This window comes from Salmo salar, chromosome ssa11, assembly GCF_905237065.1.
Source record: "Salmo salar chromosome ssa11, Ssal_v3.1, whole genome shotgun sequence".
Classification (NCBI taxonomy): domain Eukaryota; kingdom Metazoa; phylum Chordata; class Actinopteri; order Salmoniformes; family Salmonidae; genus Salmo; species Salmo salar.
The window spans coordinates 22,055,866-22,127,954 of record NC_059452.1 but is presented as its reverse complement, the minus strand read 5'-3'; the positions used below and the strand labels follow the sequence as shown (position 1 = coordinate 22,127,954).

At 45.0% G+C, this 72,089-nt stretch overlaps 1 long non-coding RNA gene across 1 annotated transcript; it reads right to left on the bottom strand.

The window, feature by feature from the left end:
* Positions 1-54,125: 54,125 nt before the first annotated feature.
* LOC106562283 (uncharacterized) lies at positions 54,126-64,945 on the bottom strand. The gene is made up of 2 exons (XR_001319003.2): positions 64,483-64,945; positions 54,126-54,990 (listed from the first exon to the last, which is right to left on the bottom strand). It is a non-coding gene; the product is annotated as an uncharacterized lncRNA (long non-coding RNA).
* Positions 64,946-72,089: the final 7,144 nt, after the last annotated feature.

Below are 72,089 nucleotides of genomic sequence, written 5' to 3'. Positions count from 1 at the left end.
GCCTGGATTAGGACCTGCGCCGCTTCCTGTGTGAGGCAGGGTCGTACTCTGCGAATGTTGTAGAGCATGAACCTACAGGATCGGGTCACCGCCTTGATGTTGGTGGAGAACGACAGGGTGTTGTCCAGGGTCACGCCAAGGCTCTTAGCACTCTGGGAGGAGGACACAAGGGAGTTGTCAACCGTGATGGCGAGATCATGGAACGGGCAGTCCTTCCCCGGGAGGAAGAGCAGCTCCGTCTTGCCGAGGTTCAGCTTGAGGTGGTGATCCGTCATCCACACTGATATGTCTGCCAGACATGCAGAGATGCGATTCGCCACCTGGATGTCAGAAGGGGGAAAGGAGAAGATTAATTGTGTGTCATCTGCATAGCAATGATATGAGAGACCATGTGAGGATATGACAGAGCCAAGTGACTTGGTGTATAGCGAGAATAGGAGTGGGCCAAGAACAGAGCCCTGGGGGACACCAGTGGTGAGAGCACGTGGTGCGGAGACAGATTCTCGCCACGCCACCTGGTAGGAGCGACCTGTCAGGTAGGACGCAATCCAAGCGTGGGCGGCGCCGGAGATGCCCAGCTCGGAGAGGGTGGAGAGGAGGATCTGATGGTTCACGGTATCAAAGGCAGCAGATAGGTCTAGAAGGATGAGAGCAGAGGAGAGAGAGTTAGCTTTAGCAGTGCGGAGAGCCTCCGTGACACAGAGAAGAGCAGTCTCAGTTGAATGCCCAGTCTTGAAACCTGACTGATTAGGATCAAGAAGGTCATTCTGAGAGAGATAGCAAGAGAGCTGGCCAAGGACGGCACGTTCAAGAGTTTTGGAGAGAAAGGAAAGAAGGGATACTGGTCTGTAGTTGTTGACATCGGAGGGATCGAGTGTAGGTTTTTTTCAGAAGGGGTGCAACTCTCGCTCTCTTGAAGACGGAAGGGACGTAGCCAGCGGTCAAGGATGAGTTGATGAGCGAGGTGAGGTAGGGGAGAAGGTCTCCGGAAATGGTCTGGAGAAGAGAGGAGGGGATAGGGTCAAGTGGGCAGGTTGTTGGGCGGCCGGCCGTCACAAGACGCGAGATTTCATCTGGAGAGAGAGGGGAGAAAGAGGTCAAAGCACAGGGTAGGGCAGTGTGAGCAGGACCAGCAGTGTCGTTTGACTTAGCAAACGAGGATCGGATGTCGTCAACCTTCTTTTCAAAATGGTTGACGAAGTCATCCGCAGAGAGGGAGGAGGGGGGGGAGGGGGAGGAGGATTCAGGAGGGAGGAGAAGGTAGCAAAGAGCTTCCTAGGGTTAGAGGCAGATGCTTGGAGTTTAGAGTGGTATAAAGTGGCTTTAGCAGCAGAGACAGAAGAGGAAAATGTAGAGAGGAGGGAGTGAAAGGATGCCAGGTCGTTGCAGACTCTGGGGCCTTTCAGAAAAGGCGTATTTTTACTGAGATCATGTGACAGATCATGTGTCACTTAGATTGCACACAGGTGGACGTTATTTAACTAACTATGTGACTTCTGAAGGTAATTGGTTGCACCAGATCTTATTTAGTGGCTTCATAGCAAAGGGGGTGAATACATATGCACGCACCACTTTGTGAATTTTAAGTTTTAGGATTTTTTTAAACAAGTAATCTTTTTCATTTCACTTCACCAATTTGGACTATTTTGTGTATGTTCATTACATGAAATCCAAATAAAAATCCATTTAAATTCCAGGTTGTAATGCAACAAAATAGGAAAAACGCCAATGGGGGTGAATACTTTTGCAAGGTGCTGTATTTCGTACGAAGGACAATTTTCTGTAATCAACGATCATTATGAGAAAATACAAAAGGGACCTGGCAACTTTTATGATAAGAATTACAGAAGAACCACACATGATAACAATCTGGAAGGTTTTCAAGCTAACAAAATCTTGACAGCCACCATTCAGCCTGCCACCCATGAAGAATATCAACGTCATGGTTCACAAACATAACAAACACTGAGCTAAAATAATCTCCCAGTAAACAGAGCCTCATCGACAGCCTGGCAGGGTAACATGCAGTCATTTGCATGGTTATAAACAGCAGCCAGGTGAGGGGGGGAAAGTGTATTTCTGTCTGCTCATTTGCATGTAAGTCTAACATGCACCACATTGGGGCTTGAGGGGAAGGTAACTCAGAGCTGTAGAGCTCACTGAAGCACATCCCCTTTGGCTGGCTAACCATGCTAGTGAAGGCTACACTAGCTGTAGAGGATAGACCTTGTTATGTAACCAAGAAGAACTATGGGTAATGCTATGCGGAATCTTTCAAAGATATGAAACAAGCTAAGGATAGCTTGTGAAAGAGGAAAACAAGTGAATGGGGTACGAATGCTATTTTCATACATCTTGGTAAAGCCTAAGTGACCTTGATAATTCTCTGCCCTATTCAACTCAGTAATAAACCTGCGAGCCAGTCCAGTGAGTCCACCATCAGAGTTTATGTTACCACATCTCCCTCTAGTGGTGCTACTCAGGACTACTCCTTATTGAGTCCAACATGAAACACAAAGGGCCGGTTTCCCCAGACACATATTAAGATTAGTCTTTGACTAAAAAGAAAACTCAGTGGAGAATCTGCATTGGATTAGGCTTAATCTGTGTGCAGGAAACCTCTCCGAAATGTACACTGGTTCTCGGTAATGTACTTTGTTGCAATGACAAATTACATATTGTGTGAGACAAATCATGTGACTAAAATGAAAATAAAGATTGCACAGCATTAGCCATGGTTATTTACCTATGATGAAATACGGAGGGATTTTCTGCATTCACTTCTGCTTTTTACTTCCATGTTTTCAAGTTGCATATTTACAGAGTAAATGTATTTTCATTTTAATATCAGGAAATTATTGTTATTTCATTACCAACAAAATGGATGAATAATGGGTCAAGTATGAAAACTTTAATGATGTAAACCATGGATGTCTATTATCTATCATTTACTGAATTAAATTAGTACATTTACTGAATTAAATAATACTATTACTTAATGAAAATCCAATTCTGAATATTCTATAAGTTATTTAATAATAACAGTATTTGAGAGAGAAAATCTTCCTATTGCTAGTGGGAATTCAGACCTGGATGCAGCTACAGCATGTTGTCCAAGATAACTTTGCTTCTGACACAAACCACACAATACATTCTCTCATTTCCAAAAATTATTCCTTCAGAACAAACAGATTCTATCTTTTCACTTATTTGTTATCTGTTCAAAAAAAGTTGATTATATTCTTTTACTCTGCTACATTAAAAACAGTCTTAGAGTGAGCGGTACCCGATACGCTTGTGACCAATGCAACAGTTTCTTGAAGAAAAACATGTTGTATTCTCTTTTTAGCACTATGCTAAAGTTATAATGAAATAGTTTACTCAATAGCATTATTTATATCCCAAAACATACAGGATTAGTGGCATAGAGTCAAACTAAAATGTGAATTAAAATGTGTTCTTTTGCAAAACGCTATATATCCATTTTATCCTGTAAATGTGACGCTGGTATGTGCTTGTCTCGTGCACTGTAGCTATCTTAATAAGAGGAATTCATTAACTGTAAGTTGCTCGGGATAACAGCATCTGCTAAATGACTAAAATGACAAATGTTAAATGTTTTACATACAGATCTCATATTACTTTATCAAATATATATTTGTAAACATTTTATTAATATTGATGTCACAAATGTATCATTTGTACAGTTCTTTATAAAAAAATGTACTTATTTCTTACATTTGACTGTGTAAAACCTAGCAATACTATTTGTTTCTTTGAGAGTGAGGTGGATATATAGCATTTTGCAAAACAAACATCATTATTTGTCGCTCTAAAATGATCGATTTTAAACAAATACATGACTGTCATTGAACAATCCCATACCATGATTAGAAAGTAAAAAATAAATACCAATCTCTTTCATAAGTTCTTCAAACAATAAAAGCTCATTTGCCAACATTTCTGAAATAGATATATAGTGTTTTGGCAATAAACTCTTCATTTCATAACTCAATAATAAACCCTAAGCTCATGTATCAATCCTCTCACTAATATAATGATGCCACATTTTAGTAGTATGACGGCAGTCTCCCTTAAACCTTCAAATCAGAACTGTCAAATCAGAACTACACAAGTTTGCATATTTCCACCAATGCAGCTGTGGCATGTATCTGGGCATTCCCTACTGTACAGTCCCATGTCTGTCAGTCTCTCTCTCTCTGTTATTCCAACAACTACCGTAATCACACAGGAAAAACTAACAGGAAAAATGTGTCTGATAAGGTTGGGGTGCGTGGGGGTAAAAGGGGGTGTAGTGGGGTGTAGCAGGAGCAGGTGGTCAGGGTGAACAGGGCACAGGAGGCGTCTCCTGCCAAACTTCTCATAGGGTCTCCACAATGTGACGTCTCCTACTCACATTGGGTATTGTACGCTTGTAAGTAAAAATTTCACAGTAAGGTCTACACCTGTTGTATTCGGTGCATGTGACAAATACAATTGTATTTTATTTGCAGCATTTTCATGTTACATGCAGAGGAAGAGACTAGAGACAAATTGGCAGGGGTTCCAATATGAACGTGACTCTGTACAATGAGGTCAGTGTCCTGATTACTGTGTTAACGATGAGATTATAACAATAAAGAAATCTGAATTTTTCATCGGAATTGCTTCAATTTACATTTCTTCCCACCTAGTCTCTAAGGGTTTAAGGGTCTTTGGCCCTACCTATGATTACCTCAGCTCTCTGGCATCTTCCATTATCTATGACTACCTCAGCTCTCTGGCATCTTCCATTATCTATGACTACCTCAGCTCTCTGGCATCTTCCATTATCTATGACTACCTCAGCTCTCTGGCATCTTCCATTATCTATGACTACCTCAGCTCTCTGGCATCTTCCATTATCTATGATTACCTCAGCTCTCTGGCATCTTCCATTATCTATGACTACCTCAGCTCTCTGGCATCTTCCATTATCTTTGGTTCCATTAAAGCACCATGCAACCAGAGGGAATGAAAACCCAGGGAGGTCCGCTCCAGGCAGACATATACTGTACAGGCTGAGTGGGCTGGTTGCATGCCTCTTCAGAGTGTGTTTACAATGGCATGTGTTTAGAAACCCTCTCTCAGACTGTCACCCTGGACACAACAGGGGAAACACACCAAGGCTTTCCAAATCCAGCCTAATGACTGACTCTCGCTTACTCATCAACAACACACAATTACTCACTGGGCCACCTAATGGAAGACTTGGCAGAGTGAGGGAGGAAGAAGTAGAGTAAGAGAATGTGCGCATGTGTGTGTGTGCGTGTGTGTGTGAGAGAGCGATAGAGAGGATTGCATGCCTGGGTCCATAGCATCTGTCTTGGTCTTCGGGCCCCATTAGGCAACCGTAGTGACCTATGATGCCATTGTCTTTTTTTTACCTTTATTTTACCAGGAAAGTTGACTGAGAACACATTCTCATTTACAACAACGACCTGGGGAATAGTTACAGGGCAGAGGAGGGTGGATGAATGAGCCAATTGTAAGCTGGGAATGATTAGGTGACCGTGATGGTATGAGGGCCAGATTGGAAACTTAGCCAGGACACTGGGGTTAACACCCCTACTTTTACGATAAGTGCCATGGGATCTTTAGTGAGCACAGAGAGTCAGGACACCCATTTAACGTCCCATCCGAAAGACAGCACCCTACACAAGGCAATGTCCCCAATCACTGCCCTGGGGCATTGGGATATTTTTTTTAGACTGCCTCCTACTGGCCCTCCAACACCACTTCCAGCAGCATCTGGACTCCCGTCCAGGGACTGACCAGAACCAACCCTGCTTAGCTTCAGAGGCAAGCCAACAGTGGGATGCAGGGTGGTATACTGCTGGCAAATGGGGTCTAATGGGGTACAAGAGGTTCCCAGGATATACAGTTGAAGTCAGAAGTTTACATACACTTAGGTTGGAGTCATTAAAACTCGTTTTTCAACCACTCCACAAATTTCTTATTAACAAACTATAGTTTTGGCAAGTCAGTTAGGACATCTACTTTGTGCATGCCAGATGTCATTTTTCCAACAATTGTTTACAGACAGATTATTTCACTTATAATTCAAGTATCACCAATGCAGTGGGTCAGAAGTTTAAATACACTAAGTTGACTGTGTCTTTAAACAGCTTGGAAAATTCCAGAAAATGATGTCATGGCTTTAGCAGCTTCTGATAGGGTAATTGACATCATTTGAGTCAATTGGATGTGTACCTGTGGATGTATTTCAAGGCCTACCTTCAAACTCAGTGCCTCTTTGCTTGACATCATGCGAAAATCAAAAGAAATCAGCCAAGACCTCAGAAAAAGAATGTAGACCTCCACAAGTCTGGTTCATCCTTGGGAGCAATTTCCAAATGCCTGAAGGTACCACGTTCATCTGTACAAACAATAGTATGCAAGTATAAACACCATGTGACCACGCAGCCGTCATACCATTCAGGAAGGAGACGCATTCTGTCTCCTAGAGATAAATGTACTTTGGTGCGAAAAGTGCAAATCAATCCCAGAACAACAGCAAAAGACCTTGTGATGATGCTGGAGGAAACAGGTACAAAAGTATCTATATCCACAGTAAAGAGTCCTATATCGACATAACCTGAAAGGCCGCTCAGCAAGTAGAGGCTACTGCTCCAAAACCGCAATAAAAAGCCAAACTACAGTTTGAAACTGCACATGGAGACAAAGATCGTACTTTTTGGAGAAATGTCCTCTGGTCTGATGAAACAAAAATGTAACTGTTTGGCCATAATGACCATCGTTATGTTTGGAGGAAAAAGGGGGAGGCTTGCAAGCCGAAGAACACCATCCCAACCGTGAAGCAAGGGGGTGGCAGCATCATGCTGTGGGGGTGCTTTGCTGCAGGAGGGACTGGTGCACTTCACAAAATAGATGGCATCATGAGGCAGGAAAATTATGTGGATATATTGAAGCAACATCTCAAGACATCAGTCAGGAAGTTAAAGCTTGGTCGCAAATGGGTCTTCCAAATGGACAATGACCCCAAGCATACTTCCAAAGTTGTGGCAAAATGGCTTAAGGACAACAAAGTCAAGGTATTGGAGTGGCCTTCACAAAGCCCTGACCTCAATCCTATAGAACATTTGTGGGCAGAACTGAAAAAGCGTGTGTGAGCAAGGATGCCTACAAACCTGAGTAGTTAACCAAAAACCAAACCAATGGATTTTCCTGTTTCCTCTCCCACACCCCCTCCACCCTCAACCTCCCCCCTCACCCTCCCTGGGCTGGAGGGACACTATTGTTACATTACACCAGCTCTGTCAGGAGGAATGGGCCAAAATTCACCCAACTTATTGAGGGAAGCTTGTGGAAGCCTACCGGAAATGTTTGACCCAAGTTAAACAATTTAAAGGCAATGCTACCAAATACTAATTGAGTGTATATAAACTTCTGACCCACTGGGAATGTGATGAAAGAAATAAAAGCTGAATTAAATAATTCTCTCTACTATTATTCTGACATTTCACATTCTTAAAATAAAGTGGTGATACTAACGGACCTAAGACAGGGAATCTTTACTAGGATTAAATGTCAGGAATTGTGAAAAACTGAGTTTAAATGTATTTGGCTAAGGTGTATGTAAACTTCCGACTTCAACTGTACATCCACAATACAAGTCTAATAAAAACCTATTGATGTTACATTTTGTGTCAAAGATGGGCATTGCTGCCCACAGAGATAATATTGTTTGGAAAATCGCCTGGAATAGAGTTCCTGGATGGCAGGAAGCTTGGCCCCAGTGATGCACTGGGCTGGTCGCACTACCCTCTGTAGTACCTTGCGGTCTGAGGCCGAGCAGTTGCCATACCAGGCAGTGATGCAACCAGTCAGGATGCTCTCGATGGTGCAGCTGTAGAACCTTTTGAGGATCTGAGGACCCATGCCAAATCTTTTCAGTCACCTGAAAAGGTTTTGTCGTGCCCTCTTCACGACTGTGTTGGTGTTCTTGGACCATGTTAGTTTGTTGGTGATGTGGACACCAAGGAACTTGAAGCTCTCAATCTGCTCCACTGCAGCCCCGTCGATGAGAATGGGGGCGTGCTCAGTCCTCTTTTTCCTGTAGTCCACAATCAGCTCCTTAGTCTTCCTCACATTGAGAGAGAGGTTGTCGTCCTGGCACCACACGGCCAGTTCTCTGACCTCCTCCCTATAGGCTGTCTCGTTGTTGTCGGTGATCAGGCTGTTGTGTCATCAGCAAACTTAATGATGGTGTTGGATATGTGTTTGGCCATGCAGTCTGGGACTCCTCCCTGAAGATCAGGTGGTAGTAAACAGAAGGGGACTATGTACACACCCCTGAGGGGCCCCAGTGTTAAGGATCAGTGTGGCAGACATGTTGTTGCCTACTCTTACCACCTGGGGGCGGCCGGTCAGGAAGTCCAGGATCCAGTTGCAGAGGGAGGTGTTTAGTCCCAGAGTCCTTAGCTTAGTGATGAGCTTCGTGGGCACTATGGTGTTGAGCTGTAGTCAATGAACAGCATTCTCACATAGGTGTTCCTTTTGTCCAGGTGAGATAGGGCAGTGTGGAGTGCGATTGAGATTGCGTCATCTGTGGATGTGTTTGGGCGGTATGCGAATTGGAGAGGTTCTAGGGTGTTCGGGAGGATGCTGTTAATGTGAGCCATGACCAGCCTTTCAAAGCACTTCATGGCTACCGACGTGAGTGCCACGGGGCGGTAATAATTTAGGCAGGTTACCTTCGCTTCCTTGGGCACTGGGACTATGGTGGTCTGCTTGAAACATGTAGGTATTACAGACTCGGTCAGGGAGAGGTTGAAAATGTCAGTGAAGACACAGTTGGTCCACTCATGCTTTGAGTACACGTCCTGGTAATCCGGCTGGCCCAGTGGCTTTGTGAATGTTGACCTGTTTAAAGGTTTTGTTCACATCGGCTACCGATAGCGTTATCACAAAGTCATCCAGAACAGCTGGTAATCTCGTGCATGCTTCAGTGTTGCTTGCCTCGAAGCGAGCATAAAAGGCATTTAGCTCGTCTGGTAAGCTTGCGTCACTGGGCAGCTCGCGTCTGGGTTTCCCTTTGTAGTCCGTAGTAGTTTTCAATCCCTTCCACATCCGTTGAGCGCCAGAGCCGGTGTAGTAGGATTAAATCTTAATCCTGTATTGATGCTTTGCTTGTTTGATGGTTCATCTGAGGGCATAGCAGGATTTCTTACAAGCGTCCGGATTAGTCTCCCGCTCGTTGAAAGCGGCAGCCCTAGCTTTTTGCTCGATGCGCATGTTGCCTAATCCATGGCTTCTGGTTGGGATATGTACGTACAGTCACTGTGGGGACGACGTCGTCAATGAACTTATTGATGAAGCCGATGACTGAAGTGGTATACTCCTCAATGCCATTGGATGAATCCTGGTACATATTCCAGTCTTTGCTATCAAAATAGTCCTGTAGTGTAGCATCCGCGTCATCTGACCACTTCCATATTGTTCAAGTCACTTGTACTTCCTGCTTTAGATTTTGCTCGTAAGCAGGAATCAGGAGGATATAATTATGGTCAGATTTGCCAAATGGAGGGCGGGGGAGAGCTTGTATGCATCTCTGTGTGTGGAGTAAATGTGGTCTAAATGTGGTCTAGGATTTTTTTTTTAAATTTGGTAAAACTGGTTTAAGTTTGCCTGCATTAAAGTCCCTGGCCACTAGGAGCGCCGCTTCTGGGTGAGCATTTTCTTGTTTGCTTATGGCCTTATAGAGTTGGTTGAGAGTGGTCTTAGTGCCAGCTTTGTTCTGTGGTGGTAAATAGACAGCTACGAATAATACAGATGAGAACTCTTGATAGATAGTGTGGTCTACAGCTTATCATAAGGTACTCTACCTCAGGCGAGCAATACCTTGAGACTTCTTTAATATTAGACCTCGCACACCAGCTGTTATTGACAAAAAGACACACACCCCCACCCCTTGTCTTACCAGAGGTAGCGTCTCTGTTCTGCCGGTGCATGGAAAATCCCGCTAGCTCTATATTGTCTGTATTGTCATTTGGCCACGTCTCGGTGAAACATAAGATATTACAGTTGGTAGGATAATCTTAATCGTAGGTCATCAATTTTATTATCCAATGATTGCAATGATTAGCAAGAAGAACAGATGGCAGTGGGAGTTTACTCGCTTGCCTGCAGATTCTCAGAAGGCTGCCTGATCTGCGACCCCTTTTCCTGCGTCTTTTCTTCACGCAAAAGGTGGAGATCTGGGCCTGTTCCAGTGAAACAGTATATCTTTCTCATCCAGTTTATTCCAGTCCGCGGTGAGTAATCGCTGTTCTGATGTCCAGAAGATATTTTCGGGCATAAGAGATGGTATCAGCAACATTATGTACACAATAAGCAAAACAATTTGATACAAACAACGCAAAAAAACGAACAAAATAGTACAATTGGTTGGGAGAATGTGAAACGTCAGCCTTCTACTCCAGCGCCGTTGTTAGGTAGGTGTGTGTGTGTGTGTGTGTGTATGTGTGTCTGTGTGTGACTAGTAACATGTAAGTCTATGGTCTGGAATTATTTTATCAGTTATGTTTTGAGGTTAAAATAAAAGATTGGGTAATTCAGACATCCTTCTGGTCATTCAAGGTCAATTATTAGGAAACATGCTCACACACACACACACACACACACACACACACACACACACACACACACACACACACACACACACACACACACACACACACACACACACACACACTCACACACACACGCATGTGCAATCACAGAAAACACCTGTGAATGGGGAAGAAATATGTATGTTTTCACCTACTAACAGAGAGAGGGAAAGAAAAAAGCAGAGAGAAGAAGAGCGAGTGAGAGAGGTTCAGTACACCTACAGCCAGGGGTGCAACTGTCACTGGGGACGGGGGGACATGGCCCCTCCACTTCTAAAACCAAAGTTGCACCCTTGCCTACAGCAGTGCCTCGTTTCCAACAGGAACAAACATGGATGGCTCCTGTAAGTCAGGCCTCAGAAGGCTGTGGTCACTAACGTAAACACGTGATACTCTGACATTTAACTCAAAGAAGAGCATGCACACTCAGACAGGATATTGCTCATCTGCACAACTTTGCAACTTTCTGTGAGATCGAGAGAGAGCGAGAGAGAGAGACAGAGAGAGAGAGAGAGAGAGAGAGAGAGAGAGAGGGAGGTTAAAGAGAGGGATGAAGAGAGAAGGAGAGACCTTCCTGAAGTGGTTGGGATTAAAGAAAACCAAACACCAGAGTAAATTATTCGGCCATTTCCCTCCTCAGCTCTTTCTGCAGTAAAGAGAGATACACAGAGGGGGACAGGGGGACAGTGAGGTGTATAGTGAGGTGTATACACAGAGACCACGGCTTCAATATTGATAGAAGACTGACTCTACTATAGTTAGCTAACGCACTTTTGTATATCGCGCTGTAACGTACAATTTACCTTATTTTAGCGCCTAAAAAACATAACACTTCCAGGTCAACTGTAATACCAATACCATTGTAAAGCACAATTTCTCCCCTTTCCAGCAAAATGAATGAGGAGACCTTCATGCTGCCCGTCTCTACATAACTGAAGAAGGCAATGAGCTCTGTCGGGTCTTTTTAAAAATGACGGGTGGGGAAGCGAAACCTACTGCGTGATAGGGAAAGAGGGAGATATCCCATGTGGGGAAACAGCTTTTTTCACCCGATCTGTCCATCTTATCACCTCTAAAATGTAAATAAAACACTATAAAGAGTATATATATATATATATATATATATATATATAATCATTACATACCTATTTCAAGGTTTGTGTCGAATTTGAATGGTGTTTTTAGGGCGGCACTAAATGTAAACAGCGGCTGTCACGGCTTTTGAGAGTCATGATGGCTTAAAGCGATGACGCAAAAAATGAACGCATTCAGTTGTACAATTGACTAGGTGTCCCCCGTCACCCTGTCCCTGTCCCTTTCTTGTTTTTAAACGGTGAGGGAAGTGCTACACCTGGTGGAGAGAGGCTGTAAGACAGAATGAGTTGCTTTATGCCTGCTGTACATTAGGTCATGACACGTCACAATTTAACACAGCGTCAGAGGGGTCAGTTTTTTCAACTTTTCTCTAATACTATCGGGCCATTACCATGTCAATCAATGCTTGAATAGAAACACAGTTCACATCCCAGATTTTGATGCCAACACAGTTGCTACAGTCCCATTCGTTTTCATTGCAGCCTTATTCGAATGCTTCAGTTGCGCAAATTTGTACGGAATGGGGTTAGTCAACAGTACAGTGTCTATGTGTGTTGGGGTCATTGAGAGTGCACACATGTGGCGCACCAATATTTTTGTTTGCTGACCATTCTAAGTGTGTGATAGTGTGTTTGTGATGGAAACATACCGTTGAAGGTGGACAGGTACAGTAAATGAGGCTTGACTGTACAGTATATCAGTCATGTGTAGGTGTTCCATGACATGAATGAGTATGAGATAATATGTATATAGCATCACCTGCAGTGTCCTGGTATCCTACTACAGGAGATATAGGACAGCTGTGTGTGAAGATTTACTCTCTGTCCCATCCTTCTATCCTAGCCCACTAAGCTCTCTCCCTCCCTTCCTCTCCCAGAACCTCTTCATCTCTTCCTGAATTCAGGAATAAATGAGTGCAGAGCAGCAGAGAGGGGGCTGGTCCGTGTTCATGTTCCTCCACTGTGTGAATTACGGTTTCCCGTCTGCAGCTGAACCAGGGAACAAGTCTGAACGGCCATCCATCAGCCACTGTGTCTGCAGCTTTGCGTCCTCCTGAACAATGTGTGACCCTCTCCTAACCCTAACGCTGGGCACACAGAGGGGTCAGGAGAGGGGTGACTTCCACACCGTGTTTCCAGCCTACACCGGAAACCCAGAAACACAGCACAGTAAATCATAAAGTCAAACTGAAACAGTTCCACAGAGGTAGTTTCATTTGGTGAGCTGGGAGAGTTGATGGCAACAGTGGTGGGATAAAACTCAACAGCTATAGAGCATTATGTTAACCTCAAAGACATTCAGAAAGACTTCCTTGGAGGTCAAATCAATCTCAACCAGTACCTGACATCATGTTGCCAGTTGGATAGATGATTAACTGGTCTGAGTAGTTTCTGGTCTGTTGTCTGAAGAGGCTGGCTGGGTGTCAGTAGTACTGATGCTCTCTATCTCTGTAATGTCTGGGTTTAGTCGACAACCTGTCCCCCAAACATACCCCCATCCCCTCACTCTACTCCCTGCCTCTCCATATATCTATAAATCATCTCTAACAGACCACACATACACAATCACAAACGCATGCACGCAGACACACGCATGTTCATATACACACAAAAATACACACAGACATATTTGAGCGATTTCTTATGTTACCTTGCTTGAATCTTGCTTAAGGTCCGTCCTCTTTCTTTGTTTTTTCCTTTTATGGGCTCAAAGAAAATGTATTCAAAACCTCTCTTTGCAAAGTAGCAAAGGCTTTTGGGTAACAGTACTGTAGTGTGTGTGTCATGTACATGTATAACATTGAGGGTGTGCAGGAGGGAGGGAGGGAGGGAGGGAGGGAGGGAGGGAGGGAGGGAGGGAGGGAGGGAGGGAGGGAGAAGGAGAGGAAGTGGGGGAGAGAGAGAGAGAGAGAGGAGAGCGAGAGAGAGCGAAGGAGAGGGAGTGGGGGAGAGAGAGAGAAGGAGAGGGAGTGGGGGAGGGAGAGAGAGAGAGAGAGAGAGAGAGAGAGAAGGAGAGGGAGTGGGAGAGAGAGAGAGAGAGGAGAGAGAGCGAGAGAGAGAAGGAGAGGGAGTGGGGGAGAGACAGAGAGAGAGAGAGAGAGAGAGGAGAGGCAGTGGGGGAGAGCGAGAGACAGAAGGAGAGGGAGTGGGGAGAGACAGAGAGAGAGAGAGAGAGAGAGAGAGAGAGAGGGGGGGAGGTAGAGACAGTGATGTGGAGGAGGTAAAGGAGGTAGTGAAGGTAGAGGCTAGCAGGATGTTATCAACATCCTGTCTGAGTGAACTGATGGTAATTGTATGTAGAGACAGCGACCCCCTGGCCTTGACAACCCCTTAGAGACAACCCCTGACCTTAACCGGGTACAACCCAGCCGTGAGAGAGCTGGGCGAAGAGAGTGACTGTTTGTGCGTGTGTCAACTTTAGATATCACGTCACATGATCTGCCTGCTATGTACCCATACCAAGCTATTATCCAAATCAACAAACTCAATCTCTACATTTCTCTCTGAGTAACATAGACACACCATATTTTATTGCTGAAAGAACCCCATATCTAGAGCAGCTGTGTTTGGGGCTGGGGGCGTAAATATGTGCCTTGTGTCTGTTCAGCTCATGAAAATTGCAATCACTTCTCTGTCCTCATCTCCTTATCTGAGCTCTGCTTGACACACCCACACACACACACACACACACACACACACACACACACACACACGGTGTGACAGTAAATGATGTCAGACATAGCTGCCAGACTGCTATGCATTTTAATCCAGTAGTTTTTAAAAACAGTACACTAACACATGGTGTTGACACAGAGTTCCCTGGAGTCTGATATAATTTTACCCTCTCAACACCAGTTATGATGGAGAATACTCAGTTGTACCACAGCCGTCAGTGATGAATTCTCTCCCAATTCTGAATTTGTGGCTTTGATTTACTACACAATGGTGAGCACATTGAGACTGTGTGTGAGTGTGTTTGTCTTAGCATTGCCTATAAAACATGCACCCACATTCACGCACATACACAGTGGTGTAAAGTGATTCCATCTCTCTTTAGACCCATGTCAACAGATGGGGTCTCTCTCAGTGTGGTGGGACTAGCTGAATCTGACAGGGTGATATAAGGGAGGAGGGAAAACAGCCAAGCCAGGCTCAGAGAGTGTGTGTGTGTGAGAGAGATTTGACTGAATTAGCCGAGTCTTGCTAAATGCTCTTAACCCCTCACAGGGTGCTGGTTCACATGGGAAAGGTGAGGGGCCGAGGCAGACCGGGTGTCTGGGGGATGGAGGGGGGAGGCAGTATGACCCATGATGGATGGACAGGACAGAGGAGAAAAGGGAGGGCAGAGGGGGATGATGGCGAGGCAGGGGGGTCTTCCTGCTCTTATACCAGGCTGCAACAATCCCCCTTATTCTCCCAAGACTACGCAACAGTGAATATCTCACAGACACCGCCTATGTTGACCACACACACTTACGAGAGCACACACAAACACGCTTGCTCGCACGCATTCACACAAGCGCACACACACACAGACATCTGATAACAAAAGTGGTAACATGATATTGTTGAGTATTGCAACAGAAGATTCCTCTTATAGCAGTGTAAATCCTTAGTGACAGACAAGGAGTGTACCAACATACATTACCATACACATTATCCCAAGAGATGAATCATGCTCATCTTTACAAGATCACATAATGAAATAGACGACTCCTCTTTCTGATGGGATAGTGTTCTGAGAGGTTGAGAAAGGGCAGAATCCCCCAGTGTCCAGGTATCACAGCCTGGCATCAGCTTGTTGAGAGCCTCATCCCCACAAACTGCTCTTTTATTACAGGAAATGACCACTGAAACGAGCGTCAATCTGTCTCTTACACACAGATTGGACAGAATGACGCAGGGGAGGCCAACACAATGTGGGCTGGGAATGTGTGTGTGTGTGTGTGTGTGTGTGTGTGTGTGTGTGTGTGTGTGTGTGTGTGTGTGTGTGTGTGTGTGTGTGTGTGTGTGTGTGTGTGTGTGTGTGTGTGTGTGTGTGAGGCAGGTTCTTTAGCATTTAGTGAACTGACGCTATTAAGTCTCATAGTCCTGGTCATCTCTCTGTCTGTTCTCCTCAGTCTATGAACTGATTAAAGGCCCAATGCAGCTGTTTTTTAAAATCTCAATTTAAAATCATTTCTGGGTAACAATTACGCACCTTACAGTGATTCTTTTCAACTAAAATGGTCAAAAAGAAACAAAAATAACTTCTTAGCATATAGCAATTCCTCAAGTAAGAATTTAGCTAGGACTGTCTGGGAGAGGGGGAGGGAAAACTGAAGACGATCTGTTATTGGCAGAGAGGTTTGGAACTCTCTTTCTTATTCATTTACCTGGTGATGTCACCAGGCAGGCCAACACTCCATCCCACCAAAACAGGTGGAAATTTCAGGCAGTCTTTTCAAACAACTCTTACACTAAAAGGGCATTATCCTAATTTTCACAATTTCTCCGTATTATTCCATCCTCAGTGTAGGAATAGATTTAAAACACAGGAAATCATGTTTTTTTTCTACACTGGGCCTTTAATACCTTAGAATAGATTCACTGTCTGCATCACACCCCATAACGGTTATTTAGGAAACTCCAGTGCTGTGTCACCATGAGTTACATATTGAGGAGTTTAGTGATGACTCATTTGTAAATGAAAACTTAACATTAGAGGTGGATGTGATGAGATATACCCCCATACAGAATGTAAACCTTTTTGAGATTTACTAGGAATTGCTAAATGTAGTCCATTTACGAGACCAGCATTATGTAATGCAACATTAACACAGAAAGACATGACTCATTGTGTATTTCAATGAGATACTCAACAGCACTCTGTTTCAGTGTATACTCTGCTGTCCATGACTATTCAATGATCTGGCATTAAAGAGTGGATGAGGTTAAAGAATTGTTTACTCACAAGCCTCCCAATTGCTGGCAGCTGTCCAGTGGACTGGGCCCGGCCTAGCCTGGATCCTCTAGCCCTGATTACAATGCTGTCAGAGGAAGACAGATGAACAGAGCCACTGGGACTTACTATGTTTAGCTACAGAGTGCTGGGCTGTATTCTCCTCTTATATATATATATATATATATATATATATATATATATATATATATATATATATATATATATATAAATAGTGGATGAGGTTTATATATATATATATACTGCTCAAAAAAATAAAGGGAACACTTAAACAACACAATGTAACTCCAAGTCAATCACACTTCTGTGAAATCAAACTGTCCACTTAGGAAGCAACACTGATTGACAATAAATTTCACATGCTGTTGTGCAAATGGAATAGACAACAGGTGGAAATTATAGGCAATTAGCAAGACACCCCCAATAAAGGAGTGGTTCTGCAGGTGGTAACCACAGACCACTTCTCAGTTCCTATGCTTCCTGGCTGATGTTTTGGTCACTTCTGAATGCTGGCGGTGCTCTCACTCTTGTGGTAGCATGAGACGGAGTCTACAACCCACACAAGTGGCTCAGGTAGTGCAGCTCATCCAGGATGGCACATCAATGCGAGCTGTGGCAGAAAGGTTTGCTGTGTCTGTCAGCGTAGTGTCCAGAGCATGGAGGCGCTACCAGGAGACAGGCCAGTACATCAGGGGACGTGGAGGAGGCCGTAGGAGGGCAACAACCCAGCAGCAGGACCGCTACCTCCGCCTTTGTGCAAGGAGGAGCAGGAGGAGCACTGCCAGAGCCCTGCAAAATGACCTCCAGCAGGCCACAAATGTGCATGTGTCTGCTCAAACGGTCAGAAACAGACTCCATGAGGGTGGTATGAGGGCCCGACGTCCACAGGTGGGGGTTGTGCTTACAGCCCAACACCGTGCAGGACGTTTGGCATTTGCCAGAGAACACCAAGATTGTCAAATTCGCCACTGGCGCCCTGTGCTCTTCACAGATGAAAGCAGGTTCACACTGAGCATGTGACAGACGTGACAGAGTCTGGAGATGCCGTGGAGAACGTTCTGCTGCCTGCAACATCCTCCAGAATGACCAGTTTGGCGGTGGGTCAGTCATGGTGTGGGGTGGCATTTCTTTGGGGGGCCGCACAGCCCTCCATGTGCTCCCCAGAGGTAGCCTGACTGCCATTAGGTACCGAGATGAGATCCTCAGACCCCTTGTGAGACCATATGCTGGTGCGGTTGGCCCTGGGTTCCTCCTAATGCATGACAATGCTAGACCTCATGTGGCTGGAGTGTCAGCAGTTCCTGCAAGAGGAAGGCATTGATGATATGGACTGGCCCGCCCGTTCCCCAGACCTGAATCCAATTGAGCACATCTGGGACATCATGTCTCGCTCCATCCACCAACACCACGTTGCACCACACACTGTCCAGGAGTTGGCGGATGCTTTAGTCCAGGTCTGGGAGGAGATCCCTCAGGAGACCATCTGCCACCTCGTCAGGAGCTTGCCCAGGCGTTGTAGGGAGGTCATACAGGCACGTGGAGGCCACACACACTACTGAGCCTCATTTTGACTTGTTTTAAGTACATTACATCAAAGTTGGATCAGCCTGTAGTGTGGTTTTCCACTTTCATTTTGAGTGTGACTCCAAATCCAGGCCTCTATGGGTTGATAAATTGGATTTCCATTGATTATTTTTGTGTGATTTTGTTGTCAGCACCTTCAACTATGTAAAGAAAAAAGTATTTAATAAGATTATTTAATTCATTCAGATCTAGGATGTGTTATTTTAGTGTTCCCTTTATTTTTTGAGCAGTGTATATAAGAAAGAAAGAAAGAAAGAAAGAAAGAAAGAAAGAGAGAAAGAAAGAAAGAAAGAGAGAGAGAGAGAGAGAGAGAGAGAGAGAGAAAGGAGAGAGGGAGAAAGGAGAGCGAGAGAGAAAGGAGAGTGAGAGCGAGAGAGAGATAATGAGTACACTGCATAAAGATGTGGAGAAAGTCACGTAAGTCGTCACATATACAAAATTATTCTTGGAACATCAAGTCAACTACAGAATTGTGTTACTCTACTACTCTTTATTTTGTAACCACTTGAGCACACACAACACATGCCACCAAAACACACCCATACACACACATACACACACACACACACACACACACACACACACACACACACACACACACACACACACACACACACACACACACACACACACACACACACACCCACACATACACATATACACACGACACACACACACCCACACACATATACACACACACACCCACACACACATATACACAACACACACACACACACACACACACACATACACACCCACACACACCCACACACATATACACACCCACACCCACACACACACACACCCACACACACATATACACACACACACACACACACACACACACACACACACACACACACACACACACACACACACACACACACACACACACACACACACACATATACCCCCCCACACACACACACACACACAACACACACACCCACACAACACACACATACACACAACACACACACACCCACACACACATTCACACACCCACACACACCCACACACATATACACACCCACACCACACACACACACACACATATACACACAACACACACACACACACACCCACACACACACATATACACACAACACACACACACACCCACACACACACATATACACACACACACCCACACACACATACACCACACAACACACACACACACCCACACAACACACAACACACACACACATATACACACAACACACACACACCCACATACACACACACACACCCACACACATATACACACCCACACCCACACACACACACACACACACACATATACACACACACACACACACACACACACACACACACACACCCACACACACACACACACACACACACACACACACACACACACACACACACACACACACACACACACACACACACACACACACACACACACACACACACACACACACACACACACACACACACACACAGGACCCCTACAGACACAGACACACAGCATTAACAGTAACACCAGTGAATAATGACCACTTGTCTGCTTGTCCACAGTGATAGTCTCTCTCGTGTCTTCACTCCCTGTCACAGACACTGTCATCTGTCACTAGAGAAGAAGACAAAGCAACATTTACCCTGGCCTCCCTCCATCATTCACCTCATCCTCCTCTCCTCCTCCCGTCCTCCCCCTCCCAGGGCAGTGTTGGTTTAACCCTGATGGGCAGCAGGCAGGGTGGGTGGATGCCACACAGACACTATAATGTGATTTATGGTCAGCTCTCAGTGTGGGGAAGAGATGACCACTCTGATCTGACCTACCGTGTTATCAACACTATGGCTGTATGGGACTGGACTGGACAGGCTGCCACATCAACAAGCACACTACACTTAGAGTCTACAGTCTGCACACACAGCATACTGAGAGAGCACGTTTACTCACCTCTCAGACACTAAGGGCGACAAGGTCTCAATACTTCCAGCATGATTCATCTTAGGACAAAACTTCCGCTTTTACGAAATTCCGGTTCTTCCAGATTTACAATAAAATGCATTAAAACTCTGCAAAATCTCTATCTGCAGCATTCCCAAATGGAGACCTGCGCATACGCTGTCTATAGAGCAATGCAGACTATCTCCAGCAGGGGGGGACCTTACCAATGGAATCAGACAGAAGGGAGACAGTAAGAGGACCTGGTAGACCACACCACACCACTCATCACATTCTCTGACTAGAGCACTGGGTCTCAACTAGTTTTGCCTCAGGACCCAAATTGAACCAGGTTGTCTCAGTCGCGACACAATATTCAAATTGCAGGAAAACAATTTTTGATGCTATATTGATAGTAAATATTACAATTATATGACAAGGAAACAACATTCCCACCTCTTTCATTGTCAATAATAAAACGTTGCCGATATTCTTGGTGAAGAATGTTAAACTCATTGGTTTGCATCGTTGCTAATAGCTCTGTAATGAAAATAATGACTTTTTTTAATGAGATTAAATGATTGAACAATTTAAATTCATTATAATTTCTACAAACGTTCTACCTAGTTTAAGTCATTTAAGTTCAGACGGGAGTTCTTTTCTCGAAGAAAAAATATATATAAATATGTATTTTTTTTATCTTTAAATGTTTTTACTCAGACACCAGCAACCCATTCCAAACTTCCTGCGACCCAAATGTGGGTCTTGACCCACCGGTTGAAAAATCGCTGGACTAGAAGACTGAGGTACAAAACCGTTATATTCTATGGATAATATTTTGACTCTTAGAAAATTGAGAATAAAATAATGTGTAACACAGCTTTAGGTGGCTCACAGGACAAGAAAGCTTACAGACCACTGGAACAAAGAACAATGGCATTTAAAATTCTTCTTCTTTTATACGAATAGCTGCAAAGACCACCGTTAATACAACCTCAGTGGAGACATACTGTATACCTGGTGCTTTAAGTTCAAACCAGAATAAAGATTTTTTTTAATTCACAGAGTTCACCGCTGAACATCTTTGAAAACAAAAATGCAGTTGGGATCTGGGCAATATAAACAGGGATCTATTTCTGTATCTGTGACACACAGTGGTTTCTCTGGAAAAGGAGCACCAAGAGTAACATCCCAACAAAGGAGGCCACACAGGCACTGGTGGTTAGGACGACTGGGAATGTCATCCCTTCCCTCTAGACCCATACACACTGGGAGGGAGAGAGGGATGGAGGGATAGAGGAGAGGGAGAAAATAAGCGAGAGAGGAAGAAGGAGAAAAAGAGGGAGAGGGATGGTTGAGGGGAGGGAGGGAGAGTGATGGAGGGGAGAGAGGCAGAGAGAGTTTGAGTAGAAAGAGAGAGAAGCGGGGGAAAGAAAGGAGTTAGCAAGAGAGAGAGAGAGAGAGGGAAAGAAAGAGTTGCAGAGGTGAAGGAGACAGCAAGGGAAAGATAGAGGGGGAGAGATAGAGGAGCAGAGGAGGGAGAGATAGAGGGGGAGAGATAGAGGAGCAGAGGAGCGAGAGATAGAGGGATGTTAGGACAGGGAGTGCGTCAGATCATCCCAGTAAAGTCACCCTGACATGCAGAGGATGAACAGATAGAACTCTCCCCCTCATAAACCCAGCAACCAGAGCTCAGTTTAAACTGACAAAGTGTCCCAGCACAAAAAAACAAGTACAAGTGAATGTGAACTACAGTACTTACCCAAAAGTGTCTGCAAGCAGAGAGACATTGCAAAGAGATAAAAGCAGGGTGTACTAAAAAAAGAAGCTTTTTTAGCTTTCATTCATCCATTTATGTACATATCAAATAACATGCACACTGACATGTTTGGGCATAGAGCTTCATCAGTTAGTGGGGGTAGGGACATAGCCACCAAGCAGCCTGGATCAGACAGGAGACAGAGGGAGGCCAGACAAGACCAACTCTCCCCTCTCCTCCCAGACTAACCCTAGCCCACCCAATTTACCCCATCAATCAAAGGATTAGGCACCAAACACTCCCATCCCCCTCCCTTAATCCAAACAACAACATACACACGAAGACACACACATGCACGCACGCATATCACTGATTCTACCTCAATCTACTTCCTCCCATTTCCAGTCTACCCCTCCACCTAACCAGCCCTGTTTAGGATGGGTCACTATCAGCATAGCAATCTCTGATATGTTTGGAGATGCTCTGCCTCATGTGCAGGTCACAGTAGTCATGCTCAACAGATGTGACTGATGCTAAACATAGTGTTCTTTATGAGAAATGACCGTCTCAGAGACAGAGTCACTGGCGTCTTAGTAACACGTGTGTGTGTGGATTTCGATCCAACCAATCGCTGTTGTTCCTCTGATGATATCTGTTGACAGTCAAGTAGAAATGGTGTACAGATAAATATTCAGTTTACTAGTTTGTTTTTGGACAGTGTTCTCGGTGCAGCGTTCACACAATGAAGCAGTACCAACACACATGGGAAGGTGCGTGAGAGGACATCGTCATCCTCCTCACCACCTACGTAGTTGTGTGGGAGCAGGAAGATAAATGAAAGATGACTCGTGTAAAGTGTGTGTGGGAACATGCTGGGGAGGGTCAGTCGGTCCTCAGGGCATGTATCGTCTAGTCTAGTGTGTGTGTGTGTGTGTGTGTGTGTGCGTGTGTCTCGTAGTCCAATGGTTCCCAACCAGGGGGGGGGGGTACTTGGCCTATCCACAGGGGGTACGTGAGTAGATTCATGAGACCATAGGCCTACTGGTCAAATGCACATGAGGGGGTACTTCAGGGGTATTCCGGGCAAAGCAAAATTCAGTTGGTGGTACAGGAACTGAAAAAGGTTGGGAATTACTGGCCAAGTCTATGCCAGTCAGTAGATTTCACTGTTCTGCTTTGCTTGTCTCTAGACTCCTGCCTTCTGTTTTTTTACTTGGGTTCTTTACAAAAGACCAGTCCCTTACATTACAACTGTATCATTACAACTGTATCATTACAACTGTATCATTACAACTGTATCATTACAACTGTATCATTACAACTGTATCAAAGTACATTACAACTGTATCATTACAACTGTATCATTACAACTGTATCATTACAACTGTATCATTACAACTGTATCAAAGTACATTACAACTGTATCATTACAACTGTATCAAAGTACATTACAACTGTATCATTACAACTGTATCATTACAACTGTATCATTACAACTGTATCAAAGTACATTACAACTGTATCATTACAACTGTATCAAAGTACATTACAACTGTATCATTACAACTGTATCATTACAACTGTATCATTACAACTGTATCAAAGTACATTACAACTGTATCATTACAACTGTATCATTACAACTGTATCATTACAACTGTATCAAAGTACATTACAACTGTATCATTACAACTGTATCATTACAACTGTATCAAAGTACATTACAACTGTATCATTACAACTGTATCATTACAACTGTATCATTCCAACTGTATCATTACAACTGTATCAACATTACAACTGTATCATTACAACTGTATCAAAGTACATTACAACTGTATCATTACAACTGTATCAAAGTATATTACAACTGTATCATTACAACTGTATCATTACAACTGTATCAAAGTACATTACAACTGTATCATTACAACTGTATCAAAGTACATTACAACTGTATCATTACAACTGTATCAAAGTACATTACAACTGTATCATTACAACTGTATCATTACAACTGTATCAAAGTACATTACAACTGTATCATTACAACTGTATCATTACAACTGTATCAAAGTACATTACAACTGTATCAAAGTACATTACAACTGTATCAAAGTACATTACAAATGTATTTCATTTTTTTAATCCTTTATTTAACTAGGTAAGTCAGTTAAGAACAAATTCTTATTTACAATGACGGCCTTCCCCGGACGTCACTGGGCCAATTGTGCACCGCCCTATGGGACTCCCACTCACAGCCGGATGTGATGCAGCCTGGATTTGAAACAGGTAATGCAGTGTCTTAGACCGCTGCACCACGCGGGAGCCCAGTAAGGTATCCTGACCGTCTCGCTGGTGTCACTGCGTAATGACACTGACGATGACTAACAACCTACGATGGCGTCACCAGATCTAAAATAGGGCACGGCGGCCATTTTTCAGGAAGGTTAACAATGACAGGATCCTAAACCCTGATGTCATCTCTCAGCGCCACAGCGTGCCATAATTCCACCGTGACGACATTTAGCAACAACACCATCATCTATCAACAGCCTATCTGGAGAGAGGACTGCTGTTGTACAGTGTTACAGACCTAATGGCCACACTCATACAGACAGTGATAAGGTCCTGATCTCTGATATCCTGGACAAGATCTCAGACAGAGTGTTCTCTTTTAAAGAGACAGTGCTGGAGGTATTAGCAGGGGTAAAATGAGGTAACACATCCCTTCTCCTCTCCTCTCCTCCTCCTCCTCATGCTTCTGGTTTATTTCCATCCCGCTCCGCTCGGGTCGAGTGTGACGCACATTTGAAATGGGAAAATAATCAGCCCTTTTATTACGGTGGTGTCATCAGAAGCAGAAAAGCCACAGTAAGTGACCGTTTAGTTTCCCCTGCCTGGCTCGGCGAAGTCTGACTGACACCAAACTCAACATCTTCCTGACTTCAGAGTCTGGCAAGGCTGCTTGATGTTGTAGGCACGATGCATCCATAATGAAGGGGACTATGCTTTTTGCTGATTGGTTCTCTTCTTTGTCTTTCTCACTCAAACACCCACATGGACAACCACACACAGCCCCCAAGCCCCGCCCACTTCCAATACAACTGTTGGATTTTCTAATCAAGACAACGTGAGGTCTCAACTCTCCAGAAAAAGAAGAAACCGTTTCAGAAAACCAATCCAAGCTCAGCACATTTCTGTGTGAATACTGCATTTCCAACGGACTCCTGTCCAGACCAGTGTGTCACCGCTCTCCCTCGAGTCAGCTAGGCTAGGCCTTGTCTAGTCTTGTCTGATAGGGGCCTCCAGGGCCATGACTCAAACACCCGAACATGAGAGCCAAGGGGCCACCAGGACAGTAGAACCACTACAGACCTACAGCCCAGGGGCCAGCAGAGAGCATACTGGATATCAGGGTGGAGTCCATTCTGATTCACTTCAGTCTATTCATGAAGTGAATTTAAAATGTAATACACCATAAAAAAATACATAATAAAATAATGGGCAATCATTGGAGAGAAAACTTTAATTGAGTCCTATTCTGCTGAGAGCAATATGTGAGGGAGAAAAACTAAGCAGACTACTGCTTAAAAAGCCACTTCATTAACTAGCCAAGCTGTTATATCCCTGACTTAACAGGTTCAATGCCTAATGTCATGTATAAGCAAATGTAAACAATTTAATGCAGAGTCATCTTTACAGTTGTCCTGTGTGTGTGCGTGTGTCTGTCACACACTGGGCTAATGTAAGCTGGAGAAATACAGGACCTGTACACACAGAAGCAGAGCGCACAAACAAAACACACACACACAGATACACCATCATGTACACACACACACATAAAGACATCGACTACACAGTCCCACAAGCAGTAGAACTGTAGATCCAGGAGCCGAGATGGGATGTTTGTTTGGATTGTCTGTGTTCATCCTTTGCAGTAAGTAGAAGACACAGTTGGAGACTAACTAAACTGATGCTGAGGACATCTGGGCCATAGAGCCATAGTCAGATGCTTCAGAGAAAGACAGAATACGGCATACAGTTTCTCTCTCAACCTATGTGTAGGTAGCTGGAGGAAGGTAACATGTCTTGACCCAATCTTCTCCTTTTCCCCCATTATTCTCAAGAACTACAGTTGAAGTCAGAAGTTTACATACACCTTAGCCAAATACATTTAAACTCAGTTTTTCACAATTCCTGACATTTAATCCTAGTAAAAATTCCCTGTCTAAGGTCAGTTAGGATCACCACCTTATTTTATGAATGTGAAATGTCAAAATAATAGTAGAGAATGATTTATTTCAGCTTTTATTTCTTTCATCACATTCCCAGTGGGTCAGAAGTTTACATACACTCAAATAGTATTTGGTAGCATTGCCTTTAAATTGTTAAACTTGGGTTTAACTTGGGTCAAACATTTCGGGTAGCCTTCCACAAACTTCCCACAATAAGTTGGGTGAATTTTGACCCATTCCTCCTGACAGAGCTGGTGTAACTGAGTCAGGTTTGTAGGCCTCCTTGCTCGCACACACTTTTTCAGTTCTGCCCACAAATTTTCAATAGGATTGAGGTCAGGGCTTTGTGATGGCCACTCCAATACCTTGACTTTGTTGACCTTAAGCCATTTTGCCACAACTTTGGAAGTATGCATGGGGTCATTGTCCATTTGGAAGACCCATTTGTGACCAAGCTTTAACTTCCTGACTGATGTCTTGAAATATTGCTTCAATATATCCACATAATTTTCCTCCCTCTTGATGCCATCTATTTTGTGAAGTGCACCAGTCCCTCCTGCAGCAAAGCACCCTGTCACGTCCTGACCAGTGTAAGAGGTCATTTTCCATAGTAGAGTGGTCAGGGCGTGACAGGTGGTTGTTCTGCGTGGTTTTGGGGTTTTCTGTTTCTAGGTGGGATTGTTCTAGATGTCTATTTCTATGTGTTGGTTTCCATGTTTTGGCTGGGTTTGGTTTTCAATCAGATGCAGGTGTCTTTCGTTGTCTCTGATTGGAAGCCCCCACAACATGATGCTGCCACCCCCGTGCTTCACGGTTGGGATGGTGTTCTTCGGCTTGCAAGCCCCCCCTTTTTCCTCCAAACATAACGATGGTCATTATGGCCAAACAGTTATATTTTTGTTTCATCAGACCAGAGGACATTTCTCCAAAAGGTACGATCTTTGTCCCCAAACCGTAGTCTGGCTTTTTTATGGCGGTTTTGGAGCAGTGGCTTCTTCCTTGCTGAGCGGCCTTTCAGGTTATGTCGATACAGGACACGTTTTACTGTGGATATAGATACTTTTCTACCGGTTTCCTCCAGCATCTTCACAAGGTCCTTTGCTGTTGTTCTGGGATTGATTTGCACTTTTCACACCAAAGTACGTTCCCCTCTAGGAGACAGAACGCGTCTCCTTCCTGAGCGGTATGATGGCTGCGTGGTCCTATGGTGTTTATATTTGCATAATATTGTTTATACAGATGAACGTGGTACCTTCAGGCATTTGGAAATTGCTCCCAAGGATGAAACAGACTTGTGGAGGTCTACATTTTTTTCTGAGGTCTTGGATGATTTCTTTTGATTTTCCCATGATGTCAAGCAAAGAGGCACTGAGTTTGAAGGTAGGCCTTGAAAACATCCACAGGTACACATCCAATTGACTCAGATGATGTCAATTAGCCTATCAGAAGCTGCTAAAGCCATGACATCATTTTCTGGAATTTTCCAAGCTGTTTAAAGGCACAGTCAACTTAGTGTATGTAAACTTCTGACCCACTGGAATACAGTGAATTATAAGTGAAATAATCTGTCTGTAATCAATTGTTGGAAAAATTACTTGTGTCATGCACAAAGTAGATGTCCTAACTGACTTGCCCAAACTATAGTTTGTTAACAAGAAATTTGAGGAGTGGTAGAAAAATTAGTTTTAATGACTCCAACCTAAATGTATGTAAACTTCCAACTTCAACTGTATGTAGGCCCATAGCCATATTTTCAGAATATAAAATCCATGGCTCTGTGTAGGCTAATCCCTCTTTGACTGTCACTTTATCACCATCCTCTCCATCTCTCCTTACCTTCTGACCTCCACTGTTCACTCTCTCTCCTCTCATTCCCCCTTTCCCTCAACATGGCCAAGTTTACTTCCTATAGGCTAATTTCTCACCTGCAATAACAAACAATGGCTGTGTGCGATGTGACAGGCCACCACCGATTGGATTTTAAACCCATCTATCATGACACAGTCATTGGCTGGTCGGAGACCACTGAGTGATCAATAACGCCGCCCCATAAGACCCCACTACATACTGTCTGTTTGACAGACCACAAGTGGTGGAAATCAACAGTGCAAAGGAAGAAACACGTGGAGATTGTTAACGATGCTTCATCAAATATTCTTGGTTTAGTGATCGTTCCATCATCAGATGATAATCATTCCTGCTTGGTGATTGGATAGACACTGGTGTGTGGTGTTAGGGGATGGAGAGGGAGAAAATTGTCCCATATGTAGCACTCTGAGCACGGTGTGTGTGTGTGTGTGTGTGTGTGTGTGTGTGTGTGTGTGTGTGTGTGTGTGTGTGTGTGAGTGTGTGTTAGTGTAGGGGGAAGTTCATGCTGGCAGGGTCATAACTACTGTTTTCTATGAAGGGAGAAACAGTGGACATGTGCTGTGGTTTCCACCATGTGTTTCCCACAGAAGCCGACACACACACAAACACACACACACACGTTGGTCTGAGTGTGCTGTTGTCTGTGACCCATACCTGTGCACTGGGTTTTACAGGCTGGTTCACACCGTTGCCTCATGCGTTGCCATGCCGACGGGCCCTGAACACTAGCCCTTTGTACGGCCACACTGGTGCGTGGGAAGGCCCTCTCCTAAGGTCTACTGGTTGCGTGTGTTTGCATCTGGCGTTCTCTCCAACGGTAAGGATGAGTGTGTGTGTGTGTGTGTGTGTGTGTGTGTGTGTGTGTGTGTGTGTGTGTGTGTGTGTGTGTGTGTGTGTGTGTGTGTGTTTGGCACAGGTCATATGGTTCTGTGTGTGTATGCAGTGGGACTGCCCTGAAGGAAGATGGGACCTGGGTCCATGTATCAGAGCAGCAGAGCAGGCTGGGTAATTCAGCCCATCTGGAAGCCATTGGCCTGGGCAGCCTCTTAGCCCTGCAGCTACAAGCTTCTGCCCTCCTCATCCCAGGCCAGGCCCTATACTCTGACAAACACACACAAGGGCACATAAATGCGCACAGACACAGACGTGCACACACAGACACACACACACACACACACACACACACACACACACACACACACACACACACACACACACACACACACACACACACACACACACACACACACACACACACACACACACACACACACACACACACACACACCATAGCCAGAATGATTGACATATGAAACACACACATACATACTTACACAAACAAATCCTACTATTTGGCAGCATCTCATCCCATCTGATCCCACTGGGAAATGCAGGGTCTGGCTGGAGATGCCTATCGCTGTGGTCTCAGACACTGAACTGTGTGTGTGGAAGACGAGCTCTGTGCGTGGAGACTAGTGGATGGAGAGGAGCCCCGGGGCCACAGGAAACCCATAGAGACACAGAAGTCTGTGAGAGAGAGAGAGAGAGAGAGAGAGAGAGAGAGAGAGAGAGAGAGAGCCTCGACTTCCTCCTCCCTTGCTCTACAGGTCGGCTATCAGGCTCTTTCCCCTCGCCACTGGCTCATCCATCAGTCTCTCTCTGGGGCAGCTAGCCCTGTGTTTTGCCCTCTGCCCCTTATCTGGGTAAACCTCACCCTGACCCCTGACACACAAACCACATCCATGGTCCCTGCTGGCCCCTGGCAGTGATGGATCAGCTCCATAACCAAAGGTGAGGGACAAGCCACTGGCAACACAGACAGACCACCAAGAGACCAAATAGAGAACATGGTATTCTATCTAGAGGACACCACAAACTTCTATGAATTTGTATTCCATATGATCTATACAGTAAAGTTACAAATTAATAATATAGAAATCTGATTATGATGTTGAATTGCGTTCCACAACTCTATCCCTACACCCATTTTCATGTTGTTTTTGATTGACACTGACTGCTTTCAACCAAGCGTTTCCCTCAATCTTTTAAAAGCAGCTTGAGTTATTTCTCTTTTCCTGCATGTCTCCTCTCTCTCTTTCAGAAATGTGACTCGGACAAGACAACCCTACAGAGCGAGAGGCCACACACACACACACAAACACACACACAGGGCCAGCTCTGATTAATTCAAAACCTAGCTCTCCACTCTGCTCCTACAGAGCCTTAGCCGTCCAATCATTTAAATCTATTAAAACTTTATTAGGCAGAACACGCCCCGTGTGGGTCTGTCCTAGTGAAAGAGGGGCTTTGTAGAGCGGTGTGCCACAGCCCATCCCCTGCCCCTGATGGGCCTCGCCGGCCAGTTTTTCCACTCGTCTTTTGGGGATTTCATATCGGGGCTCGCCATGTTGTGATTTCACTCAAGCTTCTCCGCGGTCTTCAACAGTTCACTTCTGCTCAGGGTCTATAACAATGGGGGCCCCGCGCCCTCGTGTGGCGCGACCACCCACACACACACACACACACACACACACTCACACATAGATGGAGAGAGAACAAAAACACATGCATGCACACAGACATACACACATGAACACACACCACCGAGCTGTCCAAACAGAGCCAGCCTGCATTTTAATCACAGTGCTGGTAAAAAAAAAAAACTGGAAAAAGTAGAGGGCTCAGAGTAAAAATGAGAGAGGAGAGGAAAGGAGAGACAGAGTCTAATGGGTAGGGTATGATATGCAGCTCGCTGTCTCCTCTCCTCCTCCGTCTCCCCTTTTTTCTCTATTCCCCTTGTCTCCACTCTTCCCTCAACCCCAACCCTCTCTATCTACCCCTCTCCCCATCTCTCTATCCCCTCTCTCCCTGTCCCATAAGTGCATCTGTTTGTCCTGTCTCTGTCTTTGATTAGTGTGACCCTGCTCAGTCTGAGGATGCTGGATTGCAGAGAGGCACCATTACACCCCCTGGACTCCATTTAACTCCTAATCCCTGCATGCATTATCTGCTGAAATTACTCTCTCTCTCTCTCTCTCTCTCTCTCTCTCTCTCTCTCTCTCTCTCTCTCTCTCTCTCTCTCTCTCTCTCTCTCTCTCTCTCTCTCTCTCTCTCTCTCTCTCTCTCTCTCTCTCTCTCTCTCTCTCTCTCAGCGCTGAGCCCTAAGTTAGTTGGAGACTAGAGGGGGATATTATCTTTGGTATGCAGACCCCAAAGGCCCCCAGAGCCCCACAGGCCCCCAAAGCACCAAGACACCACTCTGCCACCGGGGAACAGTCTGCTCTGTCTCCATCCCCGTTACCCCCTCACTATACACCAATGTGCTTCCTCCTCCCCTCACCTCTTTCCTCCCCCTACCAGGCAGGCAGGGCTTAAGAACTAGACCAGAGATCAGATAGACGGCTGCAGATCCACACTAAAGCCCTAAAACTGAGCTAACAAATTACCCTCACCTCTCCGTCTTCAACACACACACACACACACACACACACACACACACACACACACACACACACACACACACACACACACACACACACACACACACACACACACACACACACACACACACACACACACTAGCGCACGCCGCACACACACACAGATGGACACACGTGCAGACACATACACTCTACAGAGGGCTTTAGCTAAGGGGTGTGACTATAGAGTTAAATACTGCTTCCAATAATTACTTTATAATGACTCAATGAAAAACTCACACAGGTTTACAGGTATACAGGGCTGGATGTACTTGAAAAGGTGCGTGAGATTTTAAACAGCCAAATGTACAATTTCTCCAAACCCAAACTCTTAAACACCAAATGTAAACAAGATTTCCTTCTGAGAACTCCTGACATTGCATTTTATAAGCATTGAAAAGGTCAACCTAGACACTGATAGATGCACCTTGACTCATTCCCACTCTATATCTTAGAGAGCTCGCTTCTTCCTGTGTCATACACACAGACTCAACTGACCTACTGTGGCCCCATGTTTGTTTGTGTGTGTATTTGTGTGTGTGTGTGCCTGAGTGAGGGGACCTGTTAGGTAAACTGTTTGACATGAACGTGGAGGAAGTGATAAACAGGAAGTAAGGACCTCCCGCAGTGCTGACGCCCACACGCCTGGGTCACACCAAACATCCCAGTCATAAACACATGTGATATGTGGTAAATATAGAAGGATATATCCTGCCAGAATTTCATGTCAAGAGAGACAGAAACCTCACATACTGTGCCTTCAGGAAGTTCAGACCCCTTGACTTATTCTACGTTTGTTGTGTTAAAGCATGAATTCAAAATGGATTAAATTGATTATTTTTCTCACATATCGACACACAATACCCCATAGTGACAATTTGAAAACATTTATAGGCATTTTTGCTAATTTATTGAAAATATCTCATTTACATTAGTATTCACACTCCTGAGTGTGATAACGATTACAGCTGTGAGTAAATCTGCGTAAATCTAAGTGCTTTGCACACCTGGATTATACAATATTTGCAAATTATTCTTTTTAAAAATTCTTCAAGCTTTGTGAAGTTGGTTGTTGATCATTGCTAGACAGACATTTTCATGTCTTGCCATAGATTTTCAAGCCAATTTAAGTAAAAACTGTAACTAGGCCACTCAGGAACATTCAATGTCGTCTCAGTAAGCAACTCCAGTGAATATTTGGCCTTGTGTTTTAGGTTATCGTCCTGCTGAAAGGTGAATTTGTCTCCCAGTGTCTGTTGGAAAGCAGACTGAACCAGGTTTTCCTCTAGGATTTTGCCTATGCTTAGCTCTATTCCATAAATTTTATCCAAAATCCCTAGTCCTTGCCGATGACAAGCATACCCATAACATGATGCAGCCACCACCATGCTTGAAAATATGAAGATTGGTTCTCAGTGTATTATGTTGGATTTGCCCCAAACTTAACACTTTGTGTGTTTAGGACATGAAATAACATTTCTTTGCCACCTTTTTTGCAGTTTTACTTTTGTGCCTTATTGCAAAAAGGATGCATGTTTTGGAATATTTTTTATTCTGTTATTCTGTTCTTTTCACCCTGTCATTTAGGCTATTATTGTAAGTGCAATGTTGTTGATCAATCCTCAGCTTTCTCCTATCACAGCCATTAAACTCTGTTTTAATGTCCTTATGGTGAAATCCCTGAGCCATTTTCTTCCTCTCCGACAACTGAGTTAGAAAGTATGTATCGTTGTAGTGAACGGGTATATTGATACACCAGCGAAAGTGTAATTATTAACTTCACCATGCTCAAAGGGATGTTCAATGTCTTATTTTTTACCCATCTACCAATAGATGCACTTCTTTGCAAACCATTGGAAAACCTCCCTGGTCTTTGTGGTTGAATCTGTGTTTGAAATTCACTGCTCAACATTCTTACCCCTGAACTTATTTCAACTTGCCATAAATGGGGTTGAATACTTATTGACGCAAGACATTTCAGCTTTTACAATTTTTATTAATTAGTAAAATGATCTAAAAACATTCCACTTTTACATTATGGGGTATTGTGTGTCACTGGCTTACAATTTCAATTTCTTAACTGACTTGCCTAGTTAAATAAAGGTAAAATAAAATAAAAAAAATACTCTGAGAAAAAGGTGTAGATTCACACACAGAGGGCGGCTGTAAGGGCTGTCTGAAGAGAGAGTGGACCAAAACGCAGCGGAGTTAGTGTTCATCATTTAATATTTAATTGAACAATGTGAACACTATACAAAAACAAGAAAAGAGAAAACCGACAGCCAACAGTCCTGTCAGGTGCAAACACTAACAGAAACAATTACCCACAAAACCCAAAGGAAAAACATGCTCCTTATGTGTGACTCCCAATCAGCAACAACGAGCTTCAGCTGTGCCTGATTGGGAGCCACACACGGCCCAAAACAAAGAAATACAAAAACATAGAAAAAGGAACATAGAACGCCCACCCAGTGTAACACCCTGGCCTAACCAAAATAAAGAACAAAAAACCCCTCTCTATGGCCAGGGCGTTACAGTACCCCCCTCCCCCCCAAGGTGCAGACTCCGGCCGCAAAACCTGACACTGAAGGGGAGGGTCTGGGTGGGCCTTCTTACGGCGGCGGCTCAGGTGCGGGACGTGGCCTCTGCCCCACCCTTGGCGTCGCCCTCTTAGGTGGCGCACCTGGCCGCGCCGAAGGTCTGGTGGGCGACCCTGACTTCACCCGGCTGGCGGGCGACCCTTGTTGCGCCCGGCTGGCGGACGACCCTGGCTGCGCCCGGCTGGCGGGTGGCGATGGCTGCGCCCGGCAGGCGGGCCACTCCGGCTGATCCGGGCAGGCGGGCCACTCCGGCTGATCCGGGCAGGCGGGCCACTCCGGCTGATCCGGGCAGGCGGGCCACTCCGGCTGATCCGGGCAGGCGGGCCACTCCGGCTGATCCGGGCAGACGGGCCACTCCGGCTGATCCGGGCAGACGGGCCACTCCGGCTGATCCGGGCAGACGGGCCACTCCGGCTGATCCGGGCAGCTCCTTGTGTGCGGCTCCCAGTCAGGCACAGCTGAAGCTTGTTGTTGCTGATTGGGAGTCACACAGAAGGAGCATGTTTTTCCTTTGGGTTTTGTGGGTAATTGTTTCTGTCATTGTGTTTCACCTGACAGGACTGTTTGGCTGTCAGTTTCTTGTTTTGTAATTGTATAGTGTTCCGTTTAAGAATTAAATATGTGGAACACTAACTCCGCTGCGTTTTGGTCCACTCTCTCTTCAGACAGCCCTTACAGCGGCAGGTGTTTATTTCGCCTTCGCAGAAGGCTGGAATTGTGGTCACATGCTGGCAATGGTCATACACAGGTATTAAAAAAGGCAGGTGAATCAAAACTAGGACTGAAGGCTATAACTGATTCTCACAAACGAGCTAGGAAAAGGCTTAGTAGAGTCAAAAAACGAACAGTACCTCACAAAGGCACAAACAGAATGAACTGAACTAAATAAGGAGCTGGTGAGACCAGGTGAGTAACTAACACAGGTGAAATCAATGAACAAAAATGAAAGACAGGGCTACGTTCAAGAACACAACGAGCCTCCCCCAAGGGAGGCTCCTGATGACCCAACAGCACCGGAGAATGGAGCGGCCTCAAGGGCAGGTCTGGCAGGCTGGTTCGACAAGGTCGTGGACTGACCCGATGTTCTGCATCGAGGCTGATGTCCAGTGGTCGACCCAGAGGTCGGGGAGTGGGACGATCACGGTGGAATGCCTGAATCATCTCTGGGTCAAGGATGTCCTGGTTGGGGACCCAGGACTGGTCTTCAGGCCCATAACCTTCAGGCCCATAACCTTCATAGTGAATGCGACCTCTCAGGCATTTGGAATCAAGGATGCCTGAATGGCGTAGGCAGGTTTCCCTCCGACGTCCAACGGTGGGGGCGCACTGTGGGTTGAGACTGTAGGTGACCGGTTTTAACAGAGACATGGAAGGACGACTGGAGGTGGTAACTGGAGGTGGTACGTGACAGAGTTGATGCTATGGGGTATCTTGAAGTGACCAATGACGCGAGGACAGAACCTTTTGCAGGGGAGGCGGAGCCAGATGTCTCTGGTAGAGAGCCACACACGCTGTCCGGGGTGAAAGAGTGGCGTAGGTCAACGGCAAAGCGTTTCTGGGTATTAGAGGCTTCCCTCAGATGCCGGTGAGCGGTCTCCCATACCCGCTCACTATGCCGAAACCCGTCGTCAACAGCTGGGACCGTACCAGGCGTTCCGTCTGCCCATTGGTCTGGTACCCAGAGAAGAGGCTGAGGGCGACCCCCAGTCAGTCACAGAAGGCTCACCACACCCGGGAGACAAACTGGGGCCCGCGGTCAGAGACGGTCCTCCAAAATCCCATACAGACGGATCCCCTGCTGGAACATACACTCAGCCAATTCCATGGCATTAGGTAAATGAGGAAGAGGAACCAGAAGACACATTTATGAAAAATGGTCTATGACCAGGATGGTGCTGTTACCAAAGGATTCAGGAAGGTCTGTGATGAAGTCAACAGCTATATGGGACCAGGGTTTGTGAGGGATTGGCAACGGTTGAAGCTTACCGGAAGGGAGATGATGAGGGCTTTTGTTTTGGGCGCAGATGTTTTGGGCGTAATCCCTTACGTCAAATGCCAGTGAGGACCACCAGAACTTACGGGCTGGTTTGTCTAATGCCCGGACGTCCTGACCCCAAGGACGTGCGACACCATTGCATCAGTTGGGGTCTAACAGCTGCTGGTACGTAACTTCTCCCAGCTGGTGTCTCAGGAGGAGCCGGGTCTGAGGTTAGGGCTTCTTGTATGGCAGAGTGAACCTCCCACTGTACCAGTCCCATAATGCAAGAGGAAGGAAGAATGGGTGTAGGGTCTGAGTTACTGGTCGGAAGGTCAAACTGGTGGGAGAGAGCATCAGCTTTTAGCTTTTCTTTTCAGGGATGTAAGTAACATGAAAATGGAAGCATGTGAAGAGCCCAGCAGGCTTGTCTGGAGTTTAATCTCTTGGCCCCTCTGATATATTCCAGATTATGATGATCTGTTATGACGAGAAAGGGATGCTGTATGCCCTCCAAACAGTGGCGCCACTCCTTGAGGGCTAGCTTGATGACGAGGAGTTCTATGTTCCCCACATCGTAATTCCTCTCAGCGGAGGATAACTTTCTGGAGAAGAAGGCACAGGGATATGATTTTGGAGGTGTTCCCACCCGCTGAGAGAATATGGCTCCTACTTCGGAGGCATCCACCTCCAGGGTGAAAGGAAGGGTCGGATCAGGTAGGCGAAGGACAGGAGCTGAGGTGAAGAGGCATTTCAAGTTGTTGAAAGCAGTCAGGGCGGTATCAGTAAATTGAAGGGTCCGGGTCTTTTGGCTGGTAAGGACAGTGAGGGGAGCGGCAGTAGAACTGAAGTTCCAAATGAACCGGCAATAGTAGTTGGAGAACCCAATGAAACGTTGGAGTTCCTTAATGGTGGTGGGTTTTGGCCAGTTACTGACAGCGGTGACTTTGTTCTCATCCATGCTGACCGCCCCAGGTGTCAGTACGAAACCGAGGAAATTTACCGAGGTTACATGGAAGGTGCTCTTTTCAGTCTTCACATGGTTATGGTCAAGGAGCCATTAAAGAACCTTTTGCACATGCTGTATGTGTTCCTTCAGGGATTAAATCAGGACGTCATCAATGTAGATGATGAGAAAGCGGTTGATCATAGCCTGGAAAACCTTGTTCATAAAGGATTGGAAGACGGCGAGGATGTTAGTGAGGCCGTAGGGCATGACCCGGTATTCGTAGTGCCCTCGTGCGGTGATAAAGGCACAGCCCACTTGTTCAAGGGTCACTGGGATCAGAGGGAAATGGTTCTTGACTGTGACGTCATTCAGGGAATGGTAATCAATACATGGACGGAGACCACCGTCCTTTTTTCCAATGAAGAAGAAGCTGGACGCAGCCGGGGAAGAAGGACAAATATAACCGTTTGAGTGTTTCATCAATGTAATTCTCCATTGCCTCATTTTCCAGGATAGATGGGGGGGAAACACAGCCCTTCGGTGGGGACACTCCAGTGAGTAAGTCAATAGCACAGTCCCCTGGGCGATGTGGTGGCAGAGTGGAGGACTTGATTTTGCTGAAGACATTGCTGTACTGGGCGTATTCAGATGGTATGGTGGGTGGCACTGCAGAGGCAGAGTCCTCAATGTTGGTGGCTCACACCATCCACTCCCTGCAGCCATGGTGCGGAACTCGAGGGCATATTCAGCAGCTGAATTGCGTCCTTGTTGAAGTTCTATGACGAGGTCTCCTATAGGATGACCGGAGGAAGAGTTATCGAATACCTCTTTGAAGAGGGTGTGAAAATGGGTCTCGGATCCGAGTTCTGTGCTGTTGGCAGTCCATATGGCGGTGGCCCAATCCAGGGCTTTGCCTGTGAGTAGAGACAACAAAGTCCACCCTGCTCTTGTCGGTGGCAAAGTTAGTGGGGTTGTGCTCAATGTATTTGCTGCATTGCATCAGAAATCCCTCACATTTCCCAGGTAAACCGTCATATTTTCCAGGCATGGATATGAATGGAGGGCTCTGGGTTACGATACCTGGCATCGGAGGAGTAGGGATAGGCTAGCGGAGAAGATAGCAGATTTCCTCCATACACTCCTCTTGCTGGGTTAGGCGCCGCTGTAGCTCCGCTGAATCCATTCTGTTTTTAGGTGAGGTATTCTGTTATGAATACTCAGGAGAAAAAGGTGTAGATTCACGCAGAGAGCGCGGGAGGTGTTTATTTCGCCTTCGCAGAAGGCAGGAATCGTGGTCACAGGCAGACAATGGTCATACACAGGAAGGCAAACAGGCAGGTGAATCAAAACTAGGACTGAAGGCTATAACTGATTCTCACAAACGAGCTAGGAAAAAGTTTAGTAGAGTCAAAAACTAACAGTACCTCACAAAGGCACAAACAGAATGAACTAAACTAAATAAGGAGCTGATGAAACCAGGAGAGTAACTAACACAGGTGAAATCAATTAACAAAAAGACAGGGCTACGTTCAAGAACACAACGAAACAAGGCTACGTTCGAGAACACAACGAAACGGAACACAAGGTTGACTAAGAAAATAAATACAGAACCTTACAATGACATGCACTGTCAACTGTGGGACCTTATATAGACAGCTGTGTGCCTTTCCAAATCAAGTCTGAATACTTATGTAAATGTAGTATTTCCGTTGTTTTTTTATATACATTTTCAAAAATGTCTGAAAACCTGTTTTTGCTTTGTCATTATGGGGTATTGTGTTTTTATTTATTTATTCCGTTTTAAAATAAGGCTGTAACGTAACAAAATATGGAAAAAGTAAAGGGTTCTGAATACTTTACGAATGCACTGTACATGAAATGAAATGTCTACCAACCATAGCAGTCAATGTAATCAACACATTATATCAGTTCAATATTGTGCTTCAATCAACTAACAAAATAAGTTCCTACTCCCCATTTACAGTATAATCATGCCAGAAAGATACAGCATGCTAATTGTCTTCTTGCATCTTATTTTCTACAGTAAAATTATATCTGGCATAGTATGAATCCTGCTCAGTGTGTACAAGAGTAAATGATGGCAGACTCCCCATCTTGTCATTGGTGTATATAGGCAGAGGGAAAGACTGTTTCTGTGTGTGGCACCTGTCACTCGTGGTAAATATTGTGTTTCCTGTCTCCTCAACTGTTTTGGAAATTGGCTTGTCTTAACCCTGTGACCTCACGACCCCAGGCCTGGCAGGGTGTGTGTGTGTGTGTGTGTCTGTGTGTGTGTGTGCGTGCGTGCATGTTTGGCTGTGTGTGTGAGAAGGTGCATGCATGCATGTGTGCGTTCATGTGTGTGTATGTGGCAGTTGCAGTAAGAGAGAGCAGGCCCTGATGCTAGCTAGCTCAGAATGCCCTCCCCTGTCTCCCTGGCAGTAGTCAGGGCTGCCTGAGACATGGTTCACACTGACAGAGATTTTTATTTTTATTTTTTTTATTTCACCTTTATTTAACCAGGTAGGCTAGTTTAGAACAAGTTCTCATTTGCAACTGCGACCTGGCCAAGATAAAGCATAGCAATTCGACACATACAACAACACAGAGTTACGCATGGAATAAACAGAACATACAGTCAATAATACAGTAGAACAAAAGAAAACAAAAATCTATATACAGTGAGTGCAAATGAGGTAAGTTAAGGCAATAAATAGGCCATGGTGGTGAAGTAATTACAATATAGCAATTAAACACAGGAATGGTAGATGTGCAGAAGATGAATGTGCAAGTAGAGATACTGGGGTGCAAAGGAACAAGATAAATAAATAAATACAGTATGGGGATGAGGTAGGTAGATGGATGGGCTGTTTACAGATGGGCTATGTACAGGTGCAATGATCTGTGAGCTGCTCTGACAGCTGGTGCTTAAAACTATTGAGGGAGATATGAGTCTTCAGCTTCAGAGATTTTTGCAGTTCGTTCCAGTCATTGGCAGCAGAGAACTGGAAGGAAAGGCGGCCAAAGGAAGAATTGGCTTTGGGGGTGACCAGTGAGATATACCTGCTGGAGCGCGTGCTACGAGTGGGTGCTGCTATGGTGACCAATGAGCTGAGATAAGGCGGGGCTTTACCGAGCAGAGACTTGTAGATAACCTGTAGCCAGTGGGTTTGGTGACGAGTATGAAGCGAGGGCCACCCAACGAGAGCGTACAGGTCGCAATGGTGGGTAGTGTATGGGGCTTTGGTGACAAAATGGATGGCACTGTGATAGACTGCATCCAGTTTGTTGAGTAGAGTGTTGGAGGCTATTTTATAGATGACATCACTGAAGTCGAGGATCGGTAGGATGGTCAGTTTTACGAGGGTGTGTTTGGCAGCATGAGTGAAGGATGCTTTGTTGCGATATAGGAAGCCGATTCTAGATTTAATTTTGGATTGGAGATGCTTAATGTGAGTCTGGAAGGAGAGTTTACAGTCTAACCAGTTACCCAGGTATTTGTAGTTGTCCACGTATTCTAAGTCAGAGCCGTCCAGAGTAGTGATGCTGGACGGGCGAGCAGGTGCGGGCGGTGATCGATTGAATAGCATGCATTTAGTTTTAGTAGCGTTTAAGAGCAGTTGGAGGCCACGGAAGGAGAGTTGTATGGCATTGAAGCTCGTCTGGAGGTTAGTTAACACAGTGTCCAAAGAGGGGCCAGAAGTATACGGAATGGTGTCGTCTGCGTAGAGGTGGATCAGAGAATCACCAGCTTCAAGAGCAACATCATTGATGTATACAGAGAAGAGAGTCGGCCCGAGAATTGAACCCTGTGGCACACCCATAGAGACTGCCAGAAGTCCGGACAACAGGCCCTCCGATTTGACACACTGAACTCTATCAGAGAAGTAGTTGGTAAACCAGGCGAGGCAATCATTTGAGAAACCAAGACTGTCAAGTCTGCCAATAAGAATGTGGTGATTGACAGAGTCGAAAGCCTTGGCCAGGTCGATGAATACGGCTGGACAGTAATGTGTCTTATCGATGGAGGTTATGATGTCGTTTAGGACCTTGACCGTGGCTGAGGTGCACCCATGACCAGCTCTGAAACCAGATTGCATAGCGGAGAAGGTACAGTGGGATTCGAAATGGTCGGTAATCTGTTTGTTAACTTGGCTTTCGAAGACCTTAGAAAGACAGGGTAGAATAGATATAGGTCTATAGGTCTGATTGATTGCTTCTGTGGACAGGTGTCTTTTATACAGGTAACAAGCTGAGATTAGGAGCACTCCCTTTAAGAGTGTGCTCCTAATCTCAGCTCATTACCTGTATAAAAGACACCTGGGAGCCAGAAATCTTTCTGATTGAGAGGGGGTCAAATACTTATTTCTCTCATTAAAATGCAAATCCATTTATAACATTTTTGACATGCGTTTTTCAGGATTTTTTTGTTGTTATTCTGTCTCTCACTGTTCAAATAAACCTACCATTAACATTATAGACTGATCATTTCTTTGTCAGTGAGCAAATGTACAAAATCAGCAGGCGATCAAATACTTTTTTCCCTCACTGTATTTGGAGGGCGAGTTAGTTAGGATGACATCTATGAGGGTGCCCATGTTTACGGATTTGGGGTTGTACTTGGTAGGTTCATTGATAATTTGTGTGAGATTGAGGGCATCAAGCTTAGATTGTAGGATGGCCGGGGTGTCAAGCATGTCCCAGTTTAGCACGAGCTCAGAAGATAGATAGGGGGGCAATCAATTCACATATGGTATCGAAGGCACAGCTGGGGGCAGAGGGAGGTCTATAGCAAGCGGCAACAGTGAGAGACTTGTTTCTGGAAAGGTGAATTTTTAGAAGTAGAATTTCGAATTGTTTGGGTACAGACTTGGATAGTAATACAGAACTCTGCAGGCTATCTTTGCAGTAGATTGCAACACCGCCCCCTTTGGAAGTTCTATCTTGGCGGAAAATGTTATAGTTAGCGATGGAGATTTCAGGGTTTTTGGTTTTTGGAGATAAGTGATTCCTGCTCTGCTCTGACTGCTCCATACTCGGGCCATTTCAGAAGGCTATGCCAACTGACCACCGCCACCCAACTCCCCAGGCAGGGACCCCCTAGTAGGAGGAAAGACCTGTACCAACCAATGGAGAGAGGAGGGAGATTATCTCCATGTTACTAAGATTGCCCCTATAAAAGTTACAAAATTATTGACTGTCCAGAGATTGACTACAACATTCTCTACAGTGAATGCTTGAAACAAAATTACATTCTAAATGCTATGCTTACACACTATATAATCATGCTGTCTTTGGGCATGTCTAGTGTAGTCTAATATACATATGTGCATGTGTGTATGTAGTTAGTCACAGGAGTGCAGAAATCAGGGGCTGAAGAAGGGGAGCAGTTAACCTCCCTGAGTGGTTGGAGATACAGAACAAATTAGTCATTAGGGAACTCCACCGAGACCTCCTCTCCTCCCTCTATCCAGATTAGAATTGTCTACGATGCGCTAACAAGCAGGGAACATGATAATGTGCTCTCTCTCTCTCTCTCACACACACACACACACACACACACACACACACACACACACACACACACACACACACACACACACACACACACACACACACACACACACACACACACACACACACACACACACACACACACAAACCATTTGAGTTCTGTCAATTGTATAAAGACTCATTTCCTGAAGTTGGAAGACAGTCTATTTTCTCCTGAGAGAAGGCCTTCAGACTAGAATATGTAATGTGCTGAATACCACACAGAATCATGGGCATGATAAGCACACACTCATTTCACCTGAATAATGTACTGAAAACAAATCACTGTCTTCTCACCAGTTCTTTATCCAGGCGGCCATTGGTTCAGAAAACCTCCATTCTGATCAAGGAGTCACTTCCAGAGCCAAAATAAGCATACTTAAGCTAGGTCTCAGTGATCAGTGTGTGTTTGTGCATACTGTATGCAAGTGTGTGAGTGTGTAAGTGTGTGTATGTGAGCCAAAATGACATCACAGTGGGCCAGGTGGCCAAACGTGTGCCGTCTCAGTCAGTGTCCAATTAAGTTGCGGTAACTTCCACCCTGACATCCGGCTGTATTACAGTCAGAGACACGGAGCAGCGTCCAAACACAACATCTCTCTGTTTCTACTGGCACCCTCCATACTGCAGCCCTGGACAACTCTCATCAGCTATCAACTCTCTTACAGTACAGCAGCTGTGTGTGTGTGTGTGTGTGTGTGTGTGTGTGTGTGTGTGTGTGTGTGTGTGTGTGTGTGTGTGTGTGTGTGTGTGTGTGTGTGTGTGTGTGTGTGTGTGTGTGTGTGTGTGTGTGTGCATGTTCAGTGCGTTCGGAAAGTATTCATTTTGTTACGTTACAGCCTTATTCTAAAATGGATTCAATATTTTTCCCCCTCATCAATCTACACACAATACCCCATAATGACAAAATTAAAAACAGAAATATCACAATTACATAAGTATTTAGACCCATTACTAAGTACTTTGTTGAAGCACCTTTGGCAGCGATTACAGCCTTGAGTCTTCTTGGGTATGACGCTACAAGCTTGGCCCACCTGTACTTGGGGAGTTTCTCCTATTCTTCTCTGCATATCCTCTCAAGCTCTGTCAGGTTGGATGGGGAGCGTCGCTGCACAGCTATTTTCAGGTCTGTCCAGAGATGTGCTATCGGGTTCAAGTCCGGGCTCTGGCTGGGCCACTTAAGGACATTCAGAGACTTGTCCCGAAGCGACTCTTGCTTTGTCTTGGCTGTGTGCTTAGGGTCATTGTCCTGTTGGAAGGTGAACCTTCCACCCAGTCCGAGGTTTCATCAATTATCTCTCTGTACTTTGCTCCGTTCATCTTTCCCTCAATCCTGACTAGTCTCCCAGTACCTGCTGCTAAAGAACATCCCCACAGCATGATGCTTCCACCACTACGCTTCACCGTAGGGATGGTGCCAGGTTTCCTCCAGACATGACAGTTGGCATTGATGGCAAATACTTCAATCTTGGCTTCATCAGACCAGAAAAATCTTGTTTTTTCATGGTCTGAGAGTCCTTTAGGTGCCTTTTGTCAAACTCCAAGCGGGCTGTCATGTGCCTTTTACTGAGGAATGGCTTCCGTCTGGCCACTCTACAATAAAGGCCTGATTGCTGGAGTACTGCAGAGATGGTTGTCCTGTTGGAAGGTTCTCCCATCACCACAAAGGAACTCTGGAGCTGTGTCAGAGTGACCATTGGGTTCTTGGTCACCTCCCTGACCAAGGCCCTTCTCCCCTGATTGCTCAGTTTGGCCGGGCAGCCAGCTCTAGGAAGAGTCTTAGCAGTTCCAAACTTCTTCCATTTAAGAATGATGGAGGCCACTGTGTTCTTGTGGACCTTCAATGCTGCAGAAATGTTTTGGTACCCTTCATCAGATCTGTGCCTACGGACAATTCCTTCAACCTCATGGCTTGGTTTTTGCTCTGACATGCACTGTCAACTGTGGGACCTTATATAGACAGGTGTGTGCCTTTCCAAATCATGTCCAATCAATTGAATTTACCACAGGTGGACTCCAATCAAGTTGTAGAAACACCTCAAGGATGATCAATGGAAACAGGACGCACCTGAGCTCAATTTCAAATCTCATAGCAAAGGGTCTGAATACTTATGTAAATAAGATATTTCTGTTTTTTATTTTTTATATATTTGCAAACATTTCTTAAAACATGTTTTCGCTTTGTCATTATGGGGTATTGTGTGTAGATTGATGACGATTTTGTATTTATTTATCAATTTTAGAATAAGGCTGTAACGTAACAAAATGTGGAAAAAGTCAACGGGTCTGAATACTTTCCGAATGCACTGTATGTGTGTGTGTCTGTACAGTAAAGCAGCAGAAGTGAAATACTGTATGTAGTTATCATTTACCCAAAGCAATCACAGTACTCATTACCAAGGGGAGGGTGATCTCACACATGTCAAAATAAATATTTGTGTCTGTGTGTAAGTGTGTGTGTGTGTGTGTGTATGTTTGTACATGCTTGTGTTTGTGCGTGTTTACAGAAGGCAGAGTAGCATGTAGCCTATGTGGTGTGTGTGCATCTGTTACATTCCCACAGTGAGTTAGAATGGATTTTCCGCGATTGAGAGGGAAATTATGCTGATGTCGAATGCAATTGGCGAGTTTGAGTGCTTTTTCCAACCCCCAAGGAATTGACATGCCATTGTTGATCAAAAGAGTCTCTGTAAGTTATACCAGACCTGGACAAGCAGGAAGCGACTACCTACCTGGCAAACAACACTGTCAATATGCTTCTACTTTCTGGAATGAACAGTTTTCAAGATGCAAGTACTAACTATATATTTTGGTCAGCAATTCAGAGAACTTCTCTAACCCCCTCTTCATCACCATCACTTTGTCCATTATACGAGGGTTGATTGTAAACAAGGCCTAACAGAGTGGTTCTCTAACTGCTAACCTAGTATGCACGTCATCCCGCTAGGCATTATATTAGTCTCAGTGGATACAATCAGTCTGTGTGACGGGAAAAACCCATGATGGTCTGAACCTAGTGACTCACCATTGGCCTAGTTATTCACGTACATGCATCACTTAGTGATAGTGACGCAAAATGATTCTCAACATTACATTGCTCACCAAGAATTCCCTGGATGTCACCATCGCCAAACAGAGTAAACAATGGGGAAAACAACGAGTCATCCTTTCGTGACAACCCAGTGTTTCTCCGTGGTAACCAGGAAGTTTTAGAGGACTACTTTAGGGCGGAGGAATGGGGTGTTAGGGCCGTCCCATAGGGATAGCAGGGATATGAGGACAACGAGAATTTGTCATTTCAGAATAGAAGAACCCCAGAGTGTAAACAGTGGCTGTGTGTTAGGACAAGACAGGGCTCGGCTCCTGCCAAGAGCCAAGGCTCTCTGAGCTCACAGACTACTATTAAACAACCTACACTCAGAGAGAGAGAGAGCCTATGACCTCCACCCCACATCCTCCTGGGTGGTCCCTGTTTCAGGGAGTATAAAAGACTGACAAACAGGCCGACTGTAAACTGTAAACCAGCCCTACAATACACTGGGCCAAAATACAGCTAGGACTGGCCATGGAAACACTAGCTGCTGCTGGTGAGGGCGGGGGAAAGAAGTGACTGAGAAACAGAGAAGGAGAACAATAAAATACCTGACCCAACTGTAACGGAAGAACACAGGGAGGATCGGGAAAAATAAGTAGAGCGAGATATAGCAGAGTCATCAAGTTCTGTCCAGGTTCTGCTTAATGCCTCTATTCAGACCACTGTGTGTTGTAGAGCGATTAACATTATAGACCAATTAACATCACATACAGTACAGTAAAAGTAGCACCTCCACAACTACCTGCAGGCCTGTTGTTATACTGTAATGTAGAATCAGGCCTGGTACACACTGGGCTGCAGAGGGGAGGAAATGACACAATTTGCCCCTGATTCCAACTGTCAAACATGAGGATGTGGACAGATGTTGACCCTTAAGATGAAAGAGAGCAGGGTAACTCAGAGTAGTCACCAAAACTACTGTACCCTGTATGTCTGTAGTCTGTGGTTAGGGTTGGGGTTAGGACTCTGCTTCTGGGATAGATTTGGGGCGGCTCAATGACAATAGTTCATAGTTTAGGCTTCCCTGGTGGATATACGACCTGGAACTACGACGTGTGGTTAGATTATTTCTGTTCCTCTGAATCTGATAGCTCAGTGGTCTGGAATGGGAGTTGATCGTTCAGAAATGTCTCAACTCCCCAGTGGATATCCATGTTGTAGTTGTGAAAGAGGATTGGTTCTCATTGACTTCCTAAAGTGCAAAATGTAGATAACACATGACACAACAAGAAGAGCAGGCAGGCGCTCATTCTCCCTTACCACCAGGACATTCAAACAAACAAGCAGAACCTCACATCCTGCCCACCAGGACATGCCATGCTCTGTCATACAGCGGAGGAGAACATCACAGGGCATTCTCTCTCTGTGTGTGTGTGTGTGTGTGTGTGTGTGTGTGTGTGTGTGTGTGTGTGTGTGTGTGTGTGTGTGTGTGTGTGTGTGTGTGTGTGTGTGTGTGTGTGTGTGCCAACCCCTAACCAGGGTGGAGGTTTCCAAATGGTCAGTCCGAAAAATACTAGTGTCCTGGTTGTGTCGCCTTGACAACAATGACGCCATATTCAACATGACAGCTGGATGATATTCTTTTGCCACCCAGAGGGACACTGGAAACAAACACACACACACACTAAAGCACACGCACCACAATTTGCAATGGTTCAATTCAAATGCATTGTGTTTTATTTATTTAATGTACTCATAATTCAACAATGAATACAATGTTCAGACCCTGCCCATGTGTCTGAGCTGGAACGTCCAGGACACGCGGACTTCCGCCTCCACCTGACCTATCCATGATGCCACCGTCCATGGTACAGCCTGGACAAATAGCTGGATATATTCGCTTATTTTTTGTTAAATGGATCAATCTTAGCAGAAGCAAGTCACACTTCTAGTCTTTGCTTTGTTGTCCCCCATGATGAAATCAGGGAGGGGACTGTTGATCTGTCTCCGTCGTCTTTTTGATCGTACTTTAGTCACACGCGATATCTCAGACAGCACTGGCCTGACTTTGACGTGTTGCCATGGAGATCTGGCATTTACAAAATTACACTGACTGGCCCAAGGCGGGAGCTAGAGTAATTAACTGAAATGTGTTGGTCACACGCAATATCTCAACTGGCCCAAGGGGGGCGCTGCATCATTCATGGGAGATGACATTTAATGTTAGCACTGTATCATATTCAGTCACACACACAAACGCACGTCTCTTCATAGACTTCAATTCCTATGACAGCCATGCAGACCTTTTTGACTATATGAGTCTCTGTGTTGAACAAACCAGCCTTTCATCCTCCCCTTCTAGTTGTCCTGCTTTCCTCCACTTATTCTCCTCCCTAATTCCTCCCCTTTTCTTCTTCCTCCTCTTCCTCCTCTTCCTCCACCTCCTCTCCTCCCCCTCTCCCCACTCCACCTCCCCCTCCGGGGCTCTCGGGTTACCCCACGTTACAGGGCCAGACAAGCTGGGGATTCTTTCAACAAGCAAATTACAGGCAATTAGGAGCCCAAAGGATAACATTCAGAATGCAGGGGAGGGCTGGGGAGAGGACTGGGGAGAGGGCTGAGGACAGGGCTGGGGAAAGGGCTGGGGAGAGGGCTGAGGACAGGGCTGGGGAAAGGGCTGGGGAGAGGGCTGAGGACAGGGCTGGGGAAAGGGCTGGGGAGAGGGCTGAGGACAGGGCTGGGGAAAGGGCTGGGGAGAAGACTGAGAAGAGGGCTGAGGAGAGGGCTGGGGCAGGCTGGGGAGAGGACTGGGTAGAGGGCTGGGGTGGGCTGGGGAGAGGACTGGGTAGAGGGCTGGGTAGAGGGCTGGGGTGGGCTGGGGAGAGGACTGGGTAGAGGACTAGGGAGAGGACTGGAGAGAGGGCAGGGGAGAGGACTGGAGAGAGGGCTGGGGAGAGGGCTGGGGTGGGCTGGGGAGAGGACTGGGTAGAGGGCTGGGTAGAGGGCTGGGGTGGGCTGGGGAGAGGACTGGGTAGAGGACTAGGGAGAGGACTGGAGAGAGGGCAGGGGAGAGGACTGGAGAGAGGGCTGGGGAGAGGGCTGGGGAGAGGACTGGGGAGAGGGCTGGGGAGAGGGCTGGGGAGAGGGCTGGGGAGAAGACTGGAGAGAGGGCTGGGGAGAGGACTGGGGAGAGGTCTGGGGAGAGGGCTGGGGGAGGGCTTGGGAGAGGACTGGGGAGAGTGTAGGGAGAGGACTGGGGAGAGGGCTGGGGAGAAGGCTGGGGAGAGTGTAGGGAGAGGACTGGGGAGAGGACTGGGGAGAGGACTGGGGAGAGGGCTGGGGAGATGGCTGGGGAGAGTGTAGGGAGAGGACTGGGAAGGGGGCTGGGGAGAGGACTGCTGCTGAACACTCAGACCCTCAGCAGAGAGAGCACAGGGAGAGATAGCCCCTCTCTCTGTGTGTGTGTGTGTGTGTGTGTGTGTGTGTGTGTGTGTGTGTGTGTGTGTGTGTGTGTGTGTGTGTGTGTGTGTGTGTGTGTGTGTGTGTGTGTGTGTGTGTGTGTGTGTGTGTGTGTGTCAGCCTAAGCTGACAGAGGGCAGAGAATGACCCCTCCTCACCTCCCCTCAGGCACTGAGGACATGGCCATTGCCCTGCCAACGACCCCAGAGCGGACACACGGACACACACCGCGCCAGTGCCAGATAAGATAACCAGGACAATGTCTGAGGGCATTATGACACAAGGTTTTTTCTGTGTCCTGGGAATGGTACATTATCCAATCAGCGCTAAATGGAAATATATAAATAAGGACTGTCACACACATGATGACACTGCTAATGACCATATCAGAAACTGATGACGGCCCAAAAGAAATGGGTATACATCCCCATACACACACCACTTCTGGTCAATAGCACACAAACATCCCAAAAAAACATTCACTTCACGTGATCAGCTGTTTGTAAGCTCTCTATTTACACTATGGATGTCAAATGGAACAATTTACAGTTGTTTAATGTAATTCCGTTAAATTACTGTCAATTCAGTCTTTAATTAATGTGATAAACATACATGTTATAGCAAAAATCTCTGACAACAAAAACCTTCGACAATACACCACCAAGGGTGGATAGAGAGAATCTAAACCTGAAACAACCAAAGAAAATGGACAGAAACGGAGAATGAAAGTACAGATGTAGGATCTTAATTTGATCACTCTTGTTGCTGAGAATCTCCCTGCACAGCAGGAAATGTAAATTTGTTTTGTATTCAAGGTTTAAAAAGGCTTGTAAAGTTTGTCATTTCCACTTTAAAATGTCAGACTTGATTTTAATGAAAAATGTATCAACCCCTACAAAAAATATCCATTCATGAAATAATCAACATAGTAATTCACATTTCCTGTTGCTGCAGGATTATTTTCCTGATGTTGCAAACATGCTCAAATTATGATCCTACATCTGTAAGAGTCATAAGAATAGGTCTCCCACACAAAAGAGGCTTTAATGTTGCAACATGGAGGCCTGAACCACACTGGAGTAAACCGAGGCATTCTTCAGAGCTGAGGCGACTGGAAACTATCATGCTCCTGGGTTAGCAATGTGTGTTCACAGCCGTCACAAATGTATCATTGTGAAACATCAGCGAGCAACGTTTGAGGAGATTAGATCAAAGATGTGGATATATAATGAGAAGGGATGGAAAAATGTATCTCACCATGGCTATGCTGCAGCTCTCTCAAAACCCGAACATCTCAAATGAGTCCAATTATGCCACAAGAGCTTTGTGGAGTTAGTGCTAAATGCCCAGTTGGTTTGTGTTCCGTCTGACTCGGGTGCAGAAGGTCATTCTCATCTCACTGATCACTGCTAATGAGAAGTTTCATCAAACAATAAGGAAAATACAGTGACACAAGCAAACGACTACAGATGCTCATACCTATTAGTCAGCATGCTTTGTGTACAGCGTCTACCTTTCAACAAAACTACATTTCTCCACATTGTTTCACACAAACGCAAAACACACTGTGAAGTCTCATTGCATACAGTATAGAGCAGTGGCGTAGCCAGAAATTCATTGGTGGGTGGGCCTGCAGCTAACAATTTTACACATTTTGCCATGGTGCAAAGAGAAAGATTTTCTGTTTTGAAGGTCATTTCCACACATTTTGCCATGGGGCAGAGAGGAAAATGTGCAGTTTCATAGCTCATCTCATGTTATTCTACACAAAAAATGAGCATGTTTAAAGCTAATTAAAACAAACATATAGGTGTTGACTGTGATAAAGGAATTGGATTATGAGCTGTCTTGTTCACTAAATGAACACATGAAATAGGCAGTTGCATGGTGCGTATAGCCATATAAGCACAGTGACATATGCCTGAATACAGTCATATTCGTGCCTTATTCGGGGGTGTGGCTTTCAGTAAGTTATTTTTGGCAACCCATGCCGTGAGATTGAATGTCATTCAAGTTCATCAGTTCTGTTATATTTCATCTAACCCTGTGCACTGCTTGTTATGGATTCTATCTGATGGTGTTTGCATGTTTAGGTAAAAAGACAAATCATGTCCAGGATTTTTTGGGGTTGTTGCTCAGTCTGATTGGGTGGGCCCAGCTTCCCAGTGCCTATGCCCCTTGTACACATGTGGATGCCAGTCATTTGGCACGGTGTCTGTAAAGTGTTAAACATATCCATTCTTCTGTTGGGGAATTACAGAGCTCTTAAAACTGATCCCTGTGGATCCCCTGAGAGGTCTGAAGTGTTAGGAATAGGCACAGTAAAGCCTGTCTGAAGTTCACTAAACACTGTGTGTGTGTGTGTGTGTGTGTGTGTGTGTGTGTGTGTGTGTGTGTGTGTGTGTGTGTGTGTGTGTGTGTGTGTGTGTGTGTGTGTGTGTGTGAGAGAGAGAGAGAGAGAGAGAGAGCTGTGCACACACCAACCCCACGAGATGCCAAAATCATAATTCCAGGCCTATCATTGTAATCACAGCTCCATCAGAAAATGGATTTTGTCAGAGCACGTCAAGTCCATTAAGAACTGCCGCAGCGAGATGCTGAGCAGCTGTGTGCACTCTCTGTCTCTCTATCTTTGGCTCTCTCTCTCTCTTTCTCACTCCCTCGTTCTCCCAGGGCTTAGGATATAGCCAGGTCACCCGTGATACAAGTCGGTATTCAACGTCCATCCATGTCTGAGGACATCAGGAGATGATGTGGAAATCGGACTCAGTGAGCGCTGTTACCTTCAAGTAGGTTTTGGTTTTGCTAGGGCATTGTTGACTATGATGGCAGATGGGCGTAAGCATCTGCCTCTGATTCTGTAAACATCTGCCCCTGATTCCAAAGGTTGCAAATTCAAATCCAGCGATAGAAAGTTGTTTTTTAGATGTTTGTTTTAAACCTATCCCATACCTTAACCCTTACCTTAACCATTCAGAGTTAATGCTTAACCTTAAGACTTTGGAGTTACAGTAGTGCCTAAACTTAACCCTAACCTTAAAAATGTGGAGCTAATGCCTAAACTTAACCTTAAACACTTTGAAATGTGACGTTTGGAATAACTTTGAAATGTGACATTTGAGAAATATGGATGAACGTCTAATTCTGACATGAGACTGTGAGAGCTGGTTGCAGGATGAGGGGGCTTGTTTACTTCTATGTAATTGTTGTTGTCTGTTGGATCGTATGTATGTGTGTTTTGTGTGTCTGTGTGTGTGTACGTGCGTGTGTAGCAAGAGAGAGGGAGAGTGGGAGAGTGAGCGAGGGAGAGAGAGGGAGAGTGAGAGGGAGCGAGGGAGAGAGTGGTGCAGGCTGGGGCTGGTTTAGATTAGCTTTCTGTCCTGTTGAATCTGACAGTGGTGACATGTGGCCTGCCCCGGTGGCCTTGGCCAGTAACAGCAGTGTGTGTATGTGTGTGTGTGTGCGTCAGGCAGATCACTCAAGAGTGAAATTGGATGTCTATCCTTGTCCTGAGGTCGTCGGGAAATGCCTTCAATACCGGACACTAGGAACAACAGTGGGTGCTATAACTGTTTTGCTAAGGTGTTATGAATGGGGATGGTGGATGGGGGTAATCCCATGACTCTGGATCACACACGGATCAGTCGCGTGTTCAATCCCAGTGGTGGACACTCATTTTTATTTTAACACTGTTCCATACCCTAACCCTTACCTTAACCATTCGGAATGAATGCCTAAGCACAATTGGTTTTAACCCTATCCCAAACCTTAACCCTTAACTTCGAAATGAGACGTTTGAAGAAACAGAACAATGCTGTGCAGGAGGAGTCAACCCAGGGTGTCCAAAATAGAAATGTGATGTTTGGAGCAACTTAAAAATGTTATGTTTGGAGAAACGTGGATATAATTATGCAATGAGACTGTGAGAGCTTGTTGGTGTGTGTGGTGTGTGGTGTGTACCTCCCGCTTCACTGCCGGCTATACGGAATGCAGGGAATGCTTCTGGCTCTGACCCCACCCCTGTCCTGTTGGCCCGGCCCATTCCAGAGGGACAAGGGGGGGGGGCTGTTGGGAGAAGCAGTGACAGCTCAGTAACACTCACCAGAGCCCGCCATCCCCCGTCGCAGAGTGGCATCACCCACCCTTTTCCAGAAGAGAGAGTTTATTTTTTTTGCTCCTGCTCTCCCCAGTGCCGACTATAGAGGACCACCGAGCACGGGGCCCCTCTCCCTCTGCTCTGCCCCTCCACTCTCCTCCGCTCCCCCAGCCCGGAAAGAGATTTATTGGGGAAAAACGAAAGAAAAAATATCTGTGACCTCCACTTAGCCAGGAGTAAACACATGACTGGTGTGGTTTAATCAGAAGGGCACAGTCTTCCCTCAGCGCCAGAGCTCCAGGTCTATGGGACAGTTGTAAACAGGTTGTAATATGTGTTTCTCTGGCACAGACTGGGGAACGTGAAGATCTTGTGGCTGTAATGACTACGCTGCCATGTAGTAGGCGTTTATATCATATTTCTGGTGGGTGATGGTTTTCTGGTTTTCTCTAAGAAAAGTGTGTGTAGGTATACTCAGTCACCTCACACTAGTCCTTACGTCTGGAATTAAAGTGATGGTTTTGTAAAATTTCAGCCAGTAGTTTTGAAGATAATGTTCACTAGCCAAAACGGGTCCCCAAAAATGTAGCACAGTTGTGTACCACGTTTGTTCGTTTTTTTATACGAATTCCAATTTGCATTTGTAAGTGCTTAAGATCCTGGACCGCATCTTTAAATAAGGCTAAAATAATTCTAACTATACCATAATCATAAATTGAAGGAGATATGTTACGGTTATGGATTTCACTCACATCAGTTCAAGCTCTTGCTTGCTTATAGTTATAGCTTTGTAAAATAGGACAACCTATCATTCAGAGTATCTCCCTCGGAAATCAAATCCAATCTTCCTGTCTGACAATTAAAACCCACAGCTGATGACTATCTGTTTGACATCATATTTATTTGACATGGGGGAAGGCCCGACCACTTGTTTGGCTTGTAAAATCCAGTGCTCAAAGAGTAGGCTTGGAGTGTGTTTTCTCTGGACCTGTGGTTCCTCCAGCATCCCAGAAGCCTTTGCAGCAGGGATAGGGCTGATACTCTATAGGCCGCAGATCAAAGGGCCTCTCCCTTCTCTCTTACAGAAAAATACTAAGGTCTGATGTCAATATTCTACTGTACCCCGAAATTACAAACACATCAGTTAACTTACAGTAAATTAACTAAACATGCTAATGTGTTTAGCTTCATATCATATCATTCTATTATAACCTATGAATAGTACCTAAACTGAGTTTTGGCAAAAAACATATGGTGATGAAATTATTTGGTGTCACAAAAATGTACAATGTTAAACACAAACCGATGCCAAAAAGTGAGTTATTTCAATAAGACGTCAAGAAAACAGGTGTGAATACGTACTGATACACTGAGTGGGAGTGAGATGAGATATTGTGTTAAACGACTGTTATTACACAACTACTCATACCAATGCCAGTGATTACACAATTAGGAACACTTATCACTGAGTCAGACAGTTCAGTGGAAGAATGCAGATTCTCTGGACTATTGATTCAGCTCCCCACTCTGCTCTCCTTCCCTTCCTCCTCCTATCCATCTTTCTTCTCCTCTTCTACTCCTCTCCTCTCTTCTCTTCTCTTGTCTTCTCTTCTCTTGTCCTCTCCTTTCTCCTCTTGTCCTCTTCTCTCCTCACTCTGACCTCAGTCTCTGACAGTTTCTCGGCTCTGGGACCAATCAGCAAACATGAGGACAGACATCTCTTCTGAGAAAGCTCAGTGTGAGAATCCTGTGAATAGAGCTGAAGCATGAATAAGCCATTTTGAACAAACAGACTGTGGGTACATACAGTACACAACTAGGGCAAAACAAACAGCATGCTGCCTCCCAGGGGCTCGACAAGCGCTGACCCAGCCCCAAGATCAGCTCCCTCAACAGGGCCATGGTTGTGTGGGGCCAGGCCTGGTCCTTCCTGTCTAGACCAGGGGAGATAGGGTTAATGAAATGCTCAACGCCGTCTGAGCGCTGTCTGTGGCATCCATCCTCAGCTCGTTCCCTCTGAAGCAGACCGTCACAGCTAGGGAGCCCGACACACACACCTCCGTCTCTTTCTCCCTTGGTCTCTTTCCCTCGCTCTCTCTCTCTCTCTCTATTTCACCCCCCATCTCCTCTCCATCCCCTCCACCCTCCTTACTTACACTCTGTTTCATTGCGGAATTCTAACTCCCCCCCAGCTGCCTACACCTCACTTGCCTCTCTGGTCTCTCTTCTCCTCTCTTCCCCCTCTCCATCTCTCTGTCAGTGAAGAAGCATCGTTTATGAGACAGTCTGAGAATAAGAATAAATGGTGGTCAATAGTTCAGCGTGTTGGCTCATCCAGCTTTGTAAATATGGATGACTGGGCCCAGCCACGATGGGGAAATGTGTGTGTCTCAAGCAGCAGCAACAGTGGGCGGTGGGCGGCCAGGCCTGCCAACAGAGCACCTGGACGGTGTTAATCATAGCATAGCATAAACACTGCCCCGGACCGGCCCGCCTCGGCCCCAGACACCCAACATACGGCCCAGCGAGCTGCTCCTCCTTTACCGCATACACACGCATCCAAGCAAGCATGTAGCGTTGCGCGTACAATAACATGCATCTACACACACACGTACAAGTACGCATGCATATAACTACACACACACACGGACATGTACAGATGCCGACATACTGCACGCATACAGATACATATTTAACATCAGGCTTATCATTTTATACAGATGTAGGATCTTTATTTGATCACCCTGTTGCAGGATAACTTTCCTGTAATGTAGTGTATTTGAGTTTTAAAAAGGCTTCTGAAATTTGTAATTTCCACTTTTACATTTCAGACTTGATTTTCTGTTACAAAAAATGTATCAACCACTACGAAAATGTCCATTAATTATAATCCATGTAATAATTCACATTTCCTGTTGCTGCAGGATTATTTTCCTGCTGTAGCAAAACAGCAAAAAAATATTAAGATCCTATACCTGTAGTACAAGTCATGGTAATTTCACATTTTACATACCAAATACACAACATACCAAATACACAACATACCAAATATACAACATACCAAATATACAACATACCATATACAGGACATATATCAGAAAGCAGCTGAAGTTTAATGTCTTACAGTACCTCCACTTCAAGTGCATCAGTCTGAGCAAAGCAGACTGTGTCCACCATTTGGAACCCAGAGGGCAGACATCAGGAGGAAACAAGGCTTCATTTCAGAGAGGATCCATTTTGTGCTCCAACGCCCAGCAGTAGAGACATCCTCCATTAACTAAGAATGCCATTACAGTCCCACTACCCGAGTACCCACTGCTAAGCACTTCTGGGCAGCACTATATGTGGCTCAATGGCACAGTGTACCATTTAGTATGAAGGTATATTAAAACTTAAAATGTGATTTAGATGGAGTAGATTAATTAGTGGATTTGTAGAGGAAGCGCTGTGCTCTGTTTGGCTGTATTGATGAGTCCCATGAAATTGTAATAGTTTATTTTCATACAACTTTTTATGTATGCTCTGTTGTGGAAAAGATACCAAACTTACTTAGAAAAATGTACATTTAATTAAGATATTAAGAGAGAATGGTTGATGACATTTTGACCAATGTCTGAGGGGTATTCTACAAAGCAAGCTAGATCTATTCAGGGTTTTCTAAAGCTAACCAGCTTCAGTTAGCTTCACATTCCAGCTCAGGCTTCATCCGTACTATGACGGTGGATATTGCTGGTCCGCCTGCCGCTAACTGGCGTGCATGCACATGGCTAGTCGAACGCCCAACTCTTCATTGTGACAACACTGAAACATCAATTATTGGGCGAGTAAGTGTCACATTTTAATTTGTGCCAAAATCAAAATGAAACAAAAGTTATCTTAAATTCAGCAGGCTATGGTGGGAAATAGCCTTTTAGAAGTGCCATCTTTATTGTATTACTTATCGTTAATGACTCCTTTGGTGTGCTTTGGTGTGCTTTGGTGTGCTTTGGTGTGCTTTGGGGCGCTTTGTGTGCTTTGGCAGTGCTTTGGGTTGTCATCAATGGCACAAGCACCTTTTTCCCCACTCCTTTCATCAGTTGTATTATTAAGTCATACACAATAATTGCATTGCGTGAAGTTTACAATGCATTCTGTGATATATTTAAAAATTACTATTTTAAAACACACAATTTTGTGGGGGATTAATAACATATTTATTCAGTCCTTTTCCTCAAATGAAGAGGATGATGACGCAATCTCTGCAAGAGGGAGGGAATCTGATTGAATTGGTTCTCGACTAGCGGCTCAGTCATTTCATTCAGGGTAAGTGGAGTTAGCCGTGAGTTAGTTCTGAAGGATTTGTTGCCATAGAAATGTACCTGGCTAAAAGGTGAAACACTTTCGTATGACTGGTTATTCCGAGTTTAACTCAGAGTTGACCAAAGTTACCTCACTAACTCCTCAAACCTGCTTCATAAGATACCCCTCTAGTCTTCTTCAAGTCCCCATATTTTGGTTCCAGTTTCAGAGCTGAATGTTAGTATTTTAAGTAGCTCTCTCACACACTAGCTAACCTCCCCAACACTATTGTTTCACTATCAGAGACATTTCCTTCCCTGTCACATAATGAAATACAACCGTTTTCAGTGTCATATTTCACACACACACACACACACACACACACACACACACACACACACACACACACACACACACACACACACACACACACACACACACACACACACACACACACACACACACACACACAGACACGCATGAACACACGCACAAAAGCGCAAGCACACACACACACACACACACACACACACAGACACACATTTATAGAGGAAAAATACCTTTTCGCTGAGCTCCTCACTTGAACCTCGACTGACCAAAACAGTGTAAATCATCACGGTGGCTCACAGCCACAACAGTGTTTATCTCTGTGAGTCCTGGAGAAGGATAATGTATCATCATCACTGTCACTTTGCATAAAGTCAACCTTTTAATAACTAAACACACAGCCACACTCACAGAGGAATACACATCAGACAGCCAGGACTCTCCATGCTCCCCAGAGGAGGGGGCCCTTGGTCAAGTGCAGCTCCCCTGGATAGGGGAGGGTTTCTGGGGTAGAGGAGTGTCCATGCCTGGCCTGGACACTCTGGAGAACCTGGATGCTTTATCGCCGTGTGTCTGGGATGGGGTAAACACAGTCAACCTGCCATGCGAGGGAGGAGATGGAGTGTGTGTGTGCGTGTGAGTGCGTGTACGGGTGCAATGTGTGCTGGCGTGTATGTGTGTGTGTGCTGGTGTGTATGTGTGTGTGTGCTGGCGTGTATGTGTGTGTGTGCTGGCGTGTATGTGTGTGTACCATATGGGGGAGATGTATTATCTGTTTAAACTGCCTCAGCACAGCTAGGCCACACAGCAGGCCAGCAGACTATTAGAATCTTACACAACCTGCACCCCTCTCATATCTGCCATAGTTCACATTTCTGGAGGAGCACAACTGTTGGATTACATTCCCTATGAGTCAATGATCCAGCCTGTCAGTGTGTGACAGAGTGGTCTACGCAGCCAAACCTACTCTCAGTCTAGCTTCATCTGTCTATGCTGCTGTGAAGAGAGACCAAGGCCCTGTTAAACAAGGCCCTGTATTCACAACTACCATCCCCCATAATCCTGAGCTCATCCATCTTTCCAGCCTGACTTGACTAAAGGGACATGATGCTGTATATTTCTCCTCAGGAGTCTGAAGGTACATTCTGGGAGTTGTTCGGTTTCCCTCCTATGGGAATAACCCATCAATCTGGCAACCGCAGCATCCCGGCCACAACCACACAACCACTGTCACGACTTCCGCCGAAGTCGACCCCTCTCCTTGTTCGGGCGACGTTCGGCGGTCGACGTCACCGGCCTTCTAGCCATCGCCGATCCACATTTCATTTTCCATTTGTTTTGTCTTTGTCTTACACACCTGGGTTCAATTCCCCAATTACTTGTTCATTATTTAACCCTCTGTTCCCCCATGTTTGTTTGTGAGTAATTGTTTGTATGTAATACGGTCCGTTATGTGGGCTCGCTTTATTGTATTGTATTTCTCTATTTTGAGTAAATTACATTTATTTACTCATATCTGCTGTCCTGCGCCTGACTCCTTTACACAAGCTACACACAGACCACATTACAACCACAAGACACCAGGCAGACCTCAGTTTGCAGGACAGAGAAAAAGACCCAGAGCTTTCTGTGATTGGAGATGATGAGAGGGAAAGGCGGAAAGAGAGGAGAGAGATAGAGAGAGAGAGAGGGGAGTGAGATCAAATCTGAGCCACACGGGTAATTTTAGCAAAATATCTGATTTCCCAGCAAAGGACATAGGGAGCGGTGGGGGTGAGGGGGTTGGATGTTGGATTACCGTCAACGGAATAAGAATTGGATATAGCTGAGAAGATTCTCCACTGCCATCTCCAAGCAGCTGCAGTACCTTACTCTCAGCCCATTAGAGCATCTTCACTGATACCCCACATTGATGCAGTACACTCAGTCTTCACTAATACCCCACATTGATGCAGTACACTCGAGTCTTCACTAATACCCCACATTGATGCAGTACACTCAGTCTTCACTAATACCCCACATTGATGCAGTACACTCAGTCTTCACTAATACCCCACATTGATGCAGTACACTCAGATTCTTCACTAATACCCCACATTGATGCAGTACACTCAGATTCTTCACTAATACCCCACATTGATGCAGTACACTCAGATTCTTCACTAATACCCCACATTGATGCAGTACACTCAGTCTTCACTAATACCCCACATTGATGCAGTACACTCAGATTCTTCACTAATACCCCACATTGATGCAGTACACTCAGTCTTCACTAATACCCCACATTGATGCAGTACACTCAGAGTCATCACTGATACCCCACATTGATGCAGTACACTCAGTCTTCACTAATACCCCACATTGATGCAGTACACTCAGAGTCATCACTGATACCCCACAAGCACAGGGCAGTGTCTACCACAGATTACATGTCTCACACACATCTTCTGCACCCTCTCAGCTGACAAGGTTAAGCTCCAGAGGTTGCACATCTGTAACACACACACACACACACACACACACACACACACACACACACACACACACACACACACACACACACACACACACACACACACACACACACACACACACACACACACACACACAGTGACCCGTATAGCTGTGAGCCCCAGCCCTGCTCCATCCACTCACACATTGATTAACCCTGCGAGTGTTTGCCCATTAGAGCCTGATCTGCACAAATCAAACCAATATGTGAACTCTGTGATTAGAGTCAGAAGTATTAACACGCCTTTCACTCAGAAACCAGAGCCAGGCGCATTCCATTGGCTCTCGCCTATCTTTGGAATAAAATACAAATATGTCACGATGAGGGAGGGAAAATGTTGGGGGGTGGTGGACTTTATCAGGCGGTAACATTTATTCACCTTTTCCTTCAATTTTTATGATTTGGGAGCATGAGGCACACACACACATACACATGCACACACGACAGCACCCACACACACACACACACACTGACACATCATCAGTTGTGAAAATATTTTGCTAACGTCAACTATCCAGAGGTCACTTAAGCTGCGCCGCTCTCCCAAGTGGGCTCCAGATCAGAGGAGACCGTAGTCTACCCCACCTTCTCTGCTGACAGACCTCCCTGAAACCCACCAGCCTGCCCTGGCCGGGCCTGGCTGCCTTTCACCTGTAAAGACTCTGGCTCCTCTAGAATACGAGCCAATAACCCTGCAGGGCGAAGGGAAGCCATACAACAGAGTCTTTCTTAGTGTACAGACAGAGACCTCGACACTGAGCTACTGCCAAAGACATAAATGCCCTTTGTATCGTTTACACTGTCCAAAAACCCCAAGCAAAAGAAAATATGGAGAGAGGGAGAGACATTGGAGTACAATGGCTGGATAGTGAGGTAAAGGGGAGGTAAAGGGGAAGTTGTTTCACCACACTGCGTGGGTGAGGCCACAGAGACGTTAGACTACAATGGCAAAGTGAGGATGTGTATTTACTCTGGGGGAGATATTCCTTTGCCCTTCCCCATCCACACGCTGACTCAATGGCTAATATGAGTGGAAACTATTGGACATTCACTCTCTTTCCCTCTCCTTTCTACCACACACGTATTTTAACCCCTCAACTGACTTATCTGCGACTTAAAAATCTGTTTGCTATCTTGAATCAAAGCGAAAATATGGTGTATTCCCAATTCAGAATAGTTGTTTTTTTTCCTTTTTTAAATGGTGCAAATTGAAGAGTCATATTTTGGTGATGGACTGATATGATGATATCACCCATCTCCCAGAGAGCTGGTTGGCATGGATGTTAGACTGAACAGGAAGTGAGCGTTAGGAACAAATTGGTAAGAGGAAGGAAATGTTTAAGTCCAGAGATGATAGCTCGCTGGTGATTCTCCTGCAGCATATCGGATTGTTACAGAACCATTTAGTTAATCTGGAGGCCAGTAACGTGCCTCAGATAAGGGCAATACACACAACCTAGTACTTGAAAAAAGTGCAATATGCATCAATGTTGTACGTGTTTGTTCAAGTACACTCAACCCGTGACCAAACAGATAGAGCATGAGGAGGTACGATACAATCACAAAGAGATTCATGCAAGTTTAAAAACGTGGACGGATTATGATTTGGTAAATTATTTTTGTTTATTTTTGCAGAACAGGACTGTACATATTTCTGCAGAGCAGGGCTCAAAATGAAATAAAATAAGATAATTAAGCAAATCAACATTTGAGCAGTCCACTTGTGTCATTTTATGCAAGTTGAGGATAACAAGGTAATTTATGTTGAAATACAACCAAGTTAATTCTCTCTGTTCAATATCTAACTTCACCAGTGCTTTGTTGCAACCTTACATTTCTACCTTCTAGTATTTTATCCACTAGGAACACCTTAGATCCTCATAGACCCCCCACTTCTGGAACCATCACCCATTCTCCAGATCCCCTACCCCCCCTTTCTCCCCGCTGGGGTGGCCAGCCGAAACGTGTCCCATCAGCCAGCGCGGTGAATGGGAATGGGAGGACATGCTAAGGTTTGGCCCTGCTCTCCGTTTACACGTTCATTCAGGTGGATTTGGATCCTTGGCCAGATACCGTATGTACGCTGGACCCTGACACCAAAACACTTCACGTATGACTGGACTGAACAACCCTACCCACACTCAACCCACAGTGCCTTTTCCTTTCTCTCATACCTTTACTACCTACAGTTCCTATATCCCTGCCAGCCTCCTACACTCTGACTGACTGGGAGATTCCATTGACCTCTGTGGCACCGGGGGGTAAACGATCGGGGCAATAAAAGTGCATAGCAAGGTTGAGCATGGTAGGTCAACCAACTACCATTGATGGTTCAGCAAACAACTGAACAACACCATAACAAACCATGAGTTCATGTATTGTCAAGGGCCACACTAAGGGCTAATAGGCTAACATACAGTAGCCTAAACAAAGTCAAAGTGACACATTACGTAAAGGCTACAAGGTTAACGCTGATGTTATGACCCAGTCAGTCTCTACCTCTGTTATTCCAGGAGGGGAAAAAATGGGACGAAATAGGTATTTACAGGAGTCTGCCCCAGCCACTGTTTCTCCCTAAACCCCTTTCCTCTACCTCACCCGTGTGATGCAACATTCCTACCTTATTGACAAGTTTCAGATGGAGATGGGATATGTAACGTGGCGCGCCCATCCGAGCGGGTGGTAAGGTGCACATGTGGGCAGCAGATCTGTAGCTGTGGCATTTTGGAGAATCTTTCTCCACACAGGTTTAGTCTAGCAGCCCGGTGGCCCCACATCTGGCCACTCTGACCACCAACACCATCATCACAACCACCACAACTACCTCCACCACAGTAAGACATGTGTGTCCCTCTACCCAGCCCTGAGCAGCCTAGCCCAGCCAATACAACCCCTTCCCTGCTCCATTATCAAGACACATTGATAATAAGATTGTGGGAGCAGCTTTTGACATCATCGATCATAGTCTGCTGTTACGGCTTTACATCAATAACATGCCTCTCAATCTCTCCTGGCTTAAAGAAGAGGAGAGATTGACTGCATCACTACTTGTCTTTGTGAGATGTATTGACATGATGACAGCACTGAGCTGTCTGTTTTAACAGCTCAGACATCCATACATACCCCCACAAGACATGCCACCAGGGGTCTCTTCACAGAAGAGGGATCCTAATAAAATACTAAAAGTGCTAATGTTTTATGATGTACTGTTTTATTTGTGATGTAATTGCCTTAATCTTAATAGAAAGGGGGATACCTCATCAGTTGTCCAACAGAAATGTGTCTTCCACATTTAACCCAACCCCTCTGGATCAGAAAGGTGCAGGGGATGCCTTAATCGACATCCACAGCACCTGGGGAACAGTGGGTAAACTGCACTGCTCAGGGGAAGAAAGACTGTTTTTTACCTTGTCAGCTCAGGAATTCGATCCAGCAACCTTCCGGGTTACTGACCCAATGCTCTAACCACTAGGCTACCTGCCACACTGAGTGAGTAATCAACCATGAGAGTTGGAGATCCTTAATAAATACATGAATTATGAGTAATCAACCATGAGAGTATCAAAACAACATTTCATCATTCTTTATTATAGCAGGTAAATTATAGTGTAGTGTTGGCAAGAGACACCAGCCATGCATACTTGTGACATCTTGCATTGATGAAGGTTGGTGTTGATTAGCAGTTTCATGTTAACTTTACAACTGTTGGCTGACGGTAGCTACTGTACTGTAACGTTAGCTAGATCAATTATCCTGCTCCCTGCCAACTCCTCGATACTTGACGTCGTGGAAAGAAGCCTTTAATTATCAACTCGTAAATAACCCACTTTAGACCGGTTAGCTCCAATACGAGAACTTGCTGGGAAAATACGTACAGTCAAATCTGACGCTCAAACCAGCGCGCAACAAATATAAATAAAACGGAGCCAGTTCAAAAGGGAAACCCGAGTGTGGTGGCATCAGCTGATTGCATCAGCAGACATTGCACCAATTGGATTCACACTCTACTGACATGCAGTCTATTTGAGTTGACCAGTTCTACACATTCCTCCTCGATACACGATGTCACGAGTACGCATGCGCTGGTGTCTATTGCTGCTGTAACTGGATGTTACTCACTATGCTTGCTGTTGCTGATATCCCACCACCACCGCAGCTTCCACCGGTCTGGGTTCCGTGTTTCTTCCTTCAGGGGATTTTATATCGCATATCGTGCTCACTGCCTGTAGTTATTATCATCTTCATATGACGCTTCTCTCTGGCAGTGAGCTACCCGGAAGGAGCAGAGCTCTAACGCTAAAACTATTCATTGTTATATTTTCTAATACATGTTTAAACGTACATGTGGTGTTTCCTTTCTGAAATGAAAACAATCCAAACTGAAATCTTAAACTGTGATTATTTTTCAATAATAGAAACGAAACCGAACCGACCTCAAAAAGCACTAAATCGCTCAGCACTAACTCTCACGTGATTTGCTGATAAGCCATCACTCATTAAAAAAAAAGGAAGGCAGGACCTCTACTCACAACAATAGCCTGGTCCTAGATCTGTTTTTACTTTTGCCTACTCCATTGTAATTTTCAAGATAAACATGCATACCATTTGAATGACAATTCCATACAGAGTTACCAAGAGAGCAGAAACAGATTAGCACCAAGGCAAGATAAATTAATGCCCTTCCATGTTTCCAGTGCCACTCCTTTTCATTGTGAGGGCAATACTAACATTAGAACGTGTCAACAACAAAGCATTTATGGAATGTTTGACTTTAGAATGTTGTTGCTTAGAGTCAGAATTAGTGTTGACCTGAAACCAGTCTGTCATTTCCATGGAGATTCTAAATCATAAGAATACAGCACATTGATATTTGAGTAATGATATACAGTATAATTATTTATTTTGTTATAGTGGAAGTAAGATACAATTCAACATGATAGGATGAGATAAGATGTATTATCAATTTATTTATGAATACCTTGTTATTAAATCAATTATTTAATTTAACTATAAAAAATGGTGGTGTCGTGTCTGTCTGTCTGTCTGTCTGTCTGTCTGTCTGTGTGTGTATGTGTGAGCAGTAGCAGTGATGGTGTAGGGGGTTATAAACAGGGATGGAGTGGAGCCGTCTCTCATGGTCTGCCTGTGCCCAGGCCTCTCACAGTGCAGCACACAAAGCACATGAGATACAGCATTCTGAACCTGCTGTCGTATACTCTCTATCTCCCTCTTTCCATCTCTCCCTCCATCTCTCTCACACTCTCTCCTATAATCCTATTCCTTACTACATCCCAACCTACCCAGTCCTTAACCCAATGGTCAACTATTTAGCATACATGAAGGCATTACTGATAAATACATCAGAAATATACAGTATTATTTATATATATTATATGAGAAGGCACTTCTGTAAATGTAAGAAGCTGGCAGCACTCCCCTCACCCCCCATCTTCCTCCTCAAAGTGTGTATTTTCCCCAGCCACCTCACACATAAGACTTCTGTTCTTTTTCCCAGTCATCAGATCATTTCCCACTACCCTACATCCCGCCTGAGATTCCTCTCACATACACATACACTCGGGAGTGCCGGGGCTCACATGCAATGGCAGAATTCCAGCTGCGTTGTCCGGATGTCCTCTCTTCTTGCTATTCTATACATGTCACCAGGCTGTTCTGTATGGTGCTCTTATGGGAGACGAGCTGGCGAGAGATTTGTCTGCGTCAGGCCCTGAGAGTTGCTCATACACACACACACACACACACACACACACACACACACACACACACACACACACACACACACACACACACACACACACACACACACACACACACATAGCCCCTGAGGGGGGAAACTGTCACTGGGCCCAGGTCTGTTGTAGCTGCAGGCCTGGCGTCTCCAGCCTGATGGCTTACTCTGTCTGAGTCCCTGACTTACAACACGGAAAAGACCAGCCTGGGAGGTCCCTGGTCTTTGGCTGACGGCTGATGTGATAGGCCAAGGCAGGATGTGTTTCCAGTGGCAGGGTTCTAACCTCACGACACAGGCTGAAGAACCTGTAGAGGAGGTTCTCATCACCCTCCGGCCCTCTCTGTCTCATTGGAGTGTGTTACTCCATGGCGTAACAATAGTCCAATAATGGACATGTTTCCTACCAAATTGCCTCTACCTTAAGTGTGTTATATCTCCACCGACTAGTTATAGATCTATCAGCATTTGGCATTGAGCTCAATGTTGACAGAACATCACAGCCAGATTTCTCTTTCTACCTCTGACCACATTCAACATTTATTATGTTAACAGGAATCTATATACAGCATCTGACAGCCCATAAGAACAGTAAAGTACCTCATGGTGTTATATTGGCCAGACGAGTCTAGCAGGAATCAGACAGTGCTGTAATAGATGTCATTTCTCCCTGTAGCTCTCTATAAATCATAAAGGCTCATTATACATCAATCATTTCCTTTCAAAAGCCGTCCGGCGTTTTAATTGTTCCCATCTCGCTGAGGGCTGAGTTCCCCTGACAGGAATATGAATCGCACCTGTGGTTAATGAGCTCTGACCATCCCTCCCAGCCTAAGAAATACGCACGGCCCCCACGCCTTCACTCATGTATTCCTACCTCTCTTTTTTTCTAGATTTCTCACTTTCTCTGTATCCCCCTCTCTCACTCTCTCTGTCTCCATACCCCTCTCTCTCTTTTTCTCTTCCTGTACCCCTCTCTCTCCCTCCTGTACCTCTCCCTCTCGCCCCGGCCTGCTGATAGAATTAGGCAGCTCTTGAACCATACTGATCACACTTCCTGATGCAATTACCGTTAACCTGTGTGGGCCAGTCATCCCAGCATGCCCTGGGCTCAGGAGGGGGGGGGGTGTTTAAACAGCGCTCTGCAGGGAGCAGCGTGCCCCCCCCCCAACAAGGAGCGTGGAAAACACTTCAGCAGACAGAAAGAGTTTCAGCAGGGGATGGAGAGAGGATGGCGCAGGGGTGAGGAGGGGCGAGGGGGCACTGATCTGTTTTCACAGGGTGAGAGCAGTCAGGAATTACCCACTTGGAATGAAATGTTAGGAAATGTTACATTACAGACAGATGTCCTTCAGTCTTATGTGGAAACCCTGGGGTCCAGTTACACACACTGTATACAGAGAGACAAGGAAGGAACCAGAGATGAAGGGAGAGAGGCAGAGAGAGAGAGAGAGAGAGAGAGAGAGAGAGAGATGGAGGGCTTTTGAGGTGTAACGAAAACCAGGATTCTTTAAATTCATAGTAATTTGGGTGTTGCTTACAGAAGAGAGATCCCCCTCGGTACTGTATGCATGTTTTTGTAATTATACCTGAGAAACTACCATACAGGTCGGAAAGCTGAGTTCTGAGGTTTGACATTACATTACTGCTATGTCAAAATGTCAGAATGGCTCCAAGTGCATAACAACAGAATGTATTTTATTAACCATTTAGAGCCTCGTGTTAGTTCTCTAGTGCTCTATATTCAGGACCTCATCGAGATAGTCATATGTAGAGCTCTATATTCAGGACATCATCCAGATAGTCATATGTAGAGCTCTATATTCAGGACATCATCCAGATAGTCATATGTAGAGCTCTATATTCAGGACATCATCCAGATAGTCATATGTAGAGCTCTATATTCAGGACCTCATCCAGATAGTCATATGTAGAGCTCTATATTCAGGACATTATCCAGATAGTCATATGTAGAGCTCTATATTCAGGACATCATCCAGATAGTCATATGTATAGCTCTATATTCAGGACCTCATCGAGATAGTCATATGTAGAGCTCTATATTCAGGACATCATCCAGATAGTCATATGTAAAGATCTATATTCAGGACATCATGCAGATAGTCATATGTAGAGCTCTATATTCAGGACATCATCCAGATAGTCATATGTAGAGCTCTATATTCAGGACCTCATCCAGATAGTCATATGTAGAGCTCTATATTCAGGACATCATCCAGATAGTCATATGTATAGCTCTATATTCAGGACATCATCCAGATAGTCATATGTAGAGCTCTATATTCAGGACCTCATCGAGATAGTAATATGTAGAGCTCTATATTCAGGACATCATCCAGATAGTCATATGTATAGCTCTATATTCAGGACCTCATCGAGATAGTCATATGTAGAGCTCTATATTCAGGACATCATCCAGATAGTCATATGGTCGTGGGTAGATGCACATTTTATCCATTCATTCATTCAAATATTTAAATATTCAAACAGGTCTTTAGAATACTATACAACAACTGGCAATCATGGTCATAGCTAAAATCTCCCAGCAAATAGAACACAAACATTTTTGTTTAGGGCGTTTTCACATGAAATTCGGTTTGTGAGATTTCTACAAAATACTTTTTACTTTCACAAGATCTGACAATAACCGGTTCAGAGTACGATTTGCGAAACGCACATTCTACATGAAGTTAGCAAGCTGGCTTGTTTACAACAGTCAAAAATGTCCACACTACCTGGTTCTCAGGTCCTGGATATTGGACCGGCTACTCACACAGATCCAGGATTTGTTTCAGCCAGGGTTTGTTTGCGTTTGACACATGCTTAATAACGCGGATTAGGGTACCAAATGCTCTGGGATCGAGATCATTCCTGGGATCTGTGAAACAAAATCCTTCCAGTCCTGTCATTTAGCCAGTCTCCTCCAAATCAGCGTATCGCTTTATTCATTACCACTCTCCACTGGACCAACTTAAATGTTATCAGGCTGTTTGTTTTCGGCGTGGTCTGCTTTCAATCTAATTAGCACAGCATCATGATGGCCACTCAGAGCCAGCTGAATCCCCTGCAGCTCGGACCAGGACCGGACCAGGAAGCAGCGGAATGCGATCCCCAGAGGTCAGCGTTCCAGTCTCCTGGGTTACGGGTGCTGCTGCGCCGGGGCTGGGGCGGGGTCGAAGGTCAGCAAAGGCTGGCTCATTCCGCTCTGCCCTGGCGCCTGCCGGCACAGCCCTCAATTTGTAAAGAGGCAAAGGGCAACCCCAGAGGGCCTCCCTAAGCTTTCCTGGCCAAACACAGGGCTTAAACACTACCTCCTGTCTTTCCCCTTGCCTCCCCCTACCTCCCCTCTGTCCTCTCCATGTCTTCCCAAGCCCTAAAACCACAGTCTAGAGCTAACCAACCAACCACACGCCCCCCCCATGCCAAACCACCCTTAATAAGAGGAATTACCTCAGGCAGGGGGCAGGGTAGGGGGTGAGGGGGGCAGGTATGCCGGCGTCTCCGCCTCATTACTCAGTAGATTTATGTAGGATCGTATATTCTGTGTGTGGTGGCACACTCGGCCGCTTAACTCCTTGACCCACACTGTAAATAAGGAAATTAATAAATAGGAAGTTAATCTATCTGGGGATAGAGGTGGATCAGACAAACACAGATCTAATACACCAGGGTGAAGGGCAACACAATCTCACAGTATTTCAGCAGATTTTGTGCATTTTGTGTGAAAAGACAACAACAAAAAACTACGTCTTAATTCATAGGAAAATACCTTTTTGGGGACCAAACTTCAGAAAAAATCTTTTGAAAGATATTAGAGCAATGCATGATGAGCAATGGTGTTCTACACTGCCCCAAATTTTTAGACCCACACTTATATAAAAATTCTAAAATAACTTGTTAACAACCCAATATTGTTAATCAACCAGGTTGTCACCGAAATAATTGGAATATAATAAGCCTTCGTAGTTTTTTTATTTTATTAATGCCAATACTGTTTTCTATGCTTGTATCCTCTTAATACTTTGGGATACTGGTGCACTTGTAGTCAGAATGGCCCTTTTTCCGTTTAGGCAACAGTAGGTCTACACGATTTTCTTCATAACGCATTTCATATTTCGTGGAGCCTACATTACACAATTTTCTTCATAATGTATTTAATACAAGGCTCCATTTTTTCATGTACATTACACCATTTCTTTCATAGTGCATTTTATACAAGGCTATGTCGAAATGTATGACGGTTGCCAGATTGGAAAAAAATATAGATCATTATTTTGTATAGTTTTTTGTATCGATGAAGGTATTTGGGAAATGGGGATACATTTTCATGATGGGAAATTATAATACACACCATAATACACACACACGCACACGAACACTTACACACATACAGTTGAAGTCGGAAGGTTACATACACCTTGCCGAAATACAATTAAACTCAGTTTTTCACAATTCCTGAAATGTAATCCTAGTAAAAATTCCATGTCTTAGGTCAGTTAGAATCACCACTTTATTTTAAGAATGTGAAATGTCAGAGTAATAGTAGAGAGAATTATTTATTTCAGCTTTTATTTCTTTCATCACATTCCCAGTGGGTCAGAAGTTTACATACAGTCAATTAGTATTTGGTAGCATTGCCTTTAAATTGTTTAACTTGGGTCAAATGTTTCGGGAGCCTTCCACAAGCTTCCCACAATAAGTTGGGTGGATTTTGGCCCACTCCTCCTGACAGAGCTGGTGTAACTGAGTCAGGTTTTTAGGGCTCCTTGCTTGCACACGCTTTTTCAGTTCTGCCCACAAATTTTCTATAGGATTGAGGTCAGGGCTTTGTGATAGCCACTCCAATACCTTGACTTTGTTGTCCTTAAGCTATTTTGCCGCAACTTTGGAAGTATGCTTGGGTTTCATTGTCCATTTGGAAGACCCATTTGCGACCAAGCTTTAACTTCCTGACTGATGTCTTGAGATGTTGCTTCAATATATTCACATAATTTTCCTTCCTCTTGATGCCATCTATTTTGTGAAGTGCACCATGCCCTCCTGTAGCAAAGCACCCCCACAATATGATGCTGCCACCCCCGTGCTTCACGGTTGGGATGGGGTGCTTCGGCTTGCAAGCCTCCCCTTTTTTCCTCCAAACATAATGATTGTCATTATGGACAAACAGTTATATTTTTGTTTCATCAGACCAGAGGACATTTCTCCAAAAAGTACGATCTTTGTCCCCATGTGCAGTTGCAAACCGTAGTCTGGCTTTTTTTATGGCAGTTTTGGAGCAGTGGCTTCTTCCTTGCTGAGCGGCCTTTCAGGTTATGTCGATATAGGACTCGTTTTTACTGTGGAAATAGTTACTTTTGTACTTCTGTTTCCTACGGCATCTTCACAAGGTCCTTTGCTGTTGTTCTGGGTTTGATTTGCACTTTTCGCACTAAAGTACGTTCATCTCTAAGAGACAGAACACGTCTCCTTCCTGAGCGGTATGATGGCTCCATGGTCCCATGGTGTTTATACTTGCATACTATTGTTTGTACAGATGAATGTGGTACCTTCAGGTGTTTGGAAATTGCCCCCAAGGATGAACCAGACTTGTGGAGGTCTACCATTTTCTTTTCTGAGGTCTTGGCTGATTTCTTTTGATTTTCCCATGATGTCAAGCAAAGAGGCACTGAGTTTGAAGGTAGGCCTTGAAATACATCCACAGGTACACCTCCAATTGACTCAAATGATGTCAATTAGCCTATCAGAAGCTTCTAAAACCAAGACATCATTTTCTGCAATTTTCCAAGCTGTTTAAAGGCACAGTCAACTTAGTGTATGTAAACTTCTGACCCACTGGAATTGTGATACAGTGAGTTATAAGTGAAATAATCTGTCTGTAAACAATTGTTGGAAAAATTACTTGTGTCATGCGCAAAGTAGATGTCCTAACCGACTTGCCAAACTATAGTTTGTTAGC